Source organism: Euprymna scolopes, chromosome 37, assembly GCF_053919585.1.
Source record: "Euprymna scolopes isolate OS-2025 chromosome 37, ASM5391958v1, whole genome shotgun sequence".
Lineage (NCBI taxonomy): Eukaryota > Metazoa > Mollusca > Cephalopoda > Sepiida > Sepiolidae > Euprymna > Euprymna scolopes.
The window spans coordinates 25,858,423-25,930,511 of NC_136518.1; positions in this window are offsets into that span (position 1 = coordinate 25,858,423).

Here is a 72,089-nt window from a genome sequence, read left to right on the forward strand (position 1 = left end):
AAAAAATAAGTTGTGGTAATAATCAAGAGAAGGAGTTATATGTGGATGTTTCTGGGGGTAATATCGCCCACATGAAAGGGAAGAGTAATTAAATGATATCAGCGATCTTTTCCATATTTATTGTCATGGCTAACACTACCTAATATTATATTATGTACAAGGAAAACGTTATAAAGCGAGTTCTAGGAGGTCATACTCCAAGGAATTCTCATCTGATATGATTAAGTAGGTTAGTTTCTGTCGCCCAAATCATGCTCGCTAGGTAGAAAGTGCCGAAGGAATTTAGCTAATATTGTCAGCCTATAAACGTTTCTAATCTCACTCTACAATAACCACGACCCTGCTATATTAGAGTAAAAAATGCCGATTACATCGTTTCCATAGTTCAATCATTAATATTTACGAATGAGTTAATTGTTTCAACTTCTTCAGAGTTATTGTCCGTTTGTTAGCTTAATACCCGAAACGTTTGCTTCATTTGCTAGTAATTTTCTGTTGATATCCACATTAAAAACGAAAGCATCATCGTCGTTTCTATTCTCTGTCATCAGTCGCTATCCCCTAAAAATTATCAACTACTACAAAATGCAGTTAAAAATGGTATGAGCCTCATGCCGACTGAATTTGTATATTTTATAATCTATATTTCGCGAATATTTTCGATCTCATTCCTTAAATACTCATCAAACTAAGGGTTAATTATTAAATGCTTTTATCTATTTTCTTGTGGTTGAATCATGCTCCTTTTTGCCTTTAGTTTTTAACGACTTGAATCTAACAAATGCGCGTCTTATAGACGAGAAGTTGTCTGTGTAAATGTGATTACGTGAAATATGCTTCAGGATTGAAAGAGATCGTGCTAAGCATATAATCACTTGTAAGTGTTAATCACTCAGACAGGCACGTTCAGATTGGATTCGTAATGTTATAAATTACATGATGCCTACTTTTGATAAAATAGTTTCTAAACTTTATAATGGTTTATGTTGGTATAATAATGCATCAAATTTTGTGTTATTGTGTTATGTTTTTACATTCAGAAGTGGATATTTATGTTTTAGATGTTGGAAAATTGAGTTAGCGCAAGAAACATACTTGAACTTACTGGCATAGCCTCAGAGTGACCGAAATTTGCTGCAAGTGGAAAAAGGTGAGTACTCAAGTGTTGAGATCACTTTAATCAGGCACCCAACTTCACTGAGGGCGATTCTCTTCCTCCGCTCCTAAAGCTGATTTGAAGTGGTAGCTTTCCACTAGATCTTGATAAATGTTATTTCTGTGCCGTAAAAGGGCTCTGGTTACTGTGAACAGTGTAGGACTTTTGTGCCTCCCTCGGTCTAGAAAGGGATTCGACTCAAGGGTCAGATATGAGGTGTGGAACGTTCTCAACCGCAATGGAGTTTGGTAAGAATTAATGTTAACTACAAAATTGCATAATTTTAATTATTTATAATACATGAAGAAACTTAGTTTATTACTAGCAGGAATATCTGATTTTTCTCGGGATTAAAGAAGAAACATAAACTTGTCCTCTTTTACTATGCTCATAATACCAATGTAATTTCTTTCGTGATGGCTCTACTATAGCCGTTATAAACTTTATTTTTGGAAAATTTCCACCTGGATTTGTGTCTTATATATATATATATATATATATATATATATATATATATATATATATATATATATATATATGTGTGTGTGTGTGTGTGTATGTGGGTGTGTGTACGTGTGTCTGTGAAAATGTGTGTGTGTGTACATTTACATACAAAATAACTGCCAATTTCCGGTCTAGAGACTCGAGATTTGACATAAAGTGTATTGAGATTTTTAAAAATGTGTTTAATAGGTTTTCGGCCAGAAGTTTGGCTGTCAAGGGGTCAAAGTTCAACGACTTGACCTTTGAAAACTCTACCAAACTCCTCCATCAATTTTGGGCATAAACACTTGAAAGTTTAGCTGTAGGTAACTTGGACGTGGATTAAACTTTTTAACTTTATTTGAGCCCCAATAATAAATGTTATGAGGTAAAAATTGGAGTCAAAGTTTAAGAATTTGTCTTCTGTGGCAAATTACCAATTTACTCAGACAATTTCTGGTCTACATATTTAAAATTTATACATAACAGATGTTCAAACATGCGGCAAGCATTTTGATCAGTTTGGTAGCGACAATTTGGCTGCCAAGAGGTAAAAGTTTAAAGAGTTAACCTTTGCCAATTTTCGGTCTGAAGACTTGAGATTTTAGATGTAAGTAACTTGGACATGGGGCAAACGTAGTATTTTAGTTTGAAACCAAAATAATAAATGATAAGGGGTTTTAATTGAGGTCACATTAAAAAAAAATGACCTCTGCGATCTCTACAAAATTGCTCAGACAAAGTTTGGTTTAAACATTTCAAATCTTACATAAAGTCCAAGCTCTTAGAAAAAAACATTCTAATTCACACCCACTTAGCTTATCATCTACATCTGCTCATCAATCTCCAGCTGTATATGTAAACACGTCCATAAACGTGGGTGCGCGTATCCTGTGTATGCATGTGTACGTGAAGAAGCATTTGTGGTAACAGATATGAAGGGAAAACAAATGAACACATATCCGAGGAAATGGTAGAAACACTAGAGGATGACCTCCAATCCGTAGTGGAATGGGGACAAAAATGATTGGTCACATTCAATGCTGCTAAGACTAAGCTTGTTTCCTTCAATAACTACAAGAAACCTTCTCTACCACCAATAGCAATGGCCAAGAACAGATTACCTGAAAGTACTTCTTTTAAACTCCTCGGCCTAACGTTTACAGGGAATATGAACTGGAATAGATACATTGAGAGCATTGCCAAGGCTGCTGCAAGGAAGGTTGGCTCCCTCTACCGTGCTAGAAAACTACTTACGCCTGACAGTATTCTATACCTCTATAAGGCAACCATTCGCCCATGTATGGAGTACTGTTGTCACATCTGGGCTGGTGCATCTGCTTCTTGTCTCTCGCTCCTGGACAGGGTTCAAAAGAGAGTCGCCAACCTGATAGGTCCTGAACTATCATCTAGGCTTCAGCCTCTGTCCCATCGACGAGATATTGCATCCCTCTGCCTGTTCTACAAATACTTCAATGGTGAATGCTCTGACGAACTGCAAACACTTGTACCTCTCCGACGTAACTACCCCCGACAAACCCGACAAGCTACTAAGTCTCATCCCTTTACAGTAGAGATCCCTAGGTGCAAGAAAGCCTTTTACTCCAATAGTTTCTTCCCCAGAACTGCGGGTCTTTGGAACTCCCTTCCGGGATTCTGCTTTCCCAACTGCAATGATATGCAGAAGTTCAAGTGTAATGTTAACAAACATCTTTCTACTCATCTCCCTTCATGATGCCCCCGCTAATTAAGTCCCTGATAGTAGCCCCCTGCTTCAAAGTGGCACTGTGCCTTGTTTGGGGTGAAAATTGAATTTAAAAAAAAAATAAAAATGTTCACGTATACGAGTGTGTTCGTGGGGTGCGTGGAAAGACTTAGTTTTGAATAGAGGCCACACAAGTTGCTGACCATTCCAAGTCGAAAATGCTGGAAGGGTCATATTCAAATAGATCTTTACCTTAATGGCTATACCTGTGTCCCTCCTCCCCGCTGCTAACTCTGCCCGCTCATTCATGTTTTCTATCATTCACACTGAGGAAGATCGAAGGATCGGTCGAAAATTATGTGCTTTTGAAGGAAACATTCTTGTATTTTCAAAAAAAAATTGTATTCCTACATGTCAACACACAGGAAATAAATACAGAAAAGATATAAACATTTATATATTTTTGTATTTATTTTTTATTCATACATATTTAAATATATATATATATATATATATATATATATATATATATATATATACGTTAAATATTATTAAAATCAAATATACGTAGTTAAAATTTTAAGATAGTTTTAAGGATTCAACACATAAAGAAATAAAATGAATATTAAAGATCTCTTCCGTAGTGTTTTTCCTTAAAATTGTATGCATATGGTTTAAACTTCATGAGCAGTTTTTTTTTTGTAATTTTAAAAGAGTTTTCTTGCCTCTAGACGGTGTGGGTGGACTTAAAGATTTAGGTTCACTTTTCAAGAACATTTACATATGAATTCTATTTTAAAAAGATTCTATACATTGATTTCTACAGAAATTACACGGGCATTGACATATGTATATAAACATATGTATATAAAAAATATAGTTTCAATAGAAGACGCGTTTATTAATACATTTTATTTTTCGAACATTTTTATTCAATTCAAAATAGATAACATTTAATTAGAATAGAATGAATAAAGATAACAGGAATTATTACTTGGATTATTAAATTATTAGTTTTGTTTAAGTTTCAAATCATTAAAAATATGATTAGAATTGCTAATTTAAGGATTGCATATTTTCTGGTTAAAAAATATCGAACATGCAACATGAACCGAATAAAACTGTTATTTAATCAGATTTATTTTAATAAAAACATATTATCTAAACACATAGGCATCCAGACATAATTTAGTAGATTAGAAAAATGACGATTTTATATTTAATTTATGTTCCGAAAATCAACAAGTTTATCTCCAAGTACGCACGTTTTGAAAAACAAAACCATGTTATCATTATTGTATTAGATTAAGACTTATAAACCATTTGTGACTTTCCACGTCTGCATATGAACTTTTTCTATTTCAATCCGAATAATTTTCCGTTAATTTTGCAATCAGCCCAAGAAGAAAGCAACGTTAGAATAAATGAACCATTTTCAGCAGTTTTTCAAGAATTAGTAAAAACAAAACAAGATAAATTAATATGAACACCCAAAACAATTCAGAATGGCTTCTATGTATCTGTTAATTTCAAATCAGTTTATAATCGATATTTTTCAATAAACAAATCATTAAAAATTATATTTAAACAATAAATAAAAAATGAATGACTTTCATAATTCAAATACCTATTTATATTAAGTGTTAAAACTTTACGACAAAATTTCAAATTTAAGTTGTGCTTACATGCCTTTAGATTAGCCTTTTGCGATAAAAATGATTGTCTCGTGTATATGCCGATGAGAAATCGGCATATACACGAGACAATGTGTATGCCGATGAGAAATCGGCATACCGACTGACGGACAAAGATTCTTTAAGATATGAGGGGTCGAACCTAAAATTAATTTACATCGAGAGAAAAAAATACGAAAGTTATTTGCAGCTAACCAAATTACGATGCAGATAGAGGATAAATTATTTCATAATGTAGATGAAAGGAAATTAAGGATAGAGAAGAAAGGTTCGCTGAAGGCTAGACACTCTGATAGAGACGTGCGGAAGGGAGATTGAAAGGGAAGCGAAATGTGAGATAGATAAAAAGAGATTTAGAAGGGAAGAAATAGAGCTGAAGCAATGGAAAATAGGGTGGAGAGCGAATTCTACTTGAAAGTGGAGGGGAATTCAGCCTAGAGTTCGATGTGTAGCAATGAATGAGAAACAAAATGGTCCTTCATCAACAGATTTCCATCAATTCTATAATTAACGAAGTTAAGCGCTTGACTAATTGTAAAAGGGGCCTAAATGAAAAATTGCACATCAATAACGATAATAATATTAATGCCGTCAGTAAATGATAAAAACTATGAATGCACCAAGAAAAAATACAGATCATTTTAAACATCATTGTTATAATCAAAAGTTTACTCTACATCATATAAAATATGTTAATTAATCTAAACCACAGCGGTAGATTGCTATTGTGTCGTTATCCCTTTTGTATTCATAAGTATTTTTTAAATATCACCTGTACTGATTGAAACGTCAACCTCCAAAGGACAGTCAACGACTGATTTTTTCTTAACATGTTCATCCGTGATGGCACACGGCAATGTTGTGTCAATAATATTAAAGATGCGAATAGCAGTCTAATTATCCAAAGCGCCTCTTCTCAAATAAAAAATGTTGTTTAAATTGAACACGTCAATCAGTCGATTAAAAAAATTGTCATGTATGTGTCTTTCTTTGTGTTCATGGTATTGAAGTAGTTGGTAATAGTATTGTTTACATGAATAAAAATATATTTTTAAAATAATGGTACATGTATATATAGTAACTTTCTTCAGTTTTGACAGACTATGGATATCCACTGTAAGGGTGCCTGTGCGTAGATATTTTGTGGCAGGAGTTGCGCAATTTCCAACAGCACCCCTCATTGGCCGGCGTTGTTAAATACCAGTGGCAAGAGAATGTTCAAGACGACTGGAAACAATGCCGAAATAGATGGAAAGCACATATAACGCCTAGAATTTGTAAAAGGTCACTCATCTGGTACTAGCCAGGCTCAACGTTGCTAACCGGTGATCTGACGAGAACCGGTGTGTATAAGTGATTATATATATATATATATATATATATATATATATATATATATATATATATATATATACATATACATATATATATATATATATATATATATATATGTCATAGGTTCTGAAATATGGACGATATATCACGGATTATTCATTCATTTAATTAACCATTTGTAGTTTATCATTCTTTTTTTTGTTTCACCCCTTCTTCCCCTCCATTTTCAATTATGTGTAAATTGTTTCATTTTAATCGCTGCCGACGTAATCTCTTGTCAAGTGTCGGGCGAAAGGTACCTCGAGGTTCATTTTTATTTTCGTCGAATAGTCTTTTGGCTATTTTTTGTGTCTATTTTTTCTCCCCGCATCGAGATATATATATATATATATATATATATATATATATATATATATATATATAATATTTTAAAAAGCATAAGTGTAGCCATTATTAAAATTTTGAGGAAGATCGATGCAGGGAGAAAAAATAGACACGGAAAATAGTCAAAAGACTATTCGAGTAAAATAAAAAAAGAACCTCCAGGTGCCTTTGAAACTTGCAATTGAAAATGGAGGCGAAGGGAGGGGTGAAACCAAAGAAAATAAATAAATAAATTGAATGAATAGCCCGTGATATATCGTCTATATTTCAGAACCTAAGACAAAAAAAGGTTAACTTGCCTGCAAATAAGTGCAGAAACAAGAAATAATTACGCAACGTAGGCATTTTTCTGGTAAGGCAGAGCTCTTTAAACATCATTTGGTGCTCTTTAAGCAACAATTGGTGCGCACTTGTATGGCAATAAAGCAAGTGGTGAAGCGTATTCGGATGGGTGTTTTCGCATTGTACACAAGGCCCGTTCCAAACAACATCTCAATATTTTTGAGGCCGTAACTGTACTAATGCGCAAACCATCACACTGTAGGAAAAAGAAGCTGTCGCATAAATTAGACCTGTTTAAACAGCTCGGATTTACAAAAAAAAATGCTTAGATTGCGTCATAATGTCTTGTTTCTTCACTTATTTACAGGCAAGTTAAATTTTTGGTGTCATAGGTTCTGAAATATGGACGATATATCACGGATTATTCATTCATTTAATTAACCCTTTGTAGTTTTATCATTCTTTTTTGTTTCACCCCTCCTTCCCCTCCATTTTCAATTATGTGTAAATTGTTTCATTTTAATCGCGGCCGCCGTAATCTCTTGTCAAGTGTCGGGCGAAAGTCTTTTGGCTATTTTTCGTGTCTATTTTTTCTCCCCGCATCGATATTCCTCAAAATTCTAATAATGACCCCTCTTATACTTTTTAAAATTTTAATACAATTTTTTTACCATTAAACACCTTATATATATATATATATATATATATATATATATATATATATATATATACACATATATATATACATATATATATATATATATATATATATATATAAGAATTAAAACAGTTACCTTGGAAGGTAAATATTGTATTTCTGACATTGTATTAAATGTTAAGTAATTGAAAATAATAGATCAAAACATAGATTGGATCTACCTGTTACCTGTTCAAAAACCGATGCCCTAATAACACATCATCATTTAGAGTAACTAACGACAAGAGTACGAACTCACCTACTTTGGTAAAGGAACTTGTGGACATAACGGTGAGTATAAATTGAAGTTGTCAATATTAGGAAGAGCAAAGCAACTATATACGAGTTAAATTTTAGCGTTGCAACCTTTGCACGCTTAAATGATATCATGTCTAAAATATTTACTAAATAAAAAGCAGGACGTAATACAAAGTTGTTTGCATAGAACTAAGTATGTACCCTTCCTCTAAAACATGACCATGTAGCTCAAAGTAAATTAATATATATATATATATATATATATATATAAATATATATATATATATATATATATATATTTAAATAAATGTTTGGAGGTACAGAATTTATATACAGTTTTGAATAAAATAGGCGGAAGTTTCTCAAGAGCTCCTTCGGCTATCATCTCATCAGGAGAAAATCGATAGCGTATAAAATAATATTATGTTGAAAATAAAGAGTTCTAATGGGGAACTTATTGAATGTGCCAAAAGTACGGGGACACTAAAATAAATTTATTAACGTTTAAAAACGATCAAATTATAGGCACAACGAGGGAAGAAAAAAAACGGAGGAAAAAATTCAAAGTTCCCCAAAGAGAAACAATGCATTTGATGTTTCCTTTTGCCAGTCCAAAGAAGGTTGACGCACCGCAATAGAACTCTTTATTTTCGACATAATATTATTTTGTACGCTATCGATTTTCTCCTGATGAGATGATAGCTGAAAGAGGTCTTGAGAAACTTCCGCCTATTTTATTCAAAACTACATATATATATACACATGTATATTACGCTCTCGTATATACACACACACATATATACACACACACACACACACACATATATATATATATATATATATATATATATATATATATATATATATATATATATATGCTAGTTATCCACATAAATAAAAAAAATGAAAATGGGATGTGAAGTAGCAGGATTTAATAATGCAATGCAGATATAATAATAATTGTATAGGTGCGTAATATTTAATTATCTCAGTAGAAATTCATTAAATAAAATGAAAATGTAGATAATTACATAGCATACTATATATTAAATTGACGAAAATATATTGTTTTATGTTGTAAACAGATATAAGTAGAATTGTTTATTTCTTATTCTGAAAGATTTATGTTTTTAATGCAGAGTGCGTTTTATTTTCAATTTATAAAAATATTGTTAATAAAACTATGTTAGCAAAACTTTTTAATAAAACTTGAGGGATTAATTTTTACATAAGAAAAAAAGCATGGCGTTTTCCTCAACAGATCAATATATTGGGACAATGATATTTTAAATAAAAGTGTGGAGAAATAAAATATAGGGTACATTTTTGTTTGAAATGCAATTTTTGTATGACATTATAAACATTATCAAATGATCTTTCTTGTCATTGAAAAAGAAAAAAAATATGTATAATAAAAGCACATCTAAAATATATAAAACAATGATTGTGCGTCCTTTCGCCAATACCTTTCTTGTCATAAGATAAATCTTTCTGACTAAAGCTTTTTAATTTTTTGTTCCAATCCAGAGTGCCGCATGTGGGCAGGACTAGGATTTTCTCTACATTGACCACCGATCCTAGACATTTATAATATAATGCAGTATCAATAAAAAATATAGAAAAAAAACTCTTGTTCAACTCTATGGAGTACATTTGACAGGTATTATTTTTTACTTGAAAGTCATCACTTATCAAGGCCAGGGGATCACTGAAAGCAAGGGTTTATGTGTCAAGTAGTTAATTACGGAATTGTGGAACTTGGGTAGGCCTTACATATTAAAGAGCACTTCAGCTTTAAAAAATTAAAAATATAAAACGATATGTAAATAAAATAATGCATGTTTTAAATCTTGCTTGTTTATACTTGTGCTTATATTTGTGATTTCATTATGCTTACAATTGTCTCAGTCAAGCAGGATTACTCTTTCACTCTCCGCCGCGAACAATGTTGTGTAATTTATAGAAAATATTTTGTAAATACTATAACTTGTTTTTATTATTATTATTATTATTATTATTATTATTATTATTATTATTATTATTATTATTATTATTATTATTATTATTATTATTACTGGCTCACATGGAGCTTTCACACAAGTCAACAAACGATCTGATTGGAAACCTGTGGTGTTCTCTGGAGGCTGAGTGACAACAAGTCTCCCCAGACGTCCAGTTCTCTCCACCTCCTTCGATAGCAGTTTCAAATGAATTTGCATCATCGCAACAGCCTCTTACCATTGATTTCTCGCCAGCAGTGGCCATTGGTTTATACTGGAATTTGAGTGCCACTAAGCCTCCCCTAAGTCCCAGTTCTCTTTGCGCTTGTCCAGCCGAGGTCTGGCTGGCGCTCTCTCCTCGGTCTTTCAGTCCTTCTTGACCCTTCTCGGCCCTTTGGTGTCACTTTTTTATTGGGAGGAGCGGTGGTGAAACTATGGGGGGATGCATGATGGGGGTGTAGAATTTGTAAATATGCAGCTTCGGTGTTCTTCATTTTCTGTAACGCTTATTCGTTATATTGTCTTCTTGTATTATTCTCCGCATTCAATGGTTTTCCTTAATATTTCAGCCGTTTTCTTTATCGTTAGTCGTTGTACTTTTGCAGTTATTCCTATGATTCCAATTTCTGACATTCTTTTTTCGATGTTTTTCGGAATTGTTCCTAGTGCTCCTACTATTACCGCACTATTTTGATTTTCTTCATTATCCAAATCCCTTTTAATTCTCTGGCTAGCTCTGTGTATTTGCTTCGTTTCTCCTTTTCTTTCATACTCACCCTGTGGTCAGCTGGGACAGCAAAGTCTACGATTTGACAGGATTTTTCTTTCTTGTTATTATTACGACATCTGGTCTTCTTGCTTGGATGGGTTTGTTCGTCTGTATGTCCATGCCCCATAGGATTTTGTGGTTCTCGTTTTCGAGTGCTGTGCGGGTTTATGCTTGTACCATTTGTCTGTACGCTCAAAATGCAGTCGTTTTCACAATTCCCAGTGCACCGCCCTCCACACTCGGTCATGCCTGTTTTTGTATTCCTTTTGGGCCAGTTTGCTGTATTCACTTTCTATATGGTTTATCGTTTCGTCTCTTTGTCCACAGAGTCTGCATTTGCTGTTTTCTTGTGTTATATTAACTTAGGTTCCATATGAGTTAAATAATGTGCCCAAGTAGTTTTCATTTCTATATACATTCGTTATATAATAATTTCATTCTATTTTAAGCAATACTTATTATCTTTAGTAGGGTGTAGATATTATTATTATTATTATTATTATTATTATTATTATTATTATTATTAATAATAATAATAATAATAATAATATTACTATTATTATTATTATCATTATTATTTTGATTATTATTATTATTATTATTATTATTATTATTATCATTTAAATAAAACATATCAATTCGGACAGCTTTTTTATTAAATACCTTGTTGCTGCACAAAAAGAACATCGTAGTTAAAATGCCTGTCCTTTAAAAGTTTGGTTTAACTAGTTTTATTAAACAGTTTTGTAAAAAATATAAGTGTAAATATATAAAATGCATATAAGTCACGAGTAAATAATAAAACTCGTTATTATTATTGAAAACAAATTAATTCAAACGTTTATTTAAATAGTTTTATTTTACAGTTTTGGAAATATATAAAAAAACGTACTTCCGGTGATCGCGATATTTGTTTACAGAGACAATGTGTGTGTGAAAGATTTATGTGAGTGTTGGCCGAAATCTGGCCCTTTGTTTCTTTCTTCGCATTGAAATCGGTTGAGTTGGGTCCATTATTCCCTACTCTGTCCTATATATTTATACTTTCGGTAAATGTCCAGCAATTTAAGTTTATATAAAAATATAAGAAATACGAAAGTATCGCTTAAATAACAAATATGATAAATGGTCTTTAAAAGTTAGAGGTAAGTTTCGTATCTACACCCTACTAAAGATAATAAGTATTGCTTAAAATAGAATGAAATTATTATATAACGAATGTATATAGAAATGAAAACTACTTGGGCACATTATTTAACTCATATGGAACCTAAGTTTGAATTACTTTTCCTTTAACAAAAACAGCTGCATGAATAAATATGCAATGTTGATTTTTCTACAATCTTTTATGATATTACAGGGTCATGTTTATTTGTTTCTAAGTAACATTTATTGATTTTATAAATAAAATTGGAAATTGTTATATATGTTTTGTTGTTATATTAAACAAACATTGAAATTTCAACCTAAAGAAAATGGTGTGAAAAAAAGGGTGACATATAATTGAAAACGTATATGTTCCCAAACGTACACATGTATATATATATATGTGTGTGTGTGTGCGTGTGTGTGTCTGCGTGCGTGTGTGTGCGTATATATATATATATATATATATATATATATATGTATATATATATATTTAAAGTGATGGTTATGTAGTTCCAACGAGAGAAAAAAATGTATATTTAAAAGAGTGTAGCCATCAACAATTGTGGGGTTTTTTAAAGGTTTTCATCATATTTTTATTTTAAAATATTTTAAAATAAAAATATGATGAAAACCTTAAAAAAACACAATTGTTGATGGCTACACTCTTTTAAATATATATATATATATATATATATATATATATAGAGAGAGAGAGAGAGAGAGGGAGAGAGAGAGAGGAGGGAGAGAGGAGAGGGGCGCGTAAGGAAATAAATAAATGTATATAAATAGAAGAATTTGCCGGATGGAAAAATATGTTAAAAATAGTGATGTCTGGAAGTGGCCGCAAGATTGCTGAAGAATTTAACAGAAACCATGGAACAGCATAACACACGATAGTCTCGCAAAACGTTTGTTAAGTTTTAAAAACTGGATCTGTTGATGATCAACAAAGAAGTAGCAGACCACGTAGAGCAACGGATGAAAACCCAACAGCTAGAGTTTTAGAAGCATTAACACAAAGTGCACGAAGGCTGTCTGTTAAAATTGGAGTTAGTCAACCAAGTATCACCCGCATTTTAGAAACAAGTAAATGGCATCCTTACAAATTACAAATGATGCACGGCATAAGAGAAGATTATCCAGATAGACGACTGGAATTTTTTGAATGGCCAGTCGACAAAAAAGATCATGTTTACCGACGAAACTAACTTTTATATCAACGGTTAATCTATGTGTTATTGAAGTAAAGCCGCCTCTCATTGGATAAGTTCAGTTTGAGGTGAGAAAATCATTGGACCAATTTTCATTTATGGAAATCTTAATGCCAATAAGTATTTGAACATTTTACAAGGAACATTTTTTTATCACTCTTAAGCGAAAGTGGTAATCTTGCAGGATATTTCCAACAAGATGCTTCCACATTTCATTATGCTATTCAAGTTAGACAATAGTTGAATCAAATACTTCCAGATGCATGGATTGGTAAACGTGGGTCAGTTGAGTGGCCTCCTAGATCCCCTGATTTAACCCCTCTTGATTTCTTTCTTTGGGGTCATTTGAAAGCTATTGTGTATCAAGAAAGTATAAGAGTCATAAACCATTTAAAGGACAGCGTTATCGATTCATGTACACAAATATTCCCAGATGCACTATTGCGGGTTCACAATGAGTGGGTTGAACGTATTATGATGTGTCTTCAAAACAATGGAGTCCACATAGCGTCTGTCATTTAATAAAACCTATTTTAAAAGACAACAAAAATCACATTTTCTTTATTTATTTATTTGTATGGAGACTGTTGAATCACCAAAAATTGTATCGAGACTTTTGAATCACTCTGTATATATTTAATATGCATATGCGTATATAAGATTTTATTTTATTTTTGCGAATAATCACATTTAGACATGAAATTATTATTCAGATGTTATGTAATTTCGAGAGTATTATACGTTTATCAGTTGTAGCAGAGTTGACCATTTAATGATATACATTCCCATTCAGTTTTTTTATTACAATTTGTTTTATTCTGAATTCTTTTATAATAGCAATTTAGTTTCGATTTGTAATACTTTACCGCATTTTCTTTCTAGATTACATGATACGAAACGGTTTCTCAATATGAAATATTATGGTTCCCAGTTTTATCGCAATTCCAGTAGTTTCTTCTGTCCTTGTATTCCTTTCCCAATTTGTGGGGTTCTTTTAAAGACTCGCATGTAGAAATATATTATTGATATTTATCATTGCTTTTAGTACCATTTCATATGAATAAATTTTTTTCCTGATATGAAGCAGCAATGTCTTGTAGCTTTCTCCGTTGCATTAAATCACGATATTTATTGAACATCCCTCGCGTTATATTAATGAAGCGATCAATGCGTTTTTGATAAAAGAAAACCTACACCAATGCAGTCGAAGCAGCAGTTTCACCGAACGTTTTCCTGCCATTAATAATCGGATGCTTTTTACAGATGTGATCCTTTCAGTTATAATTCTTCTGCTCCATCCAATGAAACGGTTTAAAACGTTTACTTTTTATATTTTCTCAATATTCATTTCATATTTCCAATTGAAATATTTGATCATTCACAGGAATTATGCATGTTTCCGAGGTTTTATCTGGTCGAATGTTCAATATGCATTAGAGGCAATATGATCAACTGCATTAACATATCTATTAAGTACTCTCAATATTATCATACATAAGAACGCATAGGAAGACAGGTTGCCGCCACATGTCTCTAATTATTAGAGCTTCGGGGTATTGTGTTAAACGCCAGTCCTACAGAGGGATTGCCTGACAGACCATCAGTATTATCGTACAACTTTTATCCCATTCATTTCTTTACATAGTTTCATTAGCTGGATATCGATATTTTAAACGGAGTATGAGTTTTTATCATAACATAAATGTTCATTATATCTTTTAAATAAACGAACAGTAATATTCTATCTTCTGTGCCATAAAATATTCACCATAGACTTCTGAGTTTTCTTTCCTGGAGCATTTCCGTTCCTATTCAGTTATGTTTATTTTACAATTTGATAAATCGCAACTCAGATGAAATGTAAAATAAAGCTAAACAAGGTGATTGCAATACATGCACTTAAGACCATTTGTACGTGACGCTGGAGTTTGAAATGTTAGTTTCGTTGATTTTTCAATCATTACTTTTATATAGCAGTAACGTTGTTTTACAGATTTGGGATATTGTGTGCTAATGTTCCATGCTTAATTTTCAATAGCATGTTTGTAGTTTTATCGCTTTAGCTTGGATTAAAAATTGTGTAATTAGTATGTCACACTTCTATATGGCATCTACTCAAAATTACAATATAGGAAAAAGTTTTACACAGAATTTGGAAAACAAAATGATAGCTTTGTTCCGGCTGTCAGCGTATGTTCCAAATATCGACATGACCAGAGTTAAATTAAAATCTGATGAAATCCGACGTAAGTGGATGGCGTGGTAGGGTAGTTATTTACACCAAAACCTTGAGACACGAAAGGACATAGGAACATTAGAAATGCGATTCGTAATCATGGAATAATGTGAAATTACCAATTAATTGAAAGAATAAACCATTACTCTTTCCTGTCTCATTTTGTTAATTTTTTTAGCTACAAACATTAATATAGGTCCAACAAAACAAACGTTTGGAGTTATGAAAATCGTAAGCATTTAAGATATCAAATCTTTAATCATCAAATTGTACCCTAAAGTACCCATCAATTATGAACATTGGAAAGATCACTCTTCTGAAAATATTCTGACAGAATTAATATGTTGTTTTGTCGTTTACTTATAATTCTGCATCGTTCGTTTTTGCACTAATTCGTAATATTACTCGCAAGTAATTAACTAATAACGTACAACGTATAAATTTAACAGGGTTTTTTCTGTAAGTGAATAATAAAATGCATAAGTTCAGAAACTACTTGGTAATGTATGCTGGGAATGGTTTGAGTCGATTCGTACTACAACCGTACTCTTCGGGAGTGTCATCGTCGGTCTTGGTATTGGAATAATTAATTGTAAATTGATGTATGTCAATATATTATAGACAACTCATTATTCCATAAACTTTTGACATCTTTCCTTCATTTCTCCAGATGTAAAAAAAGTCCAAATGTATGAATTAATATGTTTTTTTTTTTAAATGAAACAATACTATTGACACTCAGGTTGAATAATGACGGCTAAAATTAAGAAATATGTTATTCTTTTATAAACATTTTAATGTTGAATAGTGTGATAAATACTCGTTTCATTGTAAAGAATGAGAAATGGCTGCCCGAAAAGTCTCTTTTCTCAAATAGACCTAGGACATAACGAATGTACCTCTAAGCTCTTTAATCAATTAAATAAATGGTATTTGTACATGTTAATGGCGATTTAGTGCAAAAGTAAAGAAAATATTTTCCTGGCGAGGGTTTAATAAATAACAATACGTCATTGTTGTAAAACAGATTCAAGCAGGACAACATAAATCTTACACTAAGAAACTTATAATCATTTTATAGTAATTTCAACTTTTTAATGTTTTTAGACGTTTTTCATTGAACATAATGCCTATCCATTTGACTTTATACCTTAACACTTTCGCTGTTCATGACAAAATCTGAAAAGATATTTTCTCGTAAATCTGATTAACCCATTTATGTGGCTTTTCCTTATGGTGCCATGCGTTCCAATTACAATGGGGAATCGGCGCGAATTCATTGCGTTTCCAACTTTAGTTGCACTAATTCTTATTTCAGATATTCATATTTTTCATGGTCTTACTCTGGTACAGAAATGCCAGTTTATATCAATTATTAAATCAGTTCTCTTGTTTTTGTTTTCTTTTTATAAAAATGTCAGGTTTGGCTTGATCCAAGCCTTACCAGTTTATATGCGCATGTCCAAAAGTTGTTTAACTTTATCTGGTTTATACTTATACCACTACTCCTTGTGATCTATTTTATAAAGTTTGCATAAGTTTCAGGAAGGGAATTGTTGTGTCTCAGCATTTATATTGATGTTGAGGTTAGGGTAAAAGCATTCCGATATAATATGCGCTAATGGTTCTTCCCGTTCCTTACACAATCGGCATATTGTGCAGTTTTCTCGATTTAGTGTTTATTGGACATAGTGCGGGTGTCTTCTCTCTGGGCTGCCGTTACAGTACTATTACTGGATGTTTTAAGATCAAGCCTGACCAACAAATTACAAGTTTCATTATCTCCAAGTGTAATATTCCTAAAGAATACATTGTGTAGTTTCGTTTCAACTAATCTCCCCCTTCTTTTCAACTTCTGCCGCTTTTTATCACATTGCGTAATATCCTCTTCCTTTTAACACTATGAAGATATATTTTATTCTTTTTTATAAATATATTGAAACTCTTTTCTTCTATATTTTTACAACATATTTAAAAGGCGTTTTCTAGGTAGATACAATAGGCCTACATTTCCTTTTTTTAGCAAAAGCCTTATATTGTTAGCATTTTTATTGTGGCCGATTTTTTATTTCCATATTCTTCATCCTATCGGATTCCACTATATCCAAATATTTGTATCCTCTCTCGCTTTCTTTATCAAATCTGTAACCCAAAGTGAAGTGGCAGGTATATTGAGTGGAGGAGCTTGAGTTTTATCACAAGAATAATACTTTTGATGATGATAAAGTCTGTTCTTATGTCATTACTAAACAATATTTTTGTAGTCGTTACGGTATCAAGCTCGTTCGCATTCATGCAAAAACCTTAAAGTTCATCCATGAATAGATGGTTGACTGTACGAAGTCTTTTTTATCAATATCTTCCGTATCAGATTCCGTAAAAAACAAGTCAAAGCTGATGATGATGATAAAAGCAAAGTGGAAAGACTATAATCTTTCCCCTTTGCTTTTTTGTCATCCCTTATTTTCACATTGTCTGTTTCGATATTTGTGTAAATATTTAAAAAAATTTCACATTGTCTGTTACGACATTTGTGTAAATATTAAAAAAAATTAACATTGTCTGTTACGACATTTGTGTAAATATTAAAAAAATTTCACATTGTCTGTTACGACATTTGTGTAAATATTAAAAAAAAATTAACATTGTATGTTACGACATTTGTGTAAATATTAAAAAAAAATTAACATTGTCTGTTACGACATTTGTGTAAATATTAAAAATATTTCACATTGACTGTTACAACATTTGTGAAAATATTAAAAAAATGTTCACATTGTCTGTTACGACATTTGTGTAAATATTAAAAAAATTTTCACATTGACTGTTACGACATTTGTGTAAATATTAAAAAATGTTCACATTGACTATTACGACATTTGTGTAAATATTAAAAAAAATTTCACATTGTCTGCTACAACATTTGTGTAAATATTAAAAAAAAATTAACATTGACTGTTACGACATTTCTGTAAATATTAAAAAAATTTTCACATTGTCTGTTACGACATTTGTGTAAATATTAAAAAAATTTTCACATTGTCCGTTACGACATTTGTGTAAATATTAAAAAAATGTTCACATTTACTGTTACGACATTTGTGTAAATATTAAAAAAAATTAACATTGACTGTTACGACATTTGTGTAAATATTAAAAAAAAATTTCACATTGAGTGTTACGACATTTGTGTAAATATTTTAAAAAATGTTCACATTGTCTGTTACGACATTTGTGTAATTATTTAAAAATGTTCACGTTGTCTGTTACGACATTTGTGTATATATTAAACAAATTTTCACATTGTCTGTTACGACATTTGTGTAAATATTAAAAAAATTTTCACATTGTCTGTTACGACATTTGTGTAAATATTAAAAAAAATTTCACATTGTCTGTTACGACATTTGTGTAAATATTAAAAAAAATTTCACATTGTCTGTAACGACATTTATGTAAATATTAAAAAAATTTCACATTGTCTGTTACGACATTTGTGTAAATATTTAAAAAAATTTCACATTGTTTGTTACGACATTTGTGTAAATATTAAAAAAATAAATACTGTCAAATCGTACTGATGTTTCCAATTTTTTTTCTATTTCAATTAGAGTTTGTCAATAGTTTTAGTGTATGCTCCTTCTTTTATTTCCACAAGCTCTTCTTTAATCATTTTTATCCAGTCAATATTTCTGTTATTGTCCTGTCATTTTCTCTATATTTTACCATAGAAATATGTTATTTATGTATTTTTCTACCTTCGTTTACACTTTGCACGCACTGACTTTCATTGTATTTAAATGTTCTTTTTTGTCATATTATTTTCTTTTTTTTGTTTTACTATTTTCTTTTTTGTTTTACTATTTTGAATTTTTTTTAATTTTGTGATTTTTGTTTTACTATTTTGATTTTTGTTTTACTATTTTGATTTTTGTTTTACTATTTTGATTTTCGTTTTACTATTTTGATTTTTGTTTTACTATTTTCTTTTTTGTTTTACTATTTTGATTTTCGTTTTACTATTTTGATTTTTGTTTTACTATTTTGATTTTTGTTTTACTATTTTGATTTTCGTTTTACTATTTTGATTTTGGTTTTACTATTTTGATTTTGGTTTTACTATTTTGATTTTTGTTTTACTATTTTGATTTTTGTTTTACTATTTTGATAAATATCCGCATCGTCTCAGTTGTCCTCCTTTTGCTGCTAGTTTGCTGCTATTCTGCTGCTATCTATTGTGTTAGTTTTTATTTTTCTTGTTTATTATCTCTTTTTGTGATTTTTATTTCTCCACATTTTTTTCAAATCTATTTGATTCTATTGACGGATTTAGGTTGCTCGCGAACTTTGTTCCGCAGGGTTCTAATTTAATTTTTCATCCAACTTTGTGGGTCTACCGTTTAGAAATGTTTTATTTTTGTATTTTTTTATTTACTGATTTGAGATGAGAGAATGGAAAACAAAGTAAAACACTGTGTTTATCTCAAATAATAATAATAGTAATAATTATTATTATTATTGTTATTATTATTATTAGTAGTAGTAGTAGTAGTCGTATTTATATTGGCAGTAGTATTAGTGGTAGTAGTATTTCTAGTAGTAGTAGAAACATGTACTGAAAATTTTATTTAAAAAGCTTAGTGTTTAGAATGACTCAAATAAAAAATATATTTTTGCACATAAGTGAAAATATTTCTTAAAGTGTTTTTAATAAAATTCTAACAAAATTCTGTTTGCATGATTTCAATAATAACGCGAACACATATGAACCACACCTAATTTATTTGCTGTTTCTATTGATCCAATTAATTATTTTGTTTTGCCCAACTGTCAACCGTTTTTAAACTAATTATGTTTTATTTATCAATGCATACAAACAAAAGTAGTTTTGTAGAACCACCCGCTTTTTTTTGGACAAAATATCGTTTATCTTAATAATACGCACACAGAAAATATAAAATAGTTTCGTAACATCATCTCTCATAAAATGGTTTCATATCTCCCTCTTACTCTTTCAAATATATATAAATATATATATATATATATATATATATATATATATATTATATTATATTATATCCGTAGTTATGTAGGAAAACTCAAAGGTTAGTGTGTATTAAAGTTTACGAGTTGTTAATAATTAATTATAGAGCTTGATAGAATATTTTTAATCAAGGAAAACTTTTATTCTTAATTTTCCTTAAAAGGGAAATGGATTCCATATTGTTAATTGTAAAAGTGTTTTTTCAAAACGTCCGATTAAAGGCTGTTCTTTTGAAAATTTTCAAACGATATAGGGTTTGAATTTGTACGAGTGTTCTTGAAACAATTGTAACGAACGATAAAATTTGTTGCTATCAATACCTTTTTGATGTCTTGAGTTTGTTAAAACAATAGATATGTGTGTTAGTGGGTGTGTGTGTTCATCACATTACAACTGCAAAACTTCTGACCTACCAACGATAAGAATTTAGGCAAGCTCGTTTAACAGCAGATATCCTAACTGCAATCTCTTAACGTATAGTTCATACGCTTAACAAAGCAGGAAAGAGTAGAGCAGTATCCCTTAGCTTTATCTAAGGATTTTGACAAGATATGGCACGATGGTCTTCTCAGAAAAACATATCATAGGGTATCACTGAACGAATACATTCCATAATTAAATCCTTCTTAAATTAGAAAAGAATCCAAGTTGTCCTCTATGGTCGTACATCTAAACAATATGATATAAATGCAGGTGTACCTCTAGGGTTTTCCTTGGACTTTTATTATCCCTAATATTCATAAATGCCCTCCCTGATGAAATTGTCTCTGAGATTGATATACTTACTGATGACACCACACGCGAGAGGAAGACAAATGAAAACATATCTGAGGAAATGGCAGAAACATCAGAGGAAGACCTCCAATCTGTAGTGGAATGGGGACAAAATGGATGATCACATCCAATGCTGCCAAGACCAAGCTTGTCTCCCTCAATAATTACAAGAAACCTTCTCAACCACCTATAGCTATGGTTAAGGATACATTACCTAAAAGTACTTCTTTCAAACTCCTCAGCTTTACTTTCACAGTGAACATAAGTTGGAACATGTACATTGTGAACATTGCTACGACCGCTGCGAATGTGGGCTCTCTCTACTGTGCTAGAAAGTTTCTTACGCCAGAAAGTATTCTGTACATCTACAAGGCAACCATTCGCCCATGTATGGAGTATTGTTGTCACATCTGGGCTGGTGCAACTGCTACTAGTCTCTCGCTTCTGGGCAAGGTTCAAAAGAGAGTCACCAACCTGATAGGTCCTAGACTGTGATCCAAGCTTCAACAACTGTTCAATCGACGAAATGTTGCATCTATGTGACTGTTTTACAAGTATGCTAATGGTAGACGATCTGACGAACTACAAGCACTTCTACCTCCTCAACGTAAATACACCCGACAAACTCGACAAGCAGCCAAGTCCCACCCCTACACAGTAGAGATGCCTAGATGTAATAAGGCATTTTACTCTAATAGTTTCTTCCCCAGAACTGCTAGACTCTGGAACTCCATTCCGGGTTCATTTTTCCCAACTATACTGGCATACAGAAGTTCCAGTGTGATGTGAACAGACATCTTTCTGTTCGTCTCCCTACATAGTATTCTTGTAATTAATGTCCCCAATAGTAGCCGCCTACATTAAAGTGGCACTGTGCCTTGTTTGGGGTTAGAATTGAATTAAAATAAAATAAAAATGTCCGTAGTTATTCAGAATATGTAAAATAAAAGATAACTGTAAAAATGAAAAATCGTAAAAAGACAAAGATGATTAAAAAAAGATTAATAATTTGTTTTCTAATTAACAGATTTATTAAAAAAAGAAAATACGAGAAATATTTTGATATAACTTCTTCAAAACTGGTCGATAATTTATATGATAATATTGTAGTTCATGTCTGCTTGTATAATTATGCATTTGTTTACAAATTCCTTGCAGCGTTTAAAAGACAGATTCTCATTAACTACATATATTATGAAACTATAGTACGCAGAGTATTGAATAAGTAATTATAGTATCGATGTAGGTATACATAGTAAATGTGACATTTTATTTTTTTTTATTATTAATTTCGAAATTAAAATAACACATCGAAATCTTTATAAATGTGTAGCGCATGGAGAATGACTGCATCGGGGTTCACCTGGATTTCACAGAAACGATGGATATAACTGAAAGTAATGAACTGTATTTACTCTCTCCATTACTGATTAATGCAGTGTATACCGTTTATCATCACCTTTGATGTTAAATGTTATAAAATGTAAAACTTACAATGAAATAGATTATATGAAGTTAGTGTCTGGGCGCAATACACTGTTTATTTTGTAGTTTTACAATATGCCCATCAAGAATATTGCTTACCTACAAAATAATATTTATTATGAATTATTGTTTTAGAAAGTCGCCAAGATACTCCAATATTTAGAAAGAATAACCGCATGTATTTTTATATAAAGAGTTTCTTTAATCCCAGCTGGAGAGACCATCCAACCAACGGACAGATAATGTAAACTCTTATGATGACAACGTATCTAAAACTCGATCACATTATATTGCCAATTATAAAGTTACAGATTCGTAAAATCTATTGCCGCGCCCGAGGAAATTGCTGATGACCTACGACTCATTTGATCACACCCACTTGACGACACTGTCAAATCAACTTGGTAGTAGGGAGATAAAAACCTCAGATGGAAGAAGGAGCACAGGAAGCCGGAGTGAATCCTGAGCGATAAATGATGCACTGATAAGTTCCGACAGTGAACAATATGGCAGACTACTTGAATGACAGACCAAAATTGAGAAAGTCGAAAATTGGGAGATGTAAACCAAAAGTGTCAAAGATAAGATGGATATTTGAATAAAGTTTTGACATTCACGAGCCGCTTTACATGACGTGGCCGTATCAGAACAGGCAACAGATTGTATAGATAAGCCGTGCTTCCGGTGCAAGCGGTCAATGAGACGAGGACTTCCGGCAGATGCATATTGGTAAGAAAGGCCACCAGAGACTAACAACGATAGGAAATATGAGGAATCGGGATGCTAAAAATACGGGTGTCGGATTCGAAGTTAGAAAATCTAGAATAAGAAAATCTATTTAACAACCCAATTCGATTTTCGTTTATCGGTAATCGGCCTGACTGGTTAATAATTCAAGAGTGGTTAGAAAAGAAAGGGAAGTAAGAAAATAATCGTACCTTCTTCTCGTATTCCTGTGTATATATGTGTGTGTGTGCGTGTGTGTTTATCGCGATTGCGTGGCGTTAAGTTATGTTGATTGATATTCATTTATATATTTATCTATTTGTGAAAAAACTGATTGAATAATAAGGATATAAAAATTTAAATGATTTAAATTAAAATTAACTTTTCTTGCTTTAAAATAATTAGGAATCAAGGAATTGAATTTATCAACTTTTTTTGCAATAAATTTAGTAAAATAAAAAAAACACAAGTACAACAAGATCAATTAAACAAAAAATATTTCAAGAGGTAAAAAGTAAATTTATATTCGTGATTTTCTTTTTTTTTACTGTTGGAATTTTTGCAAAAATTGCCACATCAACGTTGTCAAAATTCCTAATTGAAAGTGATATATATATATATATATATATATATATATATATATATATATATATATATATATATATATAGCCAGTAGAGTTTAGTTTCCTAGAAGTACATCCAATGAAACAACACGTGTCTACCAAAATAGTGCTCAATGAATGAACAGAGCAGGTATATTAATTTTATTTATACAAACATTTATGGCTACATATGTGCATACATGTTTCTGTAATCACCCACGTTGGGGGATTACGTCTTCAGGCCAAGAACTACCTTCAAAAGTGACATTTCCACCAAATACATTTTTCTATTTCGTTTATCAAGTAAAAAATACAACCTGGGTGGGAGTCAAAAAAAACAAAAACGGTAAAAGGATGAGTGAGGTCTATGAAGATGATAAACATCTTTTTTCTTTTCCCCTCCCCCATCTAACTTAACTTTTGGTTTTTTATGGCATAGGGTAATTGAGAGTTTCGTTTTCTTGTCTTAGAGTCTGTAAGTTAATAACCTTAGCTATGGTCAACCAAGTACTGACCGGTGCCTTTTTAATCTACTTCCACCCACACATACACGCAACACACACATAACACATCCATACACAGACACTGCCAACACACACATACACACATTAATCCATATATTCAAAAGCGAATCCATGCTGAACACTTTTTGTTTTATTTACTGAAACTAGACAATGATTCTGAAACTACGTAGAAGATAAAGTAAAAGTTACATTAAGGTAAATAAAAAATATAAATAATATAAATAAATAAAAATAAAATACATAAAAAAATAAATAAATAAATAAAAATAAATAAAAAATAAAAAATAAAAAATATATAAAAAATATAATAAAAAATAAAAAAATAAATAAATAAATAAATAAGATAAATAAGAATAAAAATAAAATTAAATTAAAACAAATAAACCAACAAAATGTGAATAAATATAAACCCGAAAATTATCTAAACCCCACATGTACCTATATGCGTGTATCAATACACTTATAAATGTCTAACATTTATCTACACCCGCGCATATATACACACACACATTTCAGACATACAGAGACAAATAATAGTATTTTTCTTCACTTATGTAGCGTGGTAACATCTTCGTATATGCAATATTATGCTACCCGACTACAGACGGGTGTATATATATATATATATATATATATACATATACCCATACATACACATATATATATATATATATACATATATATATACACATACACATACATACACATACATACACATATATACACAAACACACACATACATACATACATAAATACATACATATACATATACACATACATACATATAAACACACACACAACAGACATACATATACATATCCACACATACATACACATATAACATATATATAAACAACATTCGGACATCCATACATTTTTGTAATCTATATTGTTACAACAATTCTATACGAGGCAGCCTATTCTAATAGTTCAGAAATATACGTGTGTATACATATATCTACATACAATAGACACAGAAACACATCCACATACAAACATACACACAGATACATAGATACAGATATATATACATATAAACATACAAACATACATGCATACGTAAAATACACTTATATATCCAAAGTCACACAAATATAGACATATATATATACATGCATACATGTACCGTGCCACCGAATGATACATCTAAAGTAGAAACAGACATGAATACACCTACTATATAAATTCACTTTTTCTATCAAATTCCACACGTCTAGTTATGTTTCATGGCCCCATCCGCTTGTTACACTTTCCTAAGTTGTAGGTTTTTACCGTAAAAATTGACACTACGTCAAAATTTATATTGAATTCAGCATGAAGTTCATAGGGTTATCCTCATATTTAACAAAGATTCTTTCGATGGTAAGGCAGATATACATAAGATGTATCACGACACAATAATAATATATAATAACATATGACAGAAATCAGAGTATTTAGGTTATACAAACCTAGTATATAAGCTTATATATTGTAGTACTTACCTTCATCTTTGCTTATTCACTCTAATACCCTTATTCCTTTCTCTTCCATTCACCCTTCATTCCTTACTTTCTTTCATCTATTTATTTCTTCTATTTTTTTTTTTTTTTTTTTTTTTTTTTTTTTTTTTTATATTAATAAATTATTTTTCCTACCCGGGTATATAAAGATCATATATCCATACATGCACACACCCAAAAATATCCATATGCATACATTATTACGAGCTTCACTCAAAACGATCTATTACTCATTTAGTTCAAATATACCTTCATACAGGTACTTATTTCGGCTAGTAATACCATAACTGCTCGATGAAGTAGAATATTAAGTGACTTACGTAACCCATATGGGTATGATTATAGTTGCGACCTCACTTATCCTCTTTGTGGGGGGGGTTATTTGATGGGGGTTAGTTGTACTTATAGCAGTTCCATTATCCTAATTTAGAGTTCCTTAAGTGCATGTATTCTGAAATGTTTGCAGGATATAGCAGTTTCTTGTTTAATATTCAATAATTTTTCTCGGTCTTTAAACCTAGTTATCTCAAGTTTTTCTGATAAGCATAATAGACATGGTGAGTTCAATGAGTGGCAAGTATTGGCCCTTCTAATAATATTCCATTCTATACTAGGTGTTTTATTTTCTCTAACTAATTTCCAGTAATATAACGATAAGGAAGTGTCCTTTTCATATGTTTGATTATTCATCGAGCGTGTATGTCCATAGAATCTATTTTTGAAAGTCATTTGGGTACTCCCTATGTAGAATCTTTCGTCCCTTGGGTTCTCCACCGGGAATATCCTTGCTTGGTATACCACCGATGAGGTCAGACATTCATTTTTTATTGGGCATTCCTCAGGTTTTTTACAGTTACATTTATTCAACGCAGTGTTTGCACTAGTATTCTCCCCTTCTCTATTAGTCGTCTTTAAAATTCTTCCATTATGCTTTTTTATAATCCTTTCCAAATTATCACTACAGCTGTAACTTAATTTTAATGTATTTTTATTAAATATTTTATGTAATATATTATTTGGTGGGAAATGCTTATTAATAAGTTGTAAAAATTTTGCACCAAGTTTTGTTTTCAACATAATGTTAAAGGGGGGTGTGAACCAAATAATTTTCCTACCACGATTTCTAGATCCATTTGTGCTAGTGTTATTTACTTTATATTTTATCTCTATGTCCTTATATCCACTATTTTTAAGTGCTGTATTATAAATAGCTTTGCAATTATTGAAAGTTACTTCATTAGATGAATTGTTACTTATTCTACTTTCAATAGATAACGGTATATGTTTAATAATGGATGGTGGATGGTTAGACTGCGGGTGTATATAAATAGGATTAGCGTTATCCTTCATATATGGTTTATAAGCATTTAAATCCAGATCTAAAGTAACGTCAAGGAAATCAACCTGTTTTAAGTTAGCATTAACTTCTACTTTTAGGCCAAAATTTTTCATGTCCCTATGGATTGCTCTCCTAATCTGATCGCATTTAACACTTGTAGCATTCTTCACTATTATCAGCCCATCATCACGATATAGGCCCATGTCCCTTCTATCAATAACATTATCGTTCGTTAAATTATGAATGATATAAAGTCCAACGAGATCTGTTGCCTCTGCAGAGTCCAGCGATCCCATTGATACCCCGAAAAAGTTGTTTTGCCCATTTTTTGCCCATTGTTCTCCGTTATAGACAAGGACAGTTGTGCGGCATTTCATAATAATATCCAAATCCTCCTCGGAGACATTAGTATAGGTCTTGGCAAATTCAATTGCCTTTCCAAAGAGATCCTTTGTGATTGACGGGTAGTAATCCATAATGTCAAATTGCACAAAGGCGCAGTTTTTCTTGTTAGCAATGTTAAGAAACCATTTTACCGGATCCGCCGTATTTATCCATAGGTTCAGGTTGAACTGCCGTTTTAATTCTAGATTGATTTTCTCTAATATTCTTTTACTAATCTTTCCAATTTCGGGTCTGGTTGGGTTAATCAATCTTGTTGTTGGTTTTGTGTTGAAGCTGGGTTTATGATCCTTTAAAAGGATATACGCTTCGTTTTCTCTAAGTTTATTTACTCTATCGCTGATTTGTAATTCATCCGTGATTTTTTTACTGTCCTTATTTATCAAATGAATTACGTTGTTATTTTTTACCTTGTGATAGTCTTTTTTCAAATTCTTCTGGACCAGGTCATTATATTTCTCCCTGTCTAATTTGTAAAAGTTTCTGGTCTTATCAGCCTTACCAAGGATATGTTGTGACTTGTTGATCTCCTTTACAATATTGTCGAGTTTTTTTTGGAATTGATTTTTAGTTTTGTGGAATTCTAAATTCTAAATTGGACATACACGCTCGATGAATAATCAAACATATGAAAAGGACACTTCCTTATCGTTATATTACTGGAAATTAGTTAGAGAAAATAAAACACCTAGTATAGAATGGAATATTATTAGAAGGGCCAATACTTGCCACTCATTGAACTCACCATGTCTATTATGCTTATCAGAAAAACTTGAGATAACTAGGTTTAAAGACCGAGAAAAATTATTGAATATTAAACAAGAAACTGCTATATCCTGCAAACATTTCAGAATACATGCACTTAAGGAACTCTAAATTAGGATAATGGAACTGCTATAAGTACAACTAACCCCCATCAAATAACCCCCCCCACAAAGAGGATAAGTGAGGTCGCAACTATAATCATACCCATATGGGTTACGTAAGTCACTTAATATTCTACTTCATCGAGCAGTTATGGTATTACTAGCCGAAATAAGTACCTGTATGAAGGTATATTTGAACTAAATGAGTAATAGATCGTTTTGAGTGAAGCTCGTAATAATGTATGCATATGGATATTTTTGGGTGTGTGCATGTATGGATATATGATCTTTATATACCCGGGTAGGAAAAATAATTTATTAATATAAAAAAAAAAAAAAAAAAAAAAAAAAAAAAAATAGAAGAAATAAATAGATGAAAGAAAGTAAGGAATGAAGGGTGAATGGAAGAGAAAGGAATAAGGGTATTAGAGTGAATAAGCAAAGATGAAGGTAAGTACTACAATATATAAGCTTATATACTAGGTTTGTATAACCTAAATACTCTGATTTCTGTCATATGTTATTATATATTATTATTGTGTCGTGATACATCTTATGTATATCTGCCTTACCATCGAAAGAATCTTTGTTAAATATGAGGATAACCCTATGAACTTCATGCTGAATTCAATATAAATTTTGACGTAGTGTCAATTTTTACGGTAAAAACCTACAACTTAGGAAAGTGTAACAAGCGGATGGGGCCATGAAACATAACTAGACGTGTGGAATTTGATAGAAAAAGTGAATTTATATAGTAGGTGTATTCATGTCTGTTTCTACTTTAGATGTATCATTCGGTGGCACGGTACATGTATGCATGTATATATATATGTCTATATTTGTGTGACTTTGGATATATAAGTGTATTTTACGTATGCATGTATGTTTGTATGTTTATATGTATATATATCTGTATCTATGTATCTGTGTGTATGTTTGTATGTGGATGTGTTTCTGTGTCTATTGTATGTAGATATATGTATACACACGTATATTTCTGAACTATTAGAATAGGCTGCCTCGTATAGAATTGTTGTAACAATATAGATTACAAAAATGTATGGATGTCCGAATGTTGTTTATATATATGTTATATGTGTATGTATGTGTGGATATGTATATGTATGTCTGTTGTGTGTGTGTTTATATGTATGTATGTGTATATGTATATGTATGTATTTATGTATGTATGTATGTGTGTGTTTGTGTATATATGTGTATGTATGTGTATGTATGTGTATGTGTATATATATATGTATATATATATATATATATATATGTGTATGTATGGGTATATGTATATATATATATATATATATACACCCGTCTGTAGTCGGGTAGCATAATATTGCATATACGAAGATGTTACCACGCTACATAAGTGAAGAAAAATACTATTATTTGTCTCTGTATGTCTGAAATGTGTGTGTGTATATATGCGCGGGTGTAGATAAATGTTAGACATTTATAAGTGTATTGATACACGCATATAGGTACATGTGGGGTTTAGATAATTTTCGGGTTTATATTTATTCACATTTTGTTGGTTTATTTGTTTTAATTTAATTTTATTTTTATTCTTATTTATCTTATTTATTTATTTATTTATTTTTTTTTATTTTTTATTTTTTATTATATTTTTTATATATTTTTTATTTTTTATTTTTTATTTATTTTTATTTATTTATTTATTTTTTTATGTATTTTATTTTTATTTATTTATATTATTTATATTTTTTATTTACCTTAATGTAACTTTTACTTTATCTTCTACGTAGTTTCAGAATCATTGTCTAGTTTCAGTAAATAAAACAAAAAGTGTTCAGCATGGATTCGCTTTTGAATATATGGATTAATGTGTGTATGTGTGTGTTGGCAGTGTCTGTGTATGGATGTGTTATGTGTGTGTTGCGTGTATGTGTGGGTGGAAGTAGATTAAAAAGGCACCGGTCAGTACTTGGTTGACCATAGCTAAGGTTATTAACTTACAGACTCTAAGACAAGAAAACGAAACTCTCAATTACCCTATGCCATAAAAAACCAAAAGTTAAGTTAGATGGGGGAGGGGAAAAGAAAAAAGATGTTTATCATCTTCATAGACCTCACTCATCCTTTTACCGTTTTTGTTTTTTTTGACTCCCACCCAGGTTGTATTTTTTACTTGATAAACGAAATAGAAAAATGTATTTGGTGGAAATGTCACTTTTGAAGGTAGTTCTTGGCCTGAAGACGTAATCCCCCAACGTGGGTGATTACAGAAACATGTATGCACATATGTAGCCATAAATGTTTGTATAAATAAAATTAATATACCTGCTCTGTTCATTCATTGAGCACTATTTTGGTAGACACGTGTTGTTTCATTGGATGTACTTCTAGGAAACTAAACTCTACTGGCTATATATATAAATGCTCCTGCATAGTTGAGCACTTTACTTCGTGTCTTCATAAAACGCAAACATGGAAGGAATTAACTTCGAAACGTCACTAAAGAACATCCCCGCACCAAATACCAAGGATTATTTACTAAAATTAATAATGAAAATGGATGATTTACTCAAAAGGATGAAATGGAAAGCTACCTTTTTTCTATTGGATAAAAATGATAACACCAAGAAAGAGAGATATGGATTTAAAAGCATTAAATCACCACCAGTAATCCCACAATTAGTGCTATTCGAGAAGGAACTCTATTCACTAATTAGAAATTTAGAATTCCACAAAACTAAAAATCAATTCCAAAAAAAACTCGACAATATTGTAAAGGAGATCAACAAGTCACAACATATCCTTGTTAAGGCTGATAAGACCAGAAACTTTTACAAATTAGACAGGGAGAAATATAATGACCTGGTCCAGAAGAATTTGAAAAAAGACTATCACAAGGTAAAAAATAACAACGTAATTCATTTGATAAATAAGGACAGTAAAAAAATCACGGATGAATTACAAATCAGCGATAGAGTAAATAAACTTAGAGAAAACGAAGCGTATATCCTTTTAAAGGATCATAAACCCAGCTTCAACACAAAACCAACAACAAGATTGATTAACCCAACCAGACCCGAAATTGGAAAGATTAGTAAAAGAATATTAGAGAAAATCAATCTAGAATTAAAACGGCAGTTCAACCTGAACCTATGGATAAATACGGCGGATCCGGTAAAATGGTTTCTTAACATTGCTAACAAGAAAAACTGCGCCTTTGTGCAATTTGACATTATGGATTACTACCCGTCAATCACAAAGGATCTCTTTGGAAAGGCAATTGAATTTGCCAAGACCTATACTAATGTCTCCGAGGAGGATTTGGATATTATTATGAAATGCCGCACAACTGTCCTTGTCTATAACGGAGAACAATGGGCAAAAAATGGGCAAAACAACTTTTTCGGGGTATCAATGGGATCGCTGGACTCTGCAGAGGCAACAGATCTCGTTGGACTTTATATCATTCATAATTTAACGAACGATAATGTTATTGATAGAAGGGACATGGGCCTATATCGTGATGATGGGCTGATAATAGTGAAGAATGCTACAAGTGTTAAATGCGATCAGATTAGGAGAGCAATCCATAGGGACATGAAAAATTTTGGCCTAAAAGTAGAAGTTAATGCTAACTTAAAACAGGTTGATTTCCTTGACGTTACTTTAGATCTGGATTTAAATGCTTATAAACCATATATGAAGGATAACGCTAATCCTATTTATATACACCCGCAGTCTAACCATCCACCATCCATTATTAAACATATACCGTTATCTATTGAAAGTAGAATAAGTAACAATTCATCTAATGAAGTAACTTTCAATAATTGCAAAGCTATTTATAATACAGCACTTAAAAATAGTGGATATAAGGACATAGAGATAAAATATAAAGTAAATAACACTAGCACAAATGGATCTAGAAATCGTGGTAGGAAAATTATTTGGTTCACACCCCCCTTTAACATTATGTTGAAAACAAAACTTGGTGCAAAATTTTTACAACTTATTAATAAGCATTTCCCACCAAATAATATATTACATAAAATATTTAATAAAAATACATTAAAATTAAGTTACAGCTGTAGTGATAATTTGGAAAGGATTATAAAAAAGCATAATGGAAGAATTTTAAAGACGACTAATAGAGAAGGGGAGAATACTAGTGCAAACACTGCGTTGAATAAATGTAACTGTAAAAAACCTGAGGAATGCCCAATAAAAAATGAATGTCTGACCTCATCGGTGGTATACCAAGCAAGGATATTCCCGGTGGAGAACCCAAGGGACGAAAGATTCTACATAGGGAGTACCCAAATGACTTTCAAAAATAGATTCTATGGACATACACGCTCGATGAATAATCAAACATATGAAAAGGACACTTCCTTATCGTTATATTACTGGAAATTAGTTAGAGAAAATAAAACACCTAGTATAGAATGGAATATTATTAGAAGGGCCAATACTTGCCACTCATTGAACTCACCATGTCTATTATGCTTATCAGAAAAACTTGAGATAACTAGGTTTAAAGACCGAGAAAAATTATTGAATATTAAACAAGAAACTGCTATATCCTGCAAACATTTCAGAATACATGCACTTAAGGAACTCTAAATTAGGATAATGGAACTGCTATAAGTACAACTAACCCCCATCAAATAACCCCCCCCACAAAGAGGATAAGTGAGGTCGCAACTATAATCATACCCATATGGGTTACGTAAGTCACTTAATATTCTACTTCATCGAGCAGTTATGGTATTACTAGCCGAAATAAGTACCTGTATGAAGGTATATTTGAACTAAATGAGTAATAGATCGTTTTGAGTGAAGCTCGTAATAATGTATGCATATGGATATTTTTGGGTGTGTGCATGTATGGATATATGATCTTTATATACCCGGGTAGGAAAAATAATTTATTAATATAAAAAAAAAAAAAAAAAAAAAAAAAAAAAAAAAAAAAATAGAAGAAATAAATAGATGAAAGAAAGTAAGGAATGAAGGGTGAATGGAAGAGAAAGGAATAAGGGTATTAGAGTGAATAAGCAAAGATGAAGGTAAGTACTACAATATATAAGCTTATATACTAGGTTTGTATAACCTAAATACTCTGATTTCTGTCATATGTTATTATATATTATTATTGTGTCGTGATACATCTTATGTATATCTGCCTTACCATCGAAAGAATCTTTGTTAAATATGAGGATAACCCTATGAACTTCATGCTGAATTCAATATAAATTTTGACGTAGTGTCAATTTTTACGGTAAAAACCTACAACTTAGGAAAGTGTAACAAGCGGATGGGGCCATGAAACATAACTAGACGTGTGGAATTTGATAGAAAAAGTGAATTTATATAGTAGGTGTATTCATGTCTGTTTCTACTTTAGATGTATCATTCGGTGGCACGGTACATGTATGCATGTATATATATATGTCTATATTTGTGTGACTTTGGATATATAAGTGTATTTTACGTATGCATGTATGTTTGTATGTTTATATGTATATATATCTGTATCTATGTATCTGTGTGTATGTTTGTATGTGGATGTGTTTCTGTGTCTATTGTATGTAGATATATGTATACACACGTATATTTCTGAACTATTAGAATAGGCTGCCTCGTATAGAATTGTTGTAACAATATAGATTACAAAAATGTATGGATGTCCGAATGTTGTTTATATATATGTTATATGTGTATGTATGTGTGGATATGTATATGTATGTCTGTTGTGTGTGTGTTTATATGTATGTATGTGTATATGTATATGTATGTATTTATGTATGTATGTATGTGTGTGTCTGTGTATATATGTGTATGTATGTGTATGTATGTGTATGTGTATATATATATGTATATATATATATATATATATATGTGTATGTATGGGTATATGTATATATATATATATATATATACACCCGTCTGTAGTCGGGTAGCATAATATTGCATATACGAAGATGTTACCACGCTACATAAGTGAAGAAAAATACTATTATTTGTCTCTGTATGTCTGAAATGTGTGTGTGTATATATGCGCGGGTGTAGATAAATGTTAGACATTTATAAGTGTATTGATACACGCATATAGGTACATGTGGGGTTTAGATAATTTTCGGGTTTATATTTATTCACATTTTGTTGGTTTATTTGTTTTAATTTAATTTTATTTTTATTCTTATTTATCTTATTTATTTATTTATTTATTTTTTTATTTTTTATTATATTTTTTATATATTTTTTATTTTTTATTTTTTATTTATTTTTATTTATTTATTTATTTTTTTATGTATTTTATTTTTATTTATTTATATTATTTATATTTTTTATTTACCTTAATGTAACTTTTACTTTATCTTCTACGTAGTTTCAGAATCATTGTCTAGTTTCAGTAAATAAAACAAAAAGTGTTCAGCATGGATTCGCTTTTGAATATATGGATTAATGTGTGTATGTGTGTGTTGGCAGTGTCTGTGTATGGATGTGTTATGTGTGTGTTGCGTGTATGTGTGGGTGGAAGTAGATTAAAAAGGCACCGGTCAGTACTTGGTTGACCATAGCTAAGGTTATTAACTTACAGACTCTAAGACAAGAAAACGAAACTCTCAATTACCCTATGCCATAAAAAACCAAAAGTTAAGTTAGATGGGGGAGGGGAAAAGAAAAAAGATGTTTATCATCTTCATAGACCTCACTCATCCTTTTACCGTTTTTGTTTTTTTTGACTCCCACCCAGGTTGTATTTTTTACTTGATAAACGAAATAGAAAAATGTATTTGGTGGAAATGTCACTTTTGAAGGTAGTTCTTGGCCTGAAGACGTAATCCCCCAACGTGGGTGATTACAGAAACATGTATGCACATATGTAGCCATAAATGTTTGTATAAATAAAATTAATATATATATATATATATATATATAGAGAGAGAGAGAGAGAGAGAGAGAGAGAGAGAGAGAATTGCCTGGATTCGAACTTTGCACACCAGATTTCTTGTTATCTACATAATCACTAACACCACCGATTTGAAAGTGACAATTTGCTATGTAATCTTCACTTGAAAAGATTCTCTTCTGATCTTTTGAATTTTAGTCGTTGAGACCGCATTTTATCGGAGAGAATATTTGTTATCCCGTAAACGAAAAAAAAAATGTAATGGGAATATATATATTCCCATTACATTTTTTTTCGTTTACGGGATAGCAAATTGTTTAAATTTAACACAAAAATCGTCATCATTTAAAATAAAAACAAGTGCAAAAACGTAAAAACTAAATAAAAATAACGTCTTTATAAAATTTATTTTCCCCACGCACTCAAGTTTTCCCCTTTCTTTATTCATTAATTATTTACGGTGTGTAAAGTCTACAATGGAAAACCCACGTAGAAATCAATTTCACTTTCACTTTCGTAATGGATATTCGTTATTTGTTGTAGATTCTATCCTGGTTTTCACCATTTTGAAGGTTTGTCTTTTCACGATGATTATTCGCTATATAAAACGTTTTTGTTTTTCCATTTGTTAGATTTCTTTGTGTGTTCTTCGTATTTAAGTAGTGTCTAATTATTTTTATTTCAATTATAATCGTCATCTTTTTTGTGCAGTGCTTCCTCTCCATTGTTTACTAAACTTTTATGTTTCTCTTTTTTTAATTTTTTATCTAGTTTTCCTTTCTTTCTATTTTTCCGTTTACTTTTTCCTTTTGCACAGAAAAAGAAAGTAAACGTTTTTATTTCGGTTCATTTTGATTCTCTAATTTATACATTTTTGTATATTTTTACGATTTTGCCATTTGTTTTTCAAGAAGCTTTTCTTGTTAAATCTAATTATTTATTTGACGCAACAAATGCTTTTCGCTTTGAATTGATTTTTAGGGTATTTTGTTTGCTTTGTACTCCGTTAGAAAGATGTTCTCCATTTAGTTAAAAGTAAAGAGTTATTAAAGTATAATAGAAGCTTTCATTAGTCGAGCGGGAACATGTTTAAGCATATAAAACTCAAAATTAGAATAATCATTACAGCCTTTAGAAACATTGCCGAAAGACATCTTCCCAGTGCCAGATACGAAATGTTAATTATTATGTGAATTATTTGGATTCTTCGGATTATTATTTGTATAAAAGTGAGAAAAATAATCCGAATTATCTTAATTCCAACCAATGTAATCTCCAACTCTTATCAGGTGCAATTTTTCGAATAGTAATATTTATGCCTACCTCGGGAATTGATACGGAATTTCGAATTATATATATATATATATATATATATATATATATATATATATATATATATATATACTATTGGATGTTTATAAAGTTATTAAAATAATTAACCAATGATATAAATATACACGTTATAAAAAAGATAAATAATTATATAAATTCTTCAAAACAAGTCATATTAATCTATTATGGCAATTAATCAGGAGGGATCGAAAAGTACTCGGACTTACGACTACATCAGCTAGTAACCAGAAGTAAATTAAAAAGCATAAAAACAGTATTAATAGCCAAAAAAGAACAAACGTATGTTAACATGTCAATATAAAGTTGGCATGTTAATCATTATCATTATCTACAACAGAAGTGTGAGTCTTATAAACAAACTTTTTTATTTAAAAAAAAAGTCTAGGCTTTTTGGTACTGATCTGCTGGATTTTGTCTTAGTCTGATTGCTACGCCCATTTATTTGTAAAGTTGCACAAACACTTCAACTAGTGACTGTCTCATTTACAAAATGTTTGATTTTGATTTTTTGTTTTATTCATGTCAAACTCATTTAATTGTATCCATCACCTTCATCCTGATCATTGAGGATTTATCACTTTTGGAACGCTCCTTTTATGTGTATTTTAAACGTATGTGTATGTGTACATGTATATATACATATGTATGTGCATACGTATAGATGTGCCTATGTGTGTATGATTGCATGTGTGTGTACATGCGTATATATTATTGCTTTCATTCTGTGTGTATGCATGTATGTGTGCATGCATGTGTTTATTTCCATGTGTATGTGGGTGGAAAGAGCTCCCGTAAGCCGTAGTGAAGGCAACCCCTCTAGGAGAAGCAAATCCCTGATTAAAAAAAACATAAAGCAGGAGGCCAATGCCCGCATTAATCTTGCTCTTGCGTGTTGTTGATCTCAACATTTTGAACCGAGAGTGAGATTTAGCGGTCGTACAAAGCAGAACTATGTAACATCATCTTTGTATAGATATTTCCTCAGGCATTGGCCTATAAAAATAGTCATGTGGCGATAGAAAATTGTGACGCTGAAATATGTAATAATTGATCTTCATTCATTATATGTATGTATGTATATGTGTATGTATGTTTATATATGTACATATGTATGTATATGTATGTATATCTATGTGTATATGTATGTATATATGTGTGTGTATATGTTTATGTGTGTATGTATACATATGTTTTTGCATGTATGTATGCATATGTATGTGTATATATGCATTTATATATTACGTGTATAAATGCGTGTATATGTATGTGCCTATATATGTAGGTAAATGTATGTATATGCATGTATATGTGCATATAGGTACGTATTTGTATGTGTATATGCGTGTATATGTGTTTGTGTTTATATATGTCTATATATGTGTATGCATATGCATGTATATGTGTATATATTCATATGTGTATGTATATATATATGTGTATTTTATATTGTGTATGCATATGTGTATATATATATGTATGCGTGCATGTATATATATAATATAAAGCTGAATGTGTGTGTGTCTGTCTCTCTGGTCACGAATAGGTTCCTATATGGTTGACTATTTAAAAAGCAGATTACATATAATGATAGAAGATGTATCGAGACACAGGAATGGGTATGTTTGATCTGGCAGATCTCCAAGAACGGTGGTTCATTAAAATTGTGGGCTCTGCGTTCGGGCCTGGTCCATAAAGTATGGAAATAAAATTAAAAACTGAAAAAAAAACGTGTACATGTGTTTTTGATATAGATGTACATAAGAATACTTTGATAAGTATTTTAACTTTAATAGGGATGGTATATATATATATGGGGTCTGTGTTCGCGCCTGGCCTCCATAGAACGGAAATAGGTACACACTTTAATAAAGAATTTTCATATCTATCTGCGTAAGTATACTTTGATAATTATGTTTCAGTTTGAAGAAATATAGTATAATATAATTATGGGGTGTTCGTTCGAGCCTGAGCTCCATAGAATGGAAATATGTTACAAAGTTTAACAAGGTCTTTTACTATCGATCCGCAGAATATTGTGATAAACGTTTCAGTGTGAACAGGTATGGTATAATATATTATGGGGTTTATCTATTTTATTTTTACTTTCATCATATTTTGCTTTGGTTTTGATACCCTCAAATTCAACCAAAATTGACAACCCTTCATTTTCATAACCTATCATACTTTCATAAATCAGAGTCCATTTTTTGTAGGCTGTTTTTGAACCCAGTCAACGACGAGTACTTTTGCTAGTATATATATATATATACATCAATGACCGTCTTCAGTGTCATGTCTGCTTGAGCGTGTGAGTTCGCCGACATGATTAAATAAGTAGTTTTCAAGCTCATGGACTTTTTTTTTTGCACAGTGGTTACCAATTATCAAGGCCCGGAAGCCACTCAGGGATAAGGGTTATTGGAAGTGCATTACTTTAGTGTGGAGATTTGATGAAGTGTTTACTTAAGGGGGCGGTTCATTAGGAATTTGTTACCATTGGACTTGAAGACATCCAAATTGTATTCAGGTGGGAAGCAGGCAAACGGAACAGAGTTCCACAGGCGTGAAGTTCTAAGAAAGAAGCTTTGTGAAATTTGACGCTAGGCATTCGACATCAATTCTCTAATATTTAGGATTCTTCGGGATATTTACAAAAGTTTTTAGAGACCATAAGATAAGTACGATTTTTCGTTTAATAATTAAAATATATCAGAGTTGCATTCAATTCAAGCCATAGTAAATAGACACGAATGAATCAAAATTCCTTGATTTTCAATTTAAGACCATTAAAGATTATACATCAGAATAGAAAGATTGCAATTAATTGGGATCGAACTAAACGTATGAATTCAACACATAAGTTTATTATCAGTATTTCTTGATTTTAATGTTTGTAAGTAAACATACTGGTAAATATTTTACCCGATAACTTCCAGAAATACTTTCTCGATTCATTTTTTTCTGATTTAATATATATATATATATATATATATATATATATAAATTCGTATTCCCGTCTGTTCACAAATTGATTAATATATACAAAACATCCATTACTTTAATATTTCATTTATTTCTATGTATAGTACAGTTCTTTCAAAATACGATTAAGAGATTTCTTCATTTGCATATATATTAAGGAAAATCGATGTTATTAAATAGTGTATGTTAGTTTAAGTTTCTAGCGAGAGAGTTAGTTCAAGTGTTGTATTTAATATTGTTATTTCATCAACTTTAATAATAGTTATATTGATAATATATTTAATTTATTTGGAATTATTATTTCCGGCATCAATTCTTTTAGAAACAGATAGAGTTATGTTTTGTATGTTCCGAAGATCGAAAGATAAAAAAGAAACTCTTCCTTGCATAAAATGATTTCCTAATCGCAATAAGTTTCTAGCGTGGAAAAATAATTTTGTGCCCACAGAAAGATGTGTTGCTTTATTTTTAAATATTAAAAAATAAATAAATAAATAAATAAATAAAACATTTCCGAATAAACGAAAAGATCTCATTTGTTTGTTTTTATTTTCTTGAAATGACTATACAGAATCTTTGACCATTCCGGGAATAACGGTATTATTTCTACATTTAATTTATTTAATACAATAATAATTGTAAAGCAGCGTTACATTAGCATACCAACCACATAATTGACCCCCAACAATAACTAAGCACACTAAGTAGATAACTTTAGAAACGGAATACTCCACAAATGCAGATGAATATATATTATCATGCACCTCTTTACAAGCATATGGTTTAAAGAACTTATTCCCCAAACTAAGCATATAAAGCTATCAAATATATACACATTTTAGTATTGCCGAAAGGATAAACAATCCGAATGAAAAAATGACAACCATCAAAATTAGATTTAGAAATAGATATAAAACCGTTGCCATGATAATTACCTCAGACACCGCAGTGGAGGAAAATATAACTACCGGTATACCATCTTTATTTAAATCATATAAATAAGCCCATTACTATATTCAACTAACTGTTAATTTGACTATATTGACATATCTTACAAATAAATAAAGAAAGATTTAAATTTAGAAACAAATGAACGGATAAGGAAAAGCGTGGAAAACACAAAAAATAACTAAAATAAATAAATAAATAAATACAACTTGTCAATATGGAAATGACGCCGCCACGAGACGAAAAAAAGACAACTATAAAAACTTCAGATGGGAGAAGTAGCGATGATAATAATATAGAATTACTTCAGATCGAAGCGAAAGATTATCCAATAAATAACCACCAAGTTAAAAGAATACAAACACGTCTCCACTGCGACAGCTTAACCACACGAAATCGTACGCCCCATCCTCATTTATCCCTACTCGTTCTCCTCACCCTACAGCCCTGTCAAAACCCCACTGCTCACATTCACAAAGTATACACCCCTACTTTCTTCCAGAATGCAAACCACACCCAAATATCTTATAAAACTAATTTGAACTTCCGTTTCAATATCAATTTGTTTGTCTGATGAGATGTTATCCTTAAATTGAATCACTGAAACAAGTATGTCCATATGTAACCAATAATGTTTATATGATAAACAGATTACATCAGATATGGTCACTGTATTTCAGATCTTAGTTGGCTAGTTAATGTTGAAAATGTGGATTTACTCACCCTGCCTACTACAATACCTTTCAAAAATTTACGTTCGAAGTACCTAAGCAATCTCAGCGTAGGAAAAGAGAAAGGGTTGAAGAGAATGACGATCAGAAGACGAAGAAAATGAGAGAAGATGCTGAAAGATATGCAGCTTTACGAGCCTCACAAAGTCAAGAACAACTTGAAACAAGTTGACGAGTAGATGATCAACAGACTGCAGCTGAAAGACAGTCTGAGAGTAAAGACACATATTTAAATGATCAACTGACTGCATCAACTAGGCAACTTACTACTCAGGATGAGATCGACACTAGGAGGAGATCAGATATATTAAAGCATTAAGAATTTACATTACGTCGTTTCACTATTGGAGATTGGAAAATGGTTCTGTTCAATTACAATCCTAATTATGCTTATAATTCGCAAGACATTGTTACTATCGTGGTTCATGGCATTACTGTGTGATTACTCCGATGTCAAAGAATGAACACACGAACCCCTAGGTATGTATTGTTTTAATGGAAAGACTCGATAATCACCTCTTGCTGATCCACTACAACCATTAAAAGATCTCTTTCTGGGCTCAAATTCAGAATCTAAACACTCCGTGCAAAACATACATAAAGATAATATATGTCTACATTAAGAACCCATGGCTAAATTCATCAAAGAATTGGATGTTTATTACAATTATAAGATGATGATTCTAAATACATGCAAATATATTTCAATCGGGCAGGAAGAAAAAACAGAAGTCAGGAACAACCTAAACCAAGGTGTAAGAAAACTCAATCAAGAATTTATAAGACATGCTACTTGAAAACAATGCATACATACGGAGTTTTAAAGCAGCCACTGTGAAAAGTTCATCAACAAATTTTAAAGTAGTTATGCAAATAAAAAAAACTATAATGAGCATATTAGCCAATTCAATTCACCAACAAAGTGACATTAAATATGATGAAAGTGTTGGTAACAAAGGCAAAATATTTTATTCAAAAGATGAAACGCGTATGCGAAACTCACATTATTCTTATGATAGCTTTCAATGTCCCCTACTGCTTGTATACGAAGAAAGTGCATACTATTTCAAGATTCTATGGTTTGGAAATCTTACAAAATATGTTTTCTGTATTAATTTTTATGCGTACCATTTTATGATCAGAAAAATTTCTTTAACCATCTTCACAGAAGTCAAAATCTGTTCCATCATTTTGCAGTTGATATGTTTGCAAAAGTTAAAGCCGAAAACTTTTAATATATCAAAACATAATAGATTACTACACACATCTCAAATATCATATAAATAACGATAGGCAAGGTAGAGATATAAGTTAGATAAGCAGTTTACGATCGAACTTTACAGGTAGTCCACGATGAAAGGACCGAATGACGTGTCAGAAATTAAGGAAATTCGGACCTTTTTATCACATTCACTTCAAATCAAATGTGCAAGAAAATTCAAGATACACTTTCCCCATAGACAAACATATATAAATTGACAAGATCTATTGGCCAGAGTGTTTTGCTTGAAGATAATCAAAGTGATGTATCTGATAAATAAACCAAAAATCCTTGGCCCACTACGATGCTGTATACAACTAAATGGTAAACAAAGAAGCTTGTCTCATGCGCATATATTATTGTGGCTTACCAGAAAAAAAACTCCAATAATAGTCCGCAATAAATAAATTAATAAATAATATTCATCTCAATAATGAATTCCAATTAAATAATATATATATATATATATATATATACCAATCGGTAGGGATCTGGTCGTGGAAGACCAGATAATAAATAAACGTGGATTAATATGGCCAAAAAATCCAACCTTGATCGCCTTTCGGGGTCCGTGGTGCAGTGGATAGAGACGTTGAATCTCTACGGTGAGAATTTTTTGAAGATAACGGATTCAATCCTACCCAAAGCCGACCAGAAGTTACTTGGCCAAAACGTGGTGAGACGACAAAAACTATAGATGGCAGTAATTGCTGAGAATGCAGTTTGGAGACGGAGTTTCTTTCCCGTCGCAGTTACCACCTGACGAAGGCCAGATGAATAGTTGGCCGAAAATCCGTAAACAAATAAGAAAGATGAGGATAATATTCCGAAATGAATAAATTAATAAATAATAATAATCTCAATAATGAATTCCAATCAAATAATATATCTATCAAATATGTTTACAAATAACGAGTCTGATGCAGCCATTTTTTCTTTACAAAAAAAAATGTTTGCGATAAAGTAACTCGATATGAACTTGGTAGATATATCGACACTAATGAGGCATTTTGGCAATGTATCTTAGAAATGTCAAGAGGGTGTATTTCACGAAAACGAAAACGTTACCCAAGTGGCCCTAAATCCAAAAGACAGAACTCTTCCAGCATTTTTTCAAATGTGTGAATGAGATCATTTTACAAAAAAATAATTTATAATCAGGTTCTATCTTACTACACATGGAGTAACAACACGTGACACAGGGAAAAACAAAGAGCTGATGTTGAGGGTCGTATAGTTGTAAAATTTGACGCTACAATAGGCAGTGTTTACTCTGTACACCCAAGTCACCGTGAATGTGTCTTTTTGAGACTCCGCCTTCATGAAATAAGATGACCGGCTTCATTTTCCTTTCACAAAACTATTGATTGATAAACATTTGACACTTACAGGGAAGCATGTTTAGCCGTGAATTTAATAGAAGATGAAAATGAGTGAGTCAGAACTATGGCTGAGGTATTAGTGTCACACACACACCTGTTTCTCTAAGTATCCTTTCGGCAAAAATTCTCAAAACTTGTGAAGTAATCGATTGTGGCATGAATATAAGGATGATGCATCTATGAACTATCAGCAACAAAGATTCCCTGAGAAAGAAATAGGATTTAGCGAAGAAATATATAATTCTGCGTTTATTGTTATTGAAGACAACGTGATATCCATGGGAGGGGAGGAGCTCTACAAAGCTGGGTTACCTAAAACTCATTGACGTGAAATGAATAACTTACAGATGTTTTGCAAGAAACTTTATATGATATCGATTCACTGACCAGATTCCTTGATGAAAACGCTGTGAAACGCCTGCCAAACTAACAAGGTGCATATAGAACGATTATTGAGTAAGTGATTTATCAGAAAGGAGGATTATGTTTTAGATGCACTAGGAGGAAATGGGAAACATTTGTTACCAATTTATGTCTTATCAAAATCAGGAAGAGAAAAGACATATCCTCAGCTGTTGTAAGTTCTGAAATTGCTGCAACTTTACTCACTGGAGCTCGAACAACTCACACAACATTCAATCTTCCTTTGGGTCTGAGTACAACATATAAACTTGTTTACAATATAAGTAAACATTCTGGTGTTGCTGAAGTTCTCACAAGATGTTCTTTGGTCGTGTCGGTGAAGTTACAATGTCTCATAAAAGGTTCTAAGCTGTTAATAGAACATTGGAGAATTTAGGTAATTTCAACTGTTCGATAGGAGGTGTGAGTATCGATATTACAGATGCTTTCGGCAAACTCTGTTTGTTATTCCCAGGAGAACTAAGGCAGCTGAATGGAATAGAAACATGACATATGTTTAAGACTTTCTAAAAATATAGCGGTATATTTACATAGGGATCTCTTGTCTCGACAAGTTGCTGGTACCCTATTTAAACTTGAAAAACTTAGTCTGAATATAAATCAGAAATGTGACATAATTTATCAGAAATATTTATCTTGCTTAACTCAGTTGAAAAACTAATTAAAAATGTTTTCCCATCATTAATTTCAAATTTGATAAATTATGAGTGATTGTTTGAAAAAGTAATTAGGACACAAAACATTGCAATGAATAGTTTGAATAATGTGAAAATGTTGCCAAAAACTGAGCATAATTATAAATCCATAGACACTGTCGAAGATTTTGAAATAGTCAATTATCCAGTTGAATTTTAAAAATTTCTCTGGACCAACAGGTACTCCTCCTTATAATCTCCGATTGAAAGCAGGTGCTCTGGTTATGCTTCTGCGCAACCTCTCACCACGAACAGTATGCACAAGACTAGTCATAACGAAATTTATAACAAATGTTTTAGAAGCCGGAATAATTTTAGAAGCCATAATAATTTTAGAAGCCATAATAATTTCGGGCTCTGAAAAAGACGAAAATGGTTTTAGCCCTCGAATTTCTTTAATACGTTTCAACATGCCCTTTAAGTTCAAACGGCTTCAGTTTATCTTTTGCAATGTCTATAAGTAGTTCAAATATTATAAAGTTAATACATTTGTGCTACTTTGAATAGCAATGCATACAAATACTCACATATGTTTATGCGTCTGATTTGATGTAGATATGTTTCGAGTTTATTCATAAAAATAAAAAAAATGTTCTTTAGTGAAAGGGAAAGTATTTCATTCTCCGCATAATTTGCTCGGTAATGTAAGCGGAAGCGGAAGTTGATTAACGTCTCAATATTTAGATTTAAAAACGAATCTTACAAAAAGACGAATGAAATAAAGTTATTTTACATTGAGTGAGTTCCTGAAATGTAATTTAACGAATCTAAATAGACGAACGTAAATAAGATGAATAGGCATTTATTAAAGGACGAGTGAACTTGATCGGTCGAGGCAAAGTAAATAATTCATGGAAAAGAACTGAATAATTCTAGATGTCAATCAAAACGGTTTATTATTAAGAGCATCAGAGCAAATTCTAAACTTTAAGTTCAAAACACAAGCGAAAGGTATACGAAAACTGTAATGCTGTTGGTATCCTATCCAATTACAATGAATAACATTACTCATCTTGTGTGGATTAAGAATTCAGTGGATTCTTGTATAGTTTTGGGGTTCCTGTAACAGCTACCGAAGTCTATTGTATGTATTTTAATAAACAGAAGTGAACCGAAGTAGAATCATCCCAAATAAATGTTATAATTTCTTTGCAAACCTATCATTTGTATTTATGTCGTTCTGAAAGATATTGTTTTACTATTTGCCACCAAAAATTTTACCACTGCGAATTAATAGGCTGGACTGAGTAGAGGCCAGAGTTATATTTGAAATATTTGTTCATATTACAATCAATTTCTGCTTTAATAAACAGAAGCGAACTCGAACATCGTAGTTATATTTTAAATAGTTTCTTACAAAAGAAACTGATTGAAAGAAAAAAAACACTCAATGTTTGAAACAAATCTAAAAATCTTATGAGAATCTGCTCACACATGATTATGTCACAACGAACATATTTTAGAGTCAAACAAAAATGATTTTACGTTAGTTTTCAAAGAAGGCAATGAAAGGCAAAAGTAGAATCATTCCAAAAAATGTAATCATTGCTTTGCAAACCTATGATTTGTATTTACGTCGTTCTAAAAGATATTGTTTTACTATTTATATATCGCGTATGAAAAAAGAATTACCTTTTCACTTAACCGATCTCTGCTTAATCGTCAAGGGCAAGTTAGGAACAGTACATGTGGACCAAACAAAGACGGGCAAAAATGCAAGTAGTAAAGAAGGTTGGTGTTAAGAGTGACAGTAAATTGATAGGAAATAATTTGGGGTTTGAGGTTAATAGTTAATAAAGAATAATTAAGTTTAGAGTTAAGAGTAATACTAAACAAGTAGCAAATAATTCTGGGTTTAAGATTAATAATGAATTATTAGAAAACAAGTTTTGATTTGAGAACAATAGTAAATTAATAGAAAATAATTTTGGGTTTGAGGTTAATAGTTAATAAAGAATAATTAAGTTTAGAGTTAAGAGTAATACTAAACAAGTAGCAAATAATTCTGGGTTTAAGATTAATAATAAATTATTAGAAAACAAGTTTTGATTTGAGAACAATAGTAAATTAATAGAAAATAATTTTGGGTTTGAGATTAATAATGAATTTATAATAAATATGTTTGGATTTGAGAAGAATAGTAAATTAATAGCAAATTTGAGATTAATATTGAATTAATAGTAAACATGTTTGGTGTTGAGAAAACAGTAAATTAATAGCAAATAATTTTGGGTTTGAGATCAATATTGAATTAATAGTAAATATTTTTGGTGTTGAGAAAATAGTAAATTAATAACAAATAATTTTAGGTTTGTTTGGGTTTATAGTGAATTAATATATCAATCTATCTATCTACAAAGTGAAAATGTCTGTGTGTGTGTCTGTGTGTGTGTGTGTGTGTGTGTGTGTGTGTGTGTGTGTGTGTGTGTGTGTGTACATTCCCCTACCAAATCACTTTGTCAATTTTCGGTCTAGAGACTCGAGATTTGACAAAGGATATATTGAGATTTGGGACATCATTTTAATCGGTTTTCGGCCAGAAACTTGGTTGTCTAGGGTCAATGTTCAACGATTTGATCTTTGAGAACTCTACCAAACCCCTCCGCCAATTATGGGTCTAAACAATTGAAATTTCAAAAAGAGATTCTCTTAGGGCTTAATCTAGTTTCTATTTAATAATTAATTCCACCACACCTTACTTTTTTATACATATATATATATTTCCCCCTCCTACTTTTTCATCTCTGATTCATTGTTCCCCCATTTTTTTGAAACGTAATTAAGCTCGATTTTAGCTCTGTTAAGCGAGCTTCGAAACCGGTCAGCTGACGCATTCATTTTTATTTTTAAAATTTCACAATCTAAAATAAAAAATGTTTTAAAACAAGTTTAAATTTGGTCTTTACATAGTCATAATAAAATTTTAAATGTGGGTTACTTGGACATGGATCTAATTTATATTTTGATTTGAGCCCCCAACAATAAATCAATAAATCTTAGGGGGTCAAAATTGAGGTCAAAGTTAAAAAATACTACTGCGGTTTACCAAATTACTCAGACAGGTTCTAGTCTAAACATTTAACGTTTTACATAAAGGTTATTCAATGATAGGGCAAGCTTTTTGTTTAGGTGGAAAATTTGAGCTGCCAAGAGATCAAAGTTCAAAAGATTTGTACATTGCAGTGTCTAGCAAACTACTCAGCCAATTTTCTGTCTAAATATTTAAAATTTATGCATAACAAGTATTCAGACATGTGCCAAGCATTTTAATTAGTTTTAGGGCGAAAATTTGGCTGCCAAATATCACAGAAAAAAGAGTTGAACTTTGAAGATTCTACCAATTTTTTCTACCAATTTTGGGTGTGAAGACTTGAAATTTTAGATGTAGGTAACTTGGATCTGGGTAAAACTTTGTGTTTTGATTTGAGACAAAAATAATAAATGCTAAGTGGTCAAAATTTGGGTCAGAGGTAAAAAAGCAATTGACTTCTGCGGTCTCTATGAAATTACTCGGACAATTTTGATCTAAACATTTGAAATTTTAATTGAAGTTTATTCACACGTGGGGCAATTTAGGAACAGTACAAATGGTCCGAGCGAAGCCGGGCAAAAATACAAGTAGGAAATAAGCTTAGTGTTGAGATTAATAGTAAATTAATAGCAAATAATTTTGTGAGACTAATAGTGAATTAAGAGTAACTAAGGTTGGAGTTCAGACTAATAGTAAATTAATCGCAAATAATTTTGGGTTTGAGATTAATAGTGAATTAATAGTAAATAATGTGGAGTTGAGTACTATAGTATATTAATAGAAAATAATTTTAGGTTTTGTTGTGCGGAAATCACCCTCCAAATAGACTGTTCCATTACATAAACCATACATCTTTTGATCCCTGGTGTGGATTAAACACCAGAGCGACACTTTCAGTTGTAACTTTTTTACGCTGTTGTTCCAGTAATACATTGTTTAAACTGTATTCCATTGTTCTGTTTTCTTTGTGGCTTATTGCAAGCCATAACACTGGTTACATTAGATTCGGAGAACGTACTCACGTTTAAAAACAGTGTTCTAAAAAACTAAACACTGACGACATTGAATCCAAGGAGCATACTGAAATCGAAACCAATAACGACATTGAAAAAATATTCGCATTCTAAAAATACTAACGACGTTGGACTGAAATGTCATCAAGCCTAAGGAAGTGTCTAAGATAACACTTGCAACTGAAAGGTTCACGGTAACTAAAAAAAAAAACGCAGATCATTACGAAAAAAAAAAGAGTTGATGAGAAAAAAGTTCGTCACGACTTTCAAAGATAGCGCTATACTTTTGCAAAAAGAAAAAGGTTCATCGCGACTTAGAAAGGTAAATTTTTATACTTTTGGAAAATAAATTCATCACTTGTGGTTTTCGCTGCTAAAATCGGACGTTGTTTTTTTTTTTTTTTCTCTGCAGAAAAATATACACTTGATTTTTTTTTTTAGACAATAAACTTTTTATATATTTATGTTTTTTTCATTTCGTTTTATTGCCTGGAGGAAGAAATAAGAATGTATAAAACGGTTTTGTAAAATTCGGCGAACGTTTTGAAATTGCTAATACTGACAAAGCAAAATCGACGAATCGAAAGTAGCGTTGGACCATTTGACCAAGTTGCATATCGATGCCGCAAAGCGTCAATCACAAGTCGAGGAAAAGCAAAAGGAATTGCAAAAACAGTGAGCAGAACGTCAATTACGAACAGAGGAATTACTTACAGATAATTATTAAGAATAATGCGAACGCGGAAAGCAATTCAGCATTTTCTCGGAATACAATATTGACCGCGATAGACAATTTTAAATACTAGGAAAAGGAAAAATCATTCGCAGCGTATTTTCGGCGTTATGAAGGGTTTTTTTTTAATATTGACTGCAGTAACTGGTCTAATCAAAAGAAAACCAGACTTCTACTACGAAAATTAGAAACGGCTAAGCATGATAAATTCGTGGATTACATCTTGCCGCGGAAAATAGCAGATACATTATTCAATGAGACGGTAAATTTGTTAACAGAACTTTTCTCGCCGAAAACATCTCATTTCCATAAGCGATGGAGATGGTTGAATGTGGTAAAAGACGATAATAACGATTTTGCCACCTACGCAGCTGTGGTGAACAAACAATGTGATAACTTTGAGTGGTCTGAACTAACAGTAGACAATTTTAAATGTCTTGTGTTTGCTCAAGGTTTAATGTTGGGAAAAGATGCGAAAATCAGGCGCAGAGTTCTTACAAAATTCGAAAATGAACCGAACTTAACACTTCAAAAACTGACTGAGGATTGTCAAAAAGTAGAAATTATAAAAAAAGATGCAAGAAATATCGAAGCAGGCATCGCGAATATAAAAAAAGTAACTAAGAAAAAATCGCCGAAATGGCACACAGACACTAACCACCGAAACTCGGAAAAACTAAAAGCACCGAGCGCTTGTTTTAGATGTGGTGGAATACATTGGGTAAGGGATTGTCTATCTTTAACAAAAAGATGCTATGTATGCAATAAGATCGGTCATAAAAGTTCGCACTGTAGGAAAACTCAGAATAGAAGCCGTGTACGTCAAATCAGAACGAAGGACGTCGTAGATAAAAATCTACGCAAATATGTAACGGTTAACATTTTTGGCAAGGCTATTAAATTCCAATTAGACAGTGGATCGGATCTTTCAATAATAAATCTCAAAACGTGGAAAATATTACGAAAGCCGACTATGTTAAAAACTAACAGAACGGCAACGGCCGTTAATGGTACAAAAATTTATTTTGAAGGTGAATTAATTACAAACTTCACTTTACGGGGGGGGAACAAAAAAAAACTAAGATCGTATTTGCTAAAAGATAGTGAGAAATTGTTCGGTTCTAACAGCATGGAGGAGTTTCGTCTCTAGGATCTTCCTACATCCACATTCTGCAAGAAAATAGATACCCGCCTAGCAGAAATGGAGAAACTTATAACGTGTTTTAAAAAAGAATTCACAAACGTATTTACTCCTGGCCTGGGGAGATGTACAAAAATGGCCCCAGATTTTAAGTTGAAACCGATGTTTAAAAAGAAACACAATGTCCCGTTCGCTTCCCTGAACAAAATAAATCAAGAACTAGACGGATTAGAAAGCATCGGTATACTGGCTAAAATTGAATATAGTGGTGGGCTTCTCCGGCAGTTTACGTAAAGAAAAGGTCCGGGGAAATTCGGGTTTGCGCCGACTTCGCGACCGGACAAAACGGGTCCTTAGAAGATTTTAACTATCCATTAGCTATTCCAGAAAAAGTGTACACGAAATTAAATGGCGGCAAGTTTTTTTCTAAGATCGATTTAAGCGACGCTTACCTACAGATTCCGGTAAGCGACAAAAGCGCTAATCTCCGTGTAAAGCGTGTATTCTTCACGTTTGATTGAAAGAAAGCAAAACATACAAGAAATGTGTGTATAATTTTATGCAAGTTTAAATGGATTTATTTATTGCTTAAGGAAATTAATTTTTGTTTTCAACCTTTAATTTAACTAATGATCTAAGAAGTTAAGTCTTTTACATGCGAGAGCTTACCGAAATATATCGATGACATCCAGTTTGTGTTTTTATCAGAAGAGCGACAAAGTGAAACGGAAATATAAGAAGAAGTAAGAAATATAACTAAGAATAAATTAATTACTGATTGATTATTAAGAACGAAATATCGATATTATTGTATCGATATAATGTTATGCGTAGATGCGAATGCACTTTTGGTTTCGCTAAAGTTTTGGTATTGTATAATCGAATTTTACTTTATATAAAATATTAATTATTAAAAAATTTTTCTTTATATAAAATATTAATTATTAAAAAATAATAACATTAAACATTAAAATAATTAAATAATTAAAATAATATTTCTATCGTACATGCAAAGCACTAAAATCACTTTTTTCTTACAGATTATTGCAACTTTCTAATTTAATTTTCTTTGGGAAACTTTCGTCACAAAACATTTAGTTTGCTGTACATGATTTTCCTCGCTAAAGTACATTAATCCTGCGCATATATATATATATATATATATATGTGTGTGTGTGTGTGTGTGTGTGTGTTTGTGTGTGCGTGTGTGTGTGTTTGGGGGGGTTGTTGCTGGAATTGAGTGATTCGCCCAGCTACAATCGTATTACATATGCGAAAGAATTTCATAAAAAAACGAAATAAAGTGGAGCTGGAGTTATCTTTTATATAAACATGTGTTGTTTCTCTTTCTTATTATACATTAATAATAATAATAATAATAATAATAATAATAATAATAATAATAATAATAATATCATGGTCATTAGTGTACCATCAAATCGAAGCAAATCAACGTGACTACACGGCTGTTTTTTTTTTACTACGCAACACATAAAACCAGTTGTAAAGCGTGTAAAAATGCATTTAACGTTTAAAATGAAGAATCGATTCAAATGCGTTTGGTTAATCTTTAACGTTTTATTTCATTTTTTGATGGTTTATTTCTTTGCATTTTTCACGTGGAATTCAATTTTAAGCATTAATTTTATTATTTGATGTTATTAGTATTTCGTAATTTTTCTTGAATGACTAGAAATGTCAAATGAGAAATAAATTTAAAGACGAACATATTCGCTCATCTAATGAGGAAGTCGCATACTACCGGAAGTCTAAATAACAAGACTAAAAATCTGTTGAAACAAACAAAAAAGAACAAACAGTTGTAAAACTAAGATAAAGGAAACGTTTTAATGGCGTAAAATGCATGAATGAATAAACTTCACAAAGAAAACAAAAGCACTTTTTAATTTTTCACATGGGTGTTTTTTTAAACTTTTTTGTCGATTTTGTGCGTCGATTTCGATTATACTTTAATTTAGAGTATCAGTTATTTTTGGATGTGTCAACTACGCGACTGCGTTTCAATCTCTAATTCGTTCTTATAAGACATTCACAGCAATAACTTATCTTCTATAACCATCGCAAGAAATGTTTTTCTTTTTTCGTGTACCTAACATCAAAGTAAGTTTCTATGGAGAAACTTCAATTCCAAATAGTATTATTAGTATTAGCACCCATTAACACACAATTGACAATTAATACCCATTACAACACAACTAATTAATACAAACTATACCAGAACTATATCCAATGTGTAGCGAAAATTGTGGAAACGCAGGCTTACCTCTTAAACGGCTTCTGTGTTGACGCAGCGTCATGATGATGAAAAGGGTCCAAGATGGTGCCTGCGACCTTATATAACAATGTAGTCTCGCAGAATCTCATATGCTCTCGCGCACATATACAAATATGCAAATTTGGATGACTCTGTCTTTTATAAAAACAGACCACTGAATCAGATGGAACAGACGTGAAAACGAGTACGGAAAGTATCGACGGACAACGCTGCTGCAGTGAGCTGAGGTTTTGTGTACTCTTTTTTTTTCTTTGCAACAACAAGCTATTCCGGCGTACATTTTTCACCATAGACAGATTCGACCTGAAGCTGATACCAGAGTTTGACGGGTCCCCGGCTGGTCCTTCGGTAGTTGAATGGCTGAAGAAGACCGAGCGCGTTTGCCGGTTGTGAAAAATTAAGGATCCAGCTTTGGTAATCCCATTAAGGCTGACTAAGGGGGCTTATGCCGCGTACCTGCAGCTCGGGGATGAGACGACAATGGATCAGATAAAACAAGCGTTGTACGGAGTATTCGGGTCGGACCCTTTTGTTGCCTGTAGGCAATTCTCTGAACGTCGGCTTGGGTCAGACAAGACTGTGGACGTCTACCTGGGCACCTAAAGAAGCTTGCTGTGGGAAGTGGCCCACCAGTTTTTCACAGACGGAAAAAACGCTCCGACGCGTGATGTTGATGGAACTTCCGGGATGTCATCATCTCTTCCGTCTGTGCTGCGGCTCACATGCAAGCCAAGAACTTTCGATCTATCTTGCAGGCCCTCTGGCTCTATGCACAACAGCCCGGAGCTCTCAAAGATTTCTTTCACCGCCTGGGCAGATATGAGGCTCTCGTTCACAAAAATGTCGTCAATATATGTTGCACGGCTTCATTTTGACGCCGAATCGCCTGCATAATCGCTGTCATAATGTTCGGGGCCACGTTCAGGACGAACCCCAGCCTGGTCAAACAATTGCGAGTCCCTTTTATCTCGACCGTCTGGAACGGCCACAGCGATTTCTCGACGCGTATCAGCAGGTAGGCTCTTTGCAGGTCCAGGATTGCTTTGTACGCCCCCTGCTGCCGCCACTCCCTCAGTTTATGTGTGCAGACGTCAGCTCCCGCCGTGTGTGGGTCGACGTGTTCATTGAGTTCCCGGTAATCCATGACGGGTCGGACCTTCTGTTTATTATCTTTGTAACCTTGACCCAAGGGAGCTTTCTGCTCCCCATTTCGGAGATCAGACGTCCTAGGGACCTGGGGGAGACCGCATAACTATACTAAGGTTGTTTTCATATGTCCCGGGCGATAGCGGATATCCCAAGATTGGAATTGAAATATATAGAGATATTTTGCTTTATTGTTTGAAAATCGGAGATATATCATTGTTGGAGAGATGGAAGACAGAGAGAAACTACAAGACCGTCAAGACCATCGCAGCTAGGAAGAGGTGTACGGTGATTTAGGCGGTATATAACGTCACCCTAGTACGACATTTCACCCTCTACCGCAGCAACCGAAGCACTGCACATGTACCACGTCACCCGGAGTTGACGAGAGAGAGAGAGTATCAAAGGGGGGATGTCGTCTGGGTTAAGAACCCTCGCGGAATGTGCACTACACGCTATGGAACCGGGCGTGTTACTGAGGTGATCAGCCCGCAATCGTTGCGGGTTGATGGGGTGCCCCTTCACATTAAGGAATTTCCATCACCGTCACAAGCGCAGCCGCCACTTGGCGATGAGAGCGAGACTTGATCCGAGACCAGTGAACCATCATTCTCGGTTACGCAGACTTCGTCGGACAGCGACCCTGAGATTAGCAGACTTGGGTTCACCGACCCTGAAACCGAGGACGAAAGCAAAGGCGAGGGCGAAGCCCACGGCCCCCCTCTCCGAAAAGGCCACCGCGAAAGAAAAAGGCCACCGCGTCCCTGCCCTCTCTGTGATGATATCAGGTGGGAGTGTGGCGAAAATTGTGGGAATGCAGGCTTACCTCTTAAACGGCCTCGGTGTGTGCTTTGCCGACGCAGCGTCATGATGCTGAAAAGGGTCCAAGATGGCACCTGCGGCCTTATATAACAATGTAGTCTCGCAGAATCTCCTGTGTTCTCGCGCACATATGAAATATGTAAATTTGGAGGACTCTGTCTTTCATAAAAAACGCCGCCCACTAGAGCAGATGGGGCAGACGTGAAAACGAGTTTACGGAAACTACCTACGGTCGACGCTGCTACAGTGAGCTAAGGTTTTGTGTACTCTTTTTTTTCTTTGCAACAACACCATGTCAGAAAATGTTGTTCATAAACTGTCTTACGTAATTCTGTTTATTAAATTATCACATAATATTTGTTATCATTTTTACTGAAAGTAATCAGTCTTCCAGTAATCGTTCAGTGGCTTTTGACGACAAAGAGTACGAAATATATATTTATAAAGGCACCTTCTCTATTTTTGCTGATTTCCTTTTCCTAAGAGATAGCCTTCATTTTGGAGTTAATTTTATCTAAATGTATTGATTATATTTTCAATTAAAACCGTCGATAGCATTTATTGTTTACCACTTATTCAATTGTTATTTATTCACGTTTTCTTTTTAAAAAAAAACTTTAAGCGGGAATCTACGTGAATAACATGTAAGCATATGCAACTGTTGATCCACACAAATTATATTCTCATTTAGGATTGGCTTATTACTGACCCTGTGAGGCGCCTTCATCACGGAAATATTAAGGAAATCGATTATGGCTAATTTTGCACTCGTCCGCAGTGTTTGTTTTTGTCAAAGGGTCTGAACTTTCACTATAAACTGACCTTGTGTTAAACTTTGTTGGTTGTCACTAAAATAATACAAACAACACGTTCTGTCTAATTCATTAGAGATGACTAAATAAAATGTAACTCATCATTAGTAAATTTAGAAGGCGTAATGATACCAACATGAGCTATGAAGTCAACCACTTCCCTCCACCGCCAACTGGGGTGAAAGCATTACTAGCCGTAAATTAATTTTTCGTCATTCCCTGTTTGATCTGCGTTATTGTATCTGGAATTCGAAAGATTGCTTAACTGTTTTGTGCTTGTAATATTTTTGTTTCTGGAGTTCAGAGGCAACATACATGCTGAGCAACGATGTTTCACAAGCATCTTTCTTCTTACAATCTAAGCAATATAAGCTAGATCTAATGTAAATCAACAAGCCAAGTGCTGTAGAAATATCGATCAAAGAGTGGGTACAAACTCGTATATATTCTATTGCGTGGCACGCTTATTTAAATTACAATTATTCGAGTAAAAACACGTAAGCTTATGTAAGCTTCAATGTAAGTTTATGTAAGCTTATATTTTACTGTTTATGTAAGCTTATATTTTACTGTTTTAAAACACTACATCCATTTTAGCGTAGTACATCTAAATACCTACTTAATGGTGCTTAAATCTACTTAAATTGTAATACAAAAACAGGTTACCTGAAAGTCTTGTTGGTTTGTTCACGAACAATTGTATCGAGGTTGCCCTCCTGTCGCGGACAAAAGAAATGACAAATTGACAAATTTTAACTGGAAGATTTTATGCTTCTCGATTGAAATTGGATATTTTATAAGAACAATGGGATCACTATCTTACATGATAAAAGTCCAGATTTCTGCTAAATTATAAAGAATAAAATTATTCTAAGGGAATATTGCAAATGAAGACAGTGGTGTGAGCAGTTTGCGTTAAAACCCGAATGTATTATTGTGAAGTTGTACCTTGTCTGATATAGGACACTAACAAGATGAGATGTATTTTTGTCACAGAATTTTATTAGGAACCGAACATTTTTTGGATGCAAAACTCTATGAGAACTGAAGTATAGTCTGCACAGAATGTCCCCCCACTTACGCAGACTGGACATCATTGTGCATGAACCAAGCGGAATCACAACTCAACAAAACGTAATATATTGTGCTCACATACCAACAAAATAATCAGTCCTGCAACTAACTGATGTATGAAAATCATGAAACCAACGAAGTAAATATGTTGAAAACAGATCAAAGGACAAATAAAAATTATGATTTATAGAATTACTCTGATTATTTGCATATCACGTTGACAGTGGGGCATAGTTTGTCTTGTAAAATATCAACAACTATTGTGGAGTTGAAAAATCTTCTCACATACAAAGGTAGTTATTAGGATGACTTTCAGTTATTATTACGATCAGAGTTAGAATTAAGCTATACAAAATGCAGAACACACACCACTGTAGAATGAATCAGTGGACATTACATTGTTCTAATTTGTTTAGAGACATAAGTATAATAAAAACTGTGTTTTTTTGCAAATTGATTTTCAATATTCTGCAGTAAATAAAAAATATTTTGTGAAATGAATCTACGTTTTATTCTGTTTATTATTGGGGTATGTAAGCGTGTCTCTTCTATATTCTATAAATGATTGTATGGTAATCATAGCTGGAAGTAAGGGAACCTCATTTATTTCCGAATGTGACTGCTAGTATTATTTTCAAATGCGCTTAGTAAATTGACTGACATTTTGCTAAAATCTGATAAACCTTAATACTAACGTCGAATGTTTTTCAATCACGTTGTTAAAAATCTTTAGATTGTAGCAACCACACAAAAATAAGTTTTCGTTCAGGAAATAATCGTATAATTCAATAATACGTTTCAGTAAACACACATGTAATAATCGACGATTGTTCAGCTTTACGTGATTTCAAAGCAGCAATCGAAAACGGAATCGTATTAAACATGGTGATTACATTTTGTTGCTTTTATGGATTACTATTATGTGGGTGTTTTAAGCCATAAATATTGACGTTTCGTGCCCCATTACAATCGAATTTTAGAATTTCGAGTCAATTCAATCCCATCGCTCTGAAATTTCAATATTCAATCCCAACACTCTGAAATTAAAATATTCATTTGATTTCTCCGGATTTTTATCAATGCTACATAAAAATGGCGCACATCAAATGCATTTACTTAATTTTTAAATTTCGAACGTTAACTTATTATTCCTACAATACGTTAATATTAATATACTATTATGCATTTCTTCGTTCAGAATAAACACACCCAACCTTCTCATGTTTCGGCTTTCAGAGGTATTTACTCCAAATGCCTTTCTTAACATGGAGAGTTTGAGGTGTTTATTCTACGCTAGGTACTAAAAAATTCATAACGACAGTAAAAAGCGTAGTGTAAACACCGTAAACATTCCCATATAAAGAACGGATGTCAGAATTAACACCCACTACCATCCCATTTTAAGAACAGCGTTCGAGGTTGCGAATGTTTTTTTTCTGAAAACCATTCTTAACGCGGCGGTTAGAGGTGTTTAGACTTCGCTGGGTAGTGTAGTAAAAAATACCAAAAACTGCAAAGTAAATAAATACATAAACTACACTAAGTCTATTTTTTCTTTAATATATATATATACATATATATATATATACATATATATATATATATATATATATATATTATATATATAGTAATTTATGAAATATATATTGCGATTAAGCTACACATAATATTCCGCGTTTCATCCACTCTAGGATTCTTCAGGATGCTTCTACCATTTGTCTGTGCGTTTGAGATGCAGTTGTTTGCATAATTCCCAGTGTACTGCCCTTCCTACTTGATCATGCTTGTTCTTGTATTCCTTTGAGCCATTCGGTTTATCATTTCGTCTCTTTGTCCACATAGCCTGCATTTGCTGTTTTCTTGTATCTTATCTATGTTTACTTTGATATCGTTGGTTCTTATCGAGGTATCTTGCGTTGCAGTTATTAGAGATTAAGTTTCTCGGTTTACGTGTCCTTTTTTCACCCATGTCTAGGTGTTTTCGTGATTGTTATCTTTTGTCATCTTTATGATCCTTCCGTGTTGTTGTTTCTCTTCCAATTTTTCTTTTCTTGTCTTATTCTTTGTCCCTCTGTTTTCTGTTTTGTTGATTTTTTTTTCAATTTCTAATAATTAAACAGATATTCCATTGCTAAAAATTTAACAAATATTCGATTGCCAATAATTTACACACATTCCATTGCTAATAATTTAACATATATTCCATTGCTAAAAATTTGACATATATTCCATTGCACAACTTTAACATATATTCCATTGCTAATAATTTATACATATTCCATTGCTAATAATTTAACTGATATTCCATTGCTAAAAATGTAACATATATTCCATTGCTAATAATTTACACACATTCCATTGCTAATAATGTAACACATATTCCATTGCTAATAATTTATACATATTCCATTGCTAATAATTAAACATATATTCCATTGCTAATAATTTTACATATATTTAATTGCTAATAATTGAACATATATTCCATTGCTAATAATTTAACATATATTCCATTGCTAAAAATTTAACAGATATTCAATTGCTAATAATTAAACACATATTCCATTGCTAATAATTTAACATATATTCCATTGCTAATAATTTAACCTATATTCCATTGCAAATACTTTAACAGATATTTTATTGCTCAAAAATTAACATATTTTCCATTGCTAAAAATTTAACATATATTCCATTGCTTATAATTTAACATATATTCAATGGCTAATAATGTAACACATATTCCATTGCTAATAATGTAACACATATTCCATTGCTAATAATTTATACATATTCCATTGTTAATAATTAAACATATATTCCATTGCTAATAATTTTAAATATATTTAATTGCAAATAATTTAACATATGATCCATTGCTAATAATTTAACATATATTCCATTGCTAAAAATTTAAATAAAATTCTATTGCTAATAATAAAACACATATTCCATTGCTAATAATTTAACATATATTCCATTGCTAATAATTTCACAGATATTCCATTGCAAATAATTTAACACATATTCCATTGCTAATAATTTAGCATATATTCCATTGCTAATTTTTTCGCATATATTTCATTGCAAATAATTTAACAGATGTTTCATTGCTAATAATTTAACAGATATTCCATTGCTAATAATTTAACATATATTCCATTGCTACTAATTTATACATATTCTCTTTCTAATAATTTTACAGATGTTCCATTGCTAATAATTTATACATATTCCATTGCTTAAAATTTAACATATATTCCATTGCTAATAATTGAACAGATATTCAATTGCTAATAATTTATACATATTCCATTGCTAATAATTTAACAGATATTCCATTGCTAAAAATTAAACAGATATTCCATTGCTAATAATTTACACACATTCCATTGCTAATAAATTAACATATATTCCATTGCTAAAAATTTAACAGATATTCTATTGCTAATAATTAAACACATATTCCATTGCTAATAATTTAACATATATTTCATTGTTAATAATTTAACCTATATTCCATTGCAAATACTTTAACAGATATTTCATTGCTCAAAAATTAACATATTTTCCATTGCTAAAAATTTAACATATATTCCATTGCTTATAATTTAACATATATTCCATTGCTAATAATGTAACACATATTCCATTGCTAATAATGTAACACATATTCCATTGCTAATAATTTATACATATTCCATTGTTAATAATTAAACATATATTCCATTGCTAATAATTTTACATATATTTAATTGCAAATAATTTAACATATGATCCATTGCTAATAATTTAACATATATTCCATTGCTAAAAATTTAACATATATTCTATTGCTAATAATAAAACACATATTCCATTGCTAATAATTTAACATATATTCCATTGCTAATAATTTCACAGATATTCCATTGCAAATAATTTAACACATATTCCATTGCTAATAATTTAGCATATATTCCATTGCTAATTATTTAGCATATATTTCATTGCAAATAATTTAACAGATGTTTCATTGCTAATAATTTAACAGATATTCCATTGCTAATAATTTAACATATATTCCATTGCTACTAATTTATACATATTCTCTTTCTAATAATTTTACAGATGTTCCATTGCTAATAATTTATACATATTCCATTGCTTAAAATTTAACATATATTCCATTGCTAATAATTAAACAGATATTCAATTGCTAATAATTTATACATATTCCATTGCTAATAATTTAACAGATATTCCATTGCTAAAAATTAAACAGATATTCCATTGCTAATAATTTACACACATTCCATTGCTAATAATTTAACATATATTCGATTGCTAAAAATTTGACATATATTCCATTGCTAATAATTCAACACATATTCCATTGCTAAGAATTTAACATATACCATTGCTAAAAATTTAACAGATATTCCATTCCTAATAATTTTACATATATTCCATTGCACAAAACTTAACAGATATTCCATTGCTAATAATTTAACATATATTCAATTGCAAATAATTTAACATATATTCCATTGCTAATAATTTAACATATATTCCATTGTTAATAATTTAACAGATATTCCATTGCTAATAATTTAACATATATTCCATTGCTAATAATTTAACATATATTCAATTTCTAATAATTAAACAGATATTTCATTGCTAAAAATTTAACAAATATTCGATTGCCAATAATTTACACACATTCCATTGCTAATAATTGAACATATATTCCATTGCAAAACTTTAACATATATTCCATTGCTAATAATTTATACATATTCCATTGCTAATAATTTAACTGATATTCCATTGCTAAAAATGTAACATATATTCCATTGCTAATAATTTACACACATTCCATTGCTAATAATGTAACACATATTCCATTGCTAATAATTTATACATATTCCATTGCTAATAATTAAACATATATTCCATTGCTAAAAATTTTACATATATTTAATTGCTAATAATTGAACATATATTCCATTGCTAATAATTTAACATATATTCCATTGCTAAAAATTTAACAGATATTCTATTGCTAATAATTAAACACATATTCCATTGCTAATAATTTAACATATATTCCATTGTTAATAATTTAACCTATATTCCATTGCAAATACTTTAACAGATATTTCATTGCTCAAAAATTACCATATTTTCCATTGCTAAAAATTTAACATATATTCCATTGCTTATAATTTAACATATATTCCATTGCTAATAATGTAACACATATTCCATTGCTAATAATGTAACACATATTCCATTGCTAATAATTTATACATATTCCATTGTTAATAATTGAACATATATTCCATTGCTAATAATTTTACATATATTTAATTGCAAATAATTTAACATATGATCCATTGCTAATAATTTAACATATATTCCATTGCTAAAAATTTAACATATATTCTATTGCTAATAATAAAACACATATTCCATTGCTAATAATTTAACATATATTCCATTGCTACTAATTTCACAGATATTCCATTGCAAATAATTTAACACATATTCCATTGCTAATAATTTAGCATATATTCCATTGCTAATTATTTAGCATATATTTCATTGCAAATAATTTAACAGATGTTTCATTGCTAATAATTTAACAGATATTCCATTGCTAATAATTTAACATATATTCCATTGCTACTAATTTATACATATTCTCTTTCTAATAATTAAACAGATATTCCATTGCTAATAATTTAACTGATATTCCATTGCTAAAAATGTAACATATATTCCATTGCTAATAATTGAACAGATATTCAATTGCTAATAATTTATAAATATTCCATTGCTAATAATTTAACAGATATTCCATTGTTAAAATTAAACAGATATTCCATTGCTAATAATTTACACACATTCCATTGCTAATAATTTAACATATATTCCATTGCTAAAAATTTGACATATATTCCATTGCAACACTTTAACATATATTCCATTGCTAATAATTTATACATATTCCATTACTAAGTATTTAACAGATATTCCATTGCTAAAAATTTAACATATATACCATTGCTAATAATTTACACACATTCCATGGCTAATAATTTTACATATATTCCATTGCTAATAATTAAACACATATTCCATTGCAAATAATTTACACACATTCCATTGCTAATAATTTAGCAGATATTCTATTGCTAATAATTCATACATTTTTCATTGCTAATAATTTAACAGATATTCCATTGCAAATAATTTAACAGATGTTCCATTGCTAATAATTTATACATATTCCATTGCTAAAAATTTAACATATATTCCATTGCTTATAATTTAACCTATATTCCATTGCAAATAATTTAACAGATATTCCATTGCTCAAAAATTAACATATATTCCATTGCTAATAATTTAACAGATTTTCCATTGTTAAAAATTTAATAGATATTCCATTGCTAATAATTTATACATATTCCATTGCTAATAATTTTACATATATTTCATTGCTAATAATTTATCATATTCCATTGCTAATAATTTATCATATTCCATTGCGAATAATTTACCATATATTCCATTGCTAAAAATTTAACAGATATTCCATTGCTAATAATTTTACAGATATTCCATTGCTAATAATTTAACATATATTCCATTGCTAAAAATTTAAGATATATTCCATTGCTAAAAATTTAACAGATATTCCATTGCTAATAATTTACACACATTCCATTGCTAATAATTTAACATATATTCTATTGCTAATAATTTAACAGATGTTCTATTGCTAATAATTTATACATATTGCATTGCTAGTAACTTAACATATATTCCATTGCTTATAATTTAACAGATATCCATTGCTAATTATTTAACATATATTCCATTGCTTATAATTTTACATATATTCCATTGTAAATAATTTTACATATATTCCATTGCTAAAAAATAATCATATATTCCATTGCTAATAATTAACAAATATTCCATTGCTAATAATTTAACAAATACTCCATTGCTAATAGTTTATACATATTCCATTGCTTAAAATTTAACATATATTCCATTGCTAATAATTTAACATATTCCATTTCTAATAATTTAACATATATTCCATTGCTACTAATTTAACATATATTCCATTGCTAAAAAGTTAACAGATATTCCATTGCTAAAAATTTAACATATATCCCATTGCTAATAATGTAACAGATATTCCATTGCTAATAATTTAACAGATATTACATTGTTAAAAATTTAACATATATTCAATGCTAATAAGTTATACATATTCCATTGCAAATAATTAAACATATATTCCATTGCTAATAATTTAACATATATCCCATTGCTAATTATTTAACATATATTCCATTGCTAATAATTTACCAGATATTGCATTGCTAAAAATTTAACAGACATTCCATTGCTAAAAATTTTACAGATATTCCATTGCTAATTATTTAACATATATTCCATTGCTAAAATTTTAAGATATATTCCATTGCTAATAATTTGTACATATTCCATTGCTACTAATTTATACATATTCCCTTTCTAATAATTTAAAAGATGTTCCATTGCTAATAATTTATACATATTCCATTGCTTAAAATTTAACATATATTCCATTGCTAAAAATTTAACAGATATTCCATTCCTAATAATTTTACATATATTCCATTGCACAAAACTTAACAGATATTCCATTGCTAAAAATTAAACAGATATTCCATTGCTAATAATTTACACACATTCCATTGCTAATAATTTAACATATATTCCATTGCTAAAAATTTGACATATATTCCATTGCAACACTTTAACATATATTCCATTGCTAATAATTTATACATATTCCATTACTAATAATTTAACAGATATTTCATTGCTAAAAATTTAACATATATACCATTGCTAATAATTTACACACATTCCATGGCTAATAATTTTACATATATTCCATTGCTAATAATTTAACACATATTCCATTGCTAATAATTTACACACATTCCATTGCTAATAATTTAGCAGATATTCTATTGCTAATAATTCATACATTTTTCATTGCTAATAATTTAACAGATATTCCATTGCTAATAATTTAACAGATGTTCCATTGCTAATAATTTATACATATTCCATTGCTAGTAATTTAACATATATTACATTGCTAATAATTTAACAGATATTCCATTGTTTAAAATTGCATAGATATTCCATTGCTAATAATTTATACATATTCCATTGCTAATAATTTTACATATATTCCATTGCTAATAATTTATCATATTCCATTGCTTATAATTTATCATATTCCATTGCTAATAATTTACCATATATTCCATTGCTAATAATTTAACATATATTCTATTGCTAAAAATTTAACAGATATTCCATTGCTAATAATTTAACATATATTCCATTGCTAAACATTTAACATATATTCCATTGCTAAAAATTTAACAGATATTCCATTGCTAATAATTTACACACATTCCATTGCTAATAATTTAACATATATTTCATTGCTAAAAAATTAACAGAGATTCCATAGCAAATAATTTAACAGATATTCCATTGCTAATAATTTATACATATTCCATTGCTAATAATTTAACATATATTCTATTGCTAATAATTTAACAGATGTTCTATTGCTAATAATTTATACATATTGCATTGCTAGTAATTTAACATATATTCCATTGCTTATAATTTAACAGATAACCATTGCTAATTATTTAACATATATTCCATTGCTAATAATTTTACATATATTCCATTGCTAATAATTTTACATATATTCCATTGCTAAAAAATTATCATATATTCCATTGCTAATAATTTAACAAATATTCCATTGCTAATAATTTAACAAATACTCCATTGCTAATAATTTATACATATTCCATTGCTAAAAATTTAACATATATTCCATTGCTAATAATTTAACATATTCCATTTCTAATAATTTAACAGATATTCCATTGCTACTTATTTAACATATATTCCATTGCTAAAAAGTTAACAGATATTTCATTGCTAAAAATGTAACATATATTCCATTGCTAATAATTTAACAGATATTCCATTGTTAAAAATTTAACATATATTCAATGCTAATAATTTATACATATTCCATTGCTAATAATTTAACAGATATTACATTGTTAAAAATTTAACATATATTCAATGCTAATAAGTTATACATATTCCATTGCTAATAATTTAACATATATTCCATTGCTAATAATTTAACATATATCCCATTGCTAATTATTTACCATATATTCCATTGCTAATAATTTACCAGATATTCCATTGCTAAAAATTTAACAGACATTCCATTGCTAAAAATTTTACAGATATTCCATTGCTAATAATTTAACATATATTCCATTGCTAAAATTTTAAGATATATTCCATTGCTAATAATTTATACATATTCCATACCTTATAATTTAACATATATTCCATTGCTAAAAATTTAACATATATTTCATTGCTAATAATTTATACATATTCCATAGCTTATAATTTTACATATATTCCATTGCTAAAAATTTAACAGATATTCCATTGCTAATAATTTAGACACATTCCATTGCTAATAATTTAACAGATATTTCATTGCTAAAAAATTAACAGATATTCTATTGCTAATAGTTTTACACATATTCCATTGCTAATAATTTTACATATTACACTTTTGTAAAAAACTTTGCTTCAAATATTACTTTTTTCTATCGGAGCTGTCTACCTGGTATTTTCCATGTTACTGAAAACACGCTATTCGACATACAAATGTCTTCACGTGATGTTGCCAAACTTATCAAAAACCTTGATTCCAGTAAAGCCACTGACCCTGACGAAATTCCAATGATAGTGCTCAAAAAACGTCAATCGGACTAGCTGTTTAAACGTTGCCTTAAGGAAAAATGCATCCTACATCTTTGAAAACTTCAGTTACTTGCCCCGTATATAAGAATCCTGTAGATTAGTCATCTGACTCTCAGCAAAGACCCATCAGTCTCATGCGCGTCATGGGTAAGGTGTAAGAATCTGTTATGATCAGAGAAGTGGCCAACCAGCTCAGAAAAATAACCTACAGTTACATTCCATAAAGTTTTCGTTCTGCTAGATCTACACCTATAATATATCACCGGACTAGTGAGTCTGCTGCTCTTGACACATCAACGGTTTTTGATAGAGTATGGCACAACGGTCTAATTCACAATATTGCAAGCTATAAAATAGCTAGAAATGTTCTCTTAATTATTAAATAGTTTCTATTTAATAAGTTTATTAGTAGTCGTCGATGGATTGAAATCAGAAGCTCACAGTATCAATGCTGGAGTCCCTCTTTCACAGCTTTCTTCGTCAATGATCTTCCAAATCCCATTTTTAACTGATTTATGCAGACGACATTACTATCTATGGCAACATTCGAAGGCTGACACTGATAAAGATGTGTCTGATTCTCTTTTCTGATCTTGAGCACATCGTGCAATGGTGAAAAAAGTAGCTGCTTAATTATAACACATCTAAAACCAAACTTTCCCTTTTCCATCATCAACGCTCTGACCCCAACTGGGGCCTAATTGAAATATATCGCTCTCATCTTGGGGAAGCGCCATGTTGAGACAAACTTCTTGGGCTGACCTTCACTCCTGATCTAAAATGGAACACAAGATTGCCGGCAAATGATTGGATCATTCTACCGCTTCAGTAGATATCTCACTACCGATACAATTCTCTTCCTGCACAAGAGCCAAATACATTCAAAAATGTCGTCATGCTTTAATAGTGTTCAAAACCGGCTTCGAAACCTAATAGGTGACAGCCTTTTCTTTTTCCTACAGCCCTTTTCCGCCAGAGTAGACGTTGCTAGCCTGTCTCTGCTCTGTTATTATATTCATGGCAAGCGCGTATCTAAGATCCATGGTTCTCTCTTGTAAAAATTTCAAAAGAAAAACAAAAACTCGACCAGCTACAACCAAAATCAAAAATGTGCTCGATTTTTTAACTGTACCTAAGCCTACTAACTTATTTATTGCCGTGTGTTCATGAAAGATATGGAAACAGGGAATATTAATTACGCATCAGTTCTTTCGTTTAAAAGTGGTGCACTTTTTTTCATTTCGTTTCATACATTACAAGTGCCGATACTTCTTATAACCTTTTTCCAAAAAGTTGGGATGTATATATATATATATATATATATATATATATATATTATTTTTTTTAAATATAATTATCCACTGACGCACACATATATATAATATATATTTTTAAATATCCACTGACATATATATATATATATATAAAATATAAAAATAAAAAAGTAAAATAATAATAATATATATAAAATATAAAAATAAAAAAGTAAAATAATAATAATATATATAAAATATAAAAAGAAAAAAGAAAAATAATAATAAAGAAAGTAAAATAATAATATATATATATACATTCCAACTTTTGGTGGTAGCCGATTGGATATGGTCTTTGCTAATCGAGCCAGAGATGGCTTGTGTTGCCGAATTCGAATCTGTCGACTGGTATTAATCGTGACACTCTGAACTGAAGATTCCCAAAAGGATGAAACACTAGGGTATGTAGGTGTTTAATTATTATAGTGAAAAATTATTATGACAGCCCCTTTAAGAAACTCGTTTCCTACGGTTGAACACTTTCAGTTGAATTAAGTCGGTCAATTTAGCTTTTATTCATAGATAATCGTATACCAATTAGATCACTGTGTGACTGACGTAAAAAATTAAAATGTTTAAATTCAACGTTATTTCACGCGGTTAATCGTAGCCGATTGGATACGGCCTTTGCTAATCGAGCCAGAGATGGCTCGTGTTGCCGAGTTCGGATCTGTCGACTGGTATTAATCGTGACACCCTGAACTGAAGATTCCCAAAAGGATGATACACTAGGGTCTGTAGGTGTTTAATTATTATAGTAAAAAAATAATTATATATATTTATATATATATATATATATATATATATATATATATATATATACTAACTGTACCCTGGCACGCGTAGCTGTGGCTCAATTTGGTGTAATGGAAAATTCTAATAAAAAGAGAAAATAATGTTTCTTATATTCTTAGTGCAGCAATCCACTCCAAAAAGTAAAAACAAAAAAAAAAGCGAAAATGAAAAAAAAAAAATGTTACTCTTGCAGAAATGGATCCTGATCCTCGGGATTACCGTCAATCATGGCTTGGGCTCGACCAACAATCAGTGGATAAAGCTGAACGTAGCAAAAATGTTGAAACGCTAAATGTTTTTTGGGGTTTTTTTTTCTGTATACAAAAATGTGAGTTAGTAATTGATATTTGAGTGATGGGGGGAGGGTTACTATACATACTAGCTGGCTAGAAATTGGGTGCTTATTAAATTTACATGGAAAAGTGATCGCCTACTTTTCGAAAAAGTAATTTCTTCATATCATAAAAACTATTTTTTTTACGGAAACGGTTTGCAGATTCGTTTTTAGCACACCGAAATCTACAAAACAATTTTTTTTGTTATATACGAAAATGGAATATTTTATCAAAAATCCGGGAGAAAATAGTTTTCAATAAAAACAGCAAATGAATTCGATAGAAAAAAATGGATGCTATTTTTTTTTTTAATTTTCTGTGTGTTTCTTGGCAAAATTTTTTTTGTTTGATTTCTTTTGCATTTTGCAATTTAAACAGGTAATTTTAAAGGATTTTGCAAGGGTAAAAAGAAAGTCCCGTCCCCCAAAAAAGTGGCCACAAAGTGGGTGATCATTTTACGTTAAATTGTTATGGAAAAGTGATCCTCCACTTTTTAAAACTAACATTTATTCATATCTCTGAAACTACTCGTTTGCCTTAATTATAAATGTTATTTCCGTTTTCAGCGACCCCGAAAACCTATAAGAGTGGTAATTTTAAAGGAATTTTCGAGGGTGGAGTAATTCTTCATATTTACCCCCCCCCCCAATAAAATAAGAAATTAAGAATTAGACAAATTTATTTTAGGTAGGTTTCGCAAGGAAAGCTTTTAAAAATAAAAAAAATAAGATAAACAAATGATGCTAAGTGGGTGCTTATTTTAAGTTAAATTTACATGGAAAAGTGATCGCCTACTTTTCGAAAAAGTAATTTCTTCATATCATAAAAACTATATTTTGCGACGGAAACAGTTTGCAGATTCGTTTTCAGCACACCGAAATCTACAAAAACTTTTTTTGTTATATCCAAACGTGAGACGCACGCATGGAAAATTTTATCAAAAATCCGGGAGAAAATAGTGGGTTTGTATTACTGTACACATACATTCGAAAAAATTGTCAGAAAACAAATATATAACAAATAAATGTTATCAAAGGCAAGATAAGTTACTTTTCTACCAAACTGGATATATTTTTCGTGTTTTTATTCAATGTAACATGTTTATTCAGCTCGAAAACCATACAGTGTTTACCGATGTATTGGAAAATTCAAGATGGCGTCTGATTCTCTCTTTAACACGGTAAGTTTGGGAAAAGGTGTTATACATAAAAACCCAGATAAAATACTGTTAAAAACTCGCTCAATATATGTTACCGTGACATAGGTTGACATATATTCGGCGGGTTTTTAATAGTATTTTGTAAATATATCCAGTTTGGTAGAAAAGTAACTTATCTTGCTTTTGATAACATTTATTTGTTATATATTTGTTTTTTGAAAACTTTTTCGAATGTATGTGTACAGTAATACAAACCCGCTAGTGCACTTACCGGACCGCGCTATTTTTTAAATCGTATTTCCAAGTTTAATTAAAGTTTTATATGTTTTTTTTTTATTCAATTGTAAGGTTAAAGTACTATATATATATATATATATATATATATATATATATATATATATATATATATATATATATATATATATATATATATATATATATATATATATAGAATGGCTTTCTAAATAATAACGTCATTATTTCAGCGGGGTAGCTTCTCTGCATACGTGCTATGTTTTGTTATTAAATTGTTAGTTGAAAGGACAGAATAGTTACAAAATACCATCCCCATGTTAAGAATGTCTTTCTAAATAACATTATTTCAGCACGGTATTTTCTATGCATACGTACTATCTATTTTTGTTTATTAAATTGTTAGGTGAAAGTATAGAATAGATGCCAAACTCCCTCCCCATGTTAAGAATAGCTTTCTAAATAACGGTATTATTTCAGCACGGTACCTTCTTTGCATAAGTACTATCTTTTGTTAATTAAATTGTTAGGTGAAAATATAAAATAGTTACAGAACACTCTCCCTTTCCCATGTTAAGAATGGCTTTCTTAATAGCGTTATTTCAGCACGGTACCTTCTCTGCATAAGTACCATGTTTTGTTTATTAAATTGTTAGGTGAAAGTACAGTACTCATGCAGAGAGTGATCCGTGTTGTAATAATAACGTTAATATTTAAAAAGCCATTCTTAACATGGGGAGGGGAGGGTGTATTTTAACCTTACAATTGAATAAAAAACATTGTAATTAAACCTGGAAATACGATTTAAAAAATAGCGCGGACAAAAAAAAACGGGTTTGTATTACTGTACACGTAGATTCGCAAAAGTTGTCAAAAAACAAATATATAACAAATAGATGTTATCAAAGGCAAGATGAATTACTTTTCTACCAAACTGGATATATTTTTCGTGTTTTTATTCAATGTAACATATT